At 41.4% G+C, this 72089-nt stretch overlaps 1 long non-coding RNA gene across 1 annotated transcript in view; it reads left to right on the top strand.

The window, feature by feature from the left end:
• The window catches only part of LOC143140238 (uncharacterized), a 1246-nt gene extending 827 nt beyond the window's left edge, over positions 1-419 (top strand). The window contains exon 3 of the long non-coding RNA XR_012990592.1: positions 72-419. This is a non-coding gene — a long non-coding RNA (uncharacterized LOC143140238). The remainder of the gene's footprint in view (positions 1-71) is intronic.
• The last annotated feature ends 71670 nt before the right edge of the window (positions 420-72089 follow it).

The raw sequence follows: 72089 nt of genomic DNA, 5'->3' as shown, positions 1-72089 counted from the left end.
CTTTAAGCCAGCTCCCAGCTCGTATCTTTTCTCAAGCGTCAACCTAAAGCAGCTTTTTAAATTTTGTACAGGATATCCATGGCAAGGAGGTGTCAAGAGAAAACCACCCCTTGGAACATGAGGACATCGGCATCGTTGTGGATGGAGGCATCATTTTGGAGGAACCTTGGTCTGTTGCACAAGGCTGTGCAGTGAAGCCAGAGACTTTCTAATGAGGAGACACAGCACTCAAAAAATCCTCCAATCATGTGTTGTGAACTCGGTGCTGGAGTAAGGTTGGTGTCGTGAAGCCTTGCGCACGCGCATTTCTGCCAAATAGGATGCCCGATGAGTGCCAAAAAAGCATTGCATTATGGCTGCCGAGTGCAGGGACTTGCCTAAAAGGACTTTGGTGAAGCTAGGGGTCATATACACATTGAATCAATCTTGAACTCTTCAATACTATTACAAATTCAAGCAAAAAGTTGTCATTCAGATGGATGGTGATAAGCTCCTACCCAAGGTTCTCAATCTTAAGAACCAAATCATTAGATGGGCAAGTGGGCCTCTTCTTTCTCTTCCCTGCTGTCTCTCTCTTTCTCTCTCTGTCTTTATCGTTCGTCCTCTCTCTCTCGGCACACTTTTACACACACACACACACAGTCATGATTGACTTGATTTGAAAGATTCAATAAATGGTTGTGAACCTTTCTTTCTTTCTCACTGTCTTTCTCTCATTCTTTCTTTCTCACTGTCTTTCTCTCATTGTGAACCTTTCTTTCTTTCTCACTGTCTTTCTCTCATTCTTTCTTTCTCACTGTCTTTCTCTCATTCTTTCTTTCTCACTGTCTTTCTCTCATTGTGAACCTTTCTTTCTTTCTCACTGTCTTTCTCTCATTCTTTCTTTCTCACTGTCTTTCTCTCATTCTTTCTTTCTTTCTCTCATTCTTTCTTTCGCACTGTCTTTCTCTCATTCTATCTCGGCACATTTACTTACACACGCACGCACACACACACACACACAATCACTCACTGGTAAGGTGTTTGGCTTTGGTCAAAGGTTCACAACCATTTATTGAATCTTTCTTTCTCTCTTTTGGTGCACACACTCTCTCTTTGGCACTACTGCCTTTGCTTTTGCTTTGGTTTGAGAGCGGGAAAATTATTATTTTTTAAAGCAAAGGGTCCCAATGTGTGTTCATATGTGTGTTTCTGTGTTGAACATTTGTTTTAATAAAGACAGTTATACCATTTCTGTTTGAGATTTAAGTTAATACTATTTAACCTGAATTTGAAGTTTAACTTAATTTTTACCAATGAAATTATATACAAATATTAAGCAAATTCAACTAAATCTATATGGCTGGATGTAGCTAAATTAAATTGAGTGCAAATGGTTACCTAAAAAAAATTAAGTAATTCTTGCATTAGAGAATATTAAGCAAATTCAACTAAATCTATATGGCTGGATGTAGCTAAATTAAATTGAGTGCAAATGGTTACCTAAAAAAAATTAAGTAATTCTTGCATTAGAGAATATTAAGCAAATTCAACTAAATCTATATGGCTGGATGTAGCTAAATTAAATTGTGTGCAAATGGTTACCTAATACTAATTTTTACTCAAAATATTTGATTGGAGTTTGCTTGGCTTGATTTAGTTGTAACTACTCAATTTAGTTTAGCTTTAATTGCAAGAAAATATTAAGCAAATTCAACTAAATCTGCACTGAATTTTTTTTTTTTTCAGTGCAACAATCTGTTCAAAATATATTTAAAAAGAATACCTACTGTACATGCACCCTCCCGGTCAAAGACTTTGTTTCTATCTTGAGTGTTTTTTTTTCATATTTCACAAGTCTTTCAATTTCTTTCACTTTGCTAATCAGAACACACACATTTTCATTTCCAGGCTGTCTTGCGTATACAAGTGAGGACAGACTTATCCCAGTGCTAATCTATCTCCTCTGTCCCCCTTCGTGAAATGTGTGCATTTACTATGCGGGGCACGGAGCAAAATTTAAGAAGCAATAAATCTTCCTCCTCCCCATGTTCCTGGGATTTAATGTGGCTAGTAAGTCAATTCGGCCTCCTTTTGTGGCTTTGGCACTTTGCACGCGTGTGGAAGTGAATGTCATCGCACATTAAAGCGGGAGGCGCTCAGATCTCCCTACACATGCTTCTCGGCATGATAAACAACCTTGTGCGGTTTTCACGCATGCAAAGAAATAAGATGTAAACAGCAAGATGGATGAGATAATAAGCTGTGTGAGTCAGAAGGGAAAATATTGCAGAAATAATCATTTTCAGCGAGGGGACATTCAAAACGAGGCGGTCTCCCGATTTGTCATCCAGCCAAACAGCGCATCGGAGTGAAATGGACAAAAGATAGCGTTAGGAGTGAAGGCCGTCGACCCTGCTCTCTCTCCCTGTCTTCTAGTTGAAGGGCAGATTCTTCTCCCCTTTGGATACTGATTCCCATGACTAGCATTAACACAGCTATAGCCATCAATCTGGTCCCATATATTCCACCCTCCTACGAGTCACCATGGAGATAGTTTATAGAGGACAAACACCCATATGCCTTACAAACAAGATAAAGTTAAATCATGTCTCCTGTCTCCTCTCACGCTCTCTTTCTCTCTCTCTCTTTTTGGTGTGTCATAAGCTCTCACACACACACACACACACACACACACACACACGCGTCCACTAAGAGTGGTGATGTGTCCAGCTGGAGATCTTGAGCCATTCGGTATTATTCCATTTTATTACCTCCATGTGCTCTCCATTCTATGATGCAACTCATCTCTCCTTGCAACAACAACAACATGGGTATCAATCTCAGTAGCCAATCCAGAACTCTGACAGAGAGACACACATTCATCATAGCTGTGAAGGCAATAACAATTCATAGTTGTGTGAGTTACATGGACGCGTTTGCTTGCTTAGAAAACAGACAGATAATTCACAGGCCCTTTAGAACAGAGGAGCAGAGCCTCAATCAGAGGTGCAGGAGTCTTACGATCCCTGAGAACAGACCTTCCTCAGAGACAAGAAACTCATTTGCCCGCTGCACGCTTGATGTCGCCACAGATGCAGGATCATCTTGTTTCTGTTTACCAGGCAGGGGTTTGGGGGCCCGACCTGGTGTATACACAGACATGGCATACATCAAATGCACAGAGAATAGCCTTATCTTTGTGTGACAGACAGGCATGTAGAGAATAGGCTTATCGTATATGATGGAGATTCATTCCATTCGTGTGCAGGGAAAGACATGATCCTGTGAGATCACCATATTTATACAGGGTACAGCGGAGATCCACACCCCCATTTCAATCAATATGGCTGACACCGCATCAACATACAGCTGTGGAGCTCATAGGAGAGTTGCATCCTGCTTTCTACAGACCTTATAGGAGATGGACAAAGTGCCAGTATAAAAGAAAAAGTAATGAATGTAAAGGAAACACAATGAGAGAATCAGAAGAAAGAATAGGTGGTCTCATGTTTACTGTTTACATCTTTACAGGTGAACGACGTATCCTCCCTAATATTCACTCAGTATCTGCACTGACACTATTTGACCAGTGGGGGCACCAGAGGTGGTATCAAGAGTGTTTCTGATTACATTTGTTGTGATTAATCAGCTGATGAAATAATGAACTAGCGCAGTGTTTTATTTAAGTTTCTTACTACATAGCACTTACACTATCCAGAAAAGCAAAACATGCTGAAAAAATAAGTTGACTTTTTCATAATTGAGGAAGACTTAGTTCTACAGTTCTTACATATAGTCTGCCACAGACAGAAACAGAGTTGTGTGAGTGCGTAAATCAGAATATGAGATGAGACAAAGGGCGAGAGAGAACTCCACACAAAACAAACAGCAGGAGAGGAAAGAGACAGATCAACGCTTGTGTGTGATTCCCATTTCACCAAAACTGGAGGAGCATGACAGCTGTCCTCTCAGCACTCCGTGAAGAACACAGCCAGCTGAGCTGTGGAAGGCTTCTCAGGATGCTGTTGATGTTGCTTAATGCTTCAGTTCACTGGAAATTTCATTTTCTACTCAATAGCCGAATGAGAAACAGAGAGCTGGGTTGCTTTGATGCTTTGCCACTACAGTATGTGACACACTGTCTGTGACAATGGAGGACAAACAGCAAGTCACTTTCAAAAGTATTGTGTATGTGTGTGTGTGTCTTTCAAGTCAGTGTGGGTGGGTGGATGTTGTTAGTAGGCGTGTGTATGACCTTGTGTGTGTGTGTGTGTGTGTGTGTGTGTGAGTGTGCGCAAGCGAGGCAGATAAAGCAATATGTGACAGATGCAACCACATACATGCCTTCTCTGGAAGAGGTCTTGGTTAGGGGTTAATGGAGAAGGACTGGGACGCGGTTTCTCTCTCTGAAAGATGACAATACTATTGGGTTCAGTGATGTCTTATACTACCTACTGCGGCGAGATGGCAAGGACAGTTTGAAAGTGAATCTCTCTCTCTCTCTATCTATCTCTTCATGTGTCCTTCTCTCTCTTTGTGTCCCTCTCTCTCTTTCTCCTCCTGTGTGTGAAAGTGTGAGACGTCTTGCGCATGCTATTCCCAGCAAACCACTGGGCCATCTGACAGAATGTTTGTCCTAAAGAAGCAAGGAAAAAAAAGGAAACGAGAACAGCATCTCCTTGACAACTCCTCCTGGCAATTTAGTCAGGAAATTGTTTTGTGTTTGTTTATGAAGCATACAGTCCCAACAGAGACTAATCTGAGAGAAAGGGGAAACGGAACGAGAACGGGATGGGGAAAAACCACAAGAAGGTCATAGCATGTTTTTGTTGTTGATGATGCTGTTGCTGTTTCTGTTGTTGTTGTTGTTGTTGTTGTTGTTGCTGTTGTTCATATATATGCTTGCCTCCCTCCATTTTCTTCTCCGACTCATCGACAGTGGAATACTAATGAGCCTGTGTCACGCCTCAGGAGAACTAACCAGCCCCTGATAACACAGGAGATTATGTTCACCCTTTATAAATCTCCACTGCTCAAGGACCGCTTCTCTCTCTCATTTCTATTCAATTTCTCATCCTTCACAGATGTCTCTCTCTCTCTCATCCCCTCATAGAGTGGGTAGCCTGAACTGTTAGTCACCCTAGTGAAAAGGGTGACATCCATTCCTTTCCAGAATATTCTAGTATTATACCACCACTTGAGGCTCACTCGTGTCAATTCATGTCAATTGCAACTCCTTCACTGTGCTTATATCTCTTTATGGTGACCTGTACAGCGGCTGGTATTGAGTAAGGATAGAGTGGTCATGTTAAGGCCATGGGATTCAAACGTCTGTGAGTCAATGGCACACAGCCATCTTGGAAAGAAACACTTATGATGGCACCTTCTTCTCACTTTTATTCACAGAATTTGAAGGGAAAAAAAGAAATTGTTGTGCTTTAGACAATGTTGGCATTAAAAGAAAAGTGTGGATGATGGAATCTTACAAGACTCATTGTGATAGCCCCCCGAGGGATTATTAATTTTTCCATACAAATCAAGAAATTATTACACTTACAAAGAGATTTTGTCAACTGTTCTAATATCAATTCTTTTTGCTCACTCATGAGGGTTATAAAAATAAAAGTAAAAAAAAAACTCTGGGTCTAACATCTCTATTCTCACATTATGACGGCAAAATGAAGTAATTTGAGGAAATCCAAGTTAAATCTGAAAGCATAAAGCTAATTACAGACATGAAAAGGCATAAAGACACAGCAGCAAAGCTGGTCCTGTGTCAGACTAAATGGAATGGATTTCATCATAGTTTCATGGTCCGTGCTTGACAAACGAATCCCATTAACTTAATTGAGCAGGTAGAATGTCTTATTACCATTCAGTTGCATGGGACACAGACAGCCCTTAATTCATGAGTCACTCTGTAGCCACTGCTTAATATGATCATATCACACTCAAATAGATACAGCACTTCATTAAAAGTTTCTGTGAGGGTGTGTGTGTGTGTGTGTGTGTGTGTGTGTGTGTGAGAGAGAGAGAGAAAGAGAGAGGGAGAGAGAGAGTGTGTGTTTCTGGGTGTCCTAATGATAATGACTCATTATTAGCCAGTAGTAATACATTTTAATATTCAATGTCCAATTCTGGAGCGAGTTTTCCAAGGAACTCTCTTACTCAATCGATTGCAAATCAATATTGCAAGCCCTGTACCACGGTATTCACTTAACAACATATTTAGTCAATAATACTCTATTTGAGTCTATTGTAGCAATCAATGCACGGACAGAAATGTGGACAGCAGAGGTATGTTGCGGATATGTGAGTAACTGTCATTTGAACTGACATGTGTTCTATCAGCTTTGTCCAGCCCCTGCACCACCAGCTCCCACCGGCCTTTCTCAACGACTGTGCACATTGATCAGTCAAGACAAAGTCAATACCGCCTACAGCTAAAGAAGAAGCAGGCACGTGCTGGCTAGCAAGTTAGTAAGGTCTTTACTGACCCTCACATCACCTGATACTGATAACTCATGTCATACAGGCACGGGTCAATATTTAAGATGAGAGGGGAAAAAGACAGAGTGTGTCGGTCCACTGTTGCTGTCAGCAGGATAGATGTTTCAAACCCTGTAGGCGGGTGTGTAGATTACACATTGCCCTAACCCATTAGCTCAGGACCTCTGAAGATGCAGTCAGCGATTATATGCGATTTCAAACCCATATATATATTTTTCACATTCAGCAATCTTCTAAAAATCTTCAAGCTGCCCATTCCGTAAGTACATTCCATAAGTACACTGTAGCCCAGCCTCCGAAAACTGTAATCAAACAAAGTGGAGGCAGCCTGTGCCCCAAACAAAAACAAAACCCTGTGTGGAGTTTCTCTGGGAAAGCTGAAGGTGTGAGCTACCTCTCCGCTGTGTTTTCTTTGGTCCTTATTGGTGTTGTTTTGGACAAAACCATCTGCTAATAATTTTAAATATAAACAAAAACAATCACTTTAACATAAATATTACAACAATGAAGAGAAGAGTCAGCTCAACATTAGTTCATGATGAGAGGGATAAGAACTAAATGGCAGTCCGTGCAGAGGAATGAAGTGTTGAAAACACACACACACACACACACACCCTTATTATGCAGTCACTCCAATCAGACACTCCATTCATCCACATGATTTTTCATAAGTAAGTAAAGGAGAGATGCTCACAATGAGTAGCACATAAAGACAGCAACACGAATGATTCTTAAGCGTGTGCTTTTTGAAAAGAAGAGAAAAAAAAGAAATTCTTCTACAACACACTTCTTTTTTAAACTTGAGATTTCACAAAGAGGGGAGTCACACGACACTTTACCATTTAGATTCTCTCCATGATAAAAACAGAAGAGCACATCAGTGAACACCAATCAGAGCAAAACAGGACAGACAAGGAACGTGACGAGCCAATCTCTTCAATCCCCCCATCCCAACACACACACACACACACTCACACACACACACACTCACACACACACACACACACTCTCCCGGACAAAAAAAGTCATCTGTCCTGCACACCTGCAGTTCAGTTCAGGGCTGATGAGCCATATTTGTGAGACTTAGCCACCTGAATGAGGCTGTGCAGAGACAATTTACTAGCCTCTGATTGCAACTCATCTTGTTTATTGTATAAAAAAAATGAGTTTCAATCGCAGATGAAAAGGGATTGCATTCTAATTTGTCGCCGGCTTGTTAGGGGGGTGATAATGAAATTGTGCTGTATACAGGGAGGCCTCTGTGAAAGACTGTAATGAGACGAGAGAGATTGAGGCTGCCACCTGCCATTAGCATCCAGTTCTGTCCCTTTCAACCACGTCAGCCCTTGGACTCAAAGGGACACACACACACACACACACACACACACACACACACAGTGGAGCACTCACCTTCTTTTTTTTCTCTGGAAAGAGTGCCGTTGACAACATATGAAGGAATCTAGTCATACAGTTGAAGAATAAACTCAGGATATAACCTCCATTTTCATCATCCTTCATCAGCTGTAATCAGGGGGCTGTAAGCATCAATTAGCATTCAAACATATCCACTTTCAAAAGCATTGGCACAAAAACATAGCCTATTATGTTTATATAATATCTTTGATATCTTTCATATTTATTATTTTCTGTCAAACTGGAGGTTTTCATTTGAATATGCAACCATGGAGGTGATATCCAACCCTATGGTTATGGTAAAGTCATGAATAAATCACTAGCACATATGTCTATACTGCACAGTAACAGAAATATTCTACCAAAGTGGTAGTATTCAGGTGAATATAGACATGTGAATACAGTGTACATTCATGGCCGGCAGAAGGCAATTCTGCGCCCTGGGCGAAATAGGAATATGTCACTCCCATGGTCATAGACTGTGTGCCACTTTCGACTGTGTGCTACCTTCGCAGACGCCCCTGGCTGCAGCGTGCAGATCGGGGCTGGTTTCAATGTGTGGGGGAGCTCAACGTTGCTACTTTCCAGCGCTACTGGACTGCACGGAAAAATTAAAAAATGTTGCGGGACAATTATGACCAGGCCTCATGGAAAACATGGTAGCCTACTATTAAGCAATTAGGCTTTCACGTAACATAAACATATTAGGCTATTAATACAGTCTATTATACAGAAATCGGCCTACCTATTTAATATAATGCCGTCTGTTAGTTGTTCATTTAAACGTGACAATAGGAACACACTTTGAGTGTCACTGTCCCATATCACCCTGTTATAGGACTGTATTATTGCGGGGAAAGAGCTCAGGGCTCCCCTGATTCGGCGACATGGTGAGAATCAGATTTTACCTTATTACATTGTCGCCCCCTCTGCTACGTTCCACTGCTAGCAACCTGACGATTTAGGCTGAAGATCAGCACCCATATCTGGGAGATAAGTTTTTCACCTGCACTTTTCTTTATTCTACAGCACTAGGCTTTGAACGTCTCATTCGTTTACTGTTATTTAACCAATATCCCTGAAAACTTGCTGCTCCGCATTTATACCAACTATGTCATTATTTGACAATCAATGTGTTTTCAATGTTGTAGCCTGTAGCTCACCACGCAGCGCACTCAAACTCAAACACACACAGACACACTGGGGACACCTAGCTGACCGGTTCCAGTAGATCTAAGGAGAACTTCCTCCAGTGTGGGCACCGATGTGAGGTGTTGGAGGTGGACTAGGGCACTCTCTTTGGTGCTGCTGTAGGTTGTGGACTTTGGTATCATGGTCTTTGCAAGTAGGTTATTTTGCAGTCTGCTGCAGAGCTTTGCAAAAGGCCCCACGTACAGCTCACAGTGTCTTGTCTTCAAAGGTAGGGGAACTGGTCCACATTTTTAAGGTAGACACAGTCTCATTTGTTATTGACACTATGTGAAGAAATCCTCCCTGTGCAGTTTCTGTCCTGTCCACAACACAATGGATATGATCTTCACAGTCAGACAGATGCATGACATATGCAGGGTGCAAAAAACCACCACTATTGTGTACATGCTCTTGATTGACCTTAGCAAAGCATTTCACTCTGTGAAGCGTTCGAAAGTGTGGATGTCCAAACATGACACCATGAACTTAAACCTTTTCAAGGCCAAGGTCAAGATCCATTGAGAAGCCGCAGTATGCACATGATAATGTCAGCACTGCCCACATAGAAAGGGATCTTCAGCATTCTTGATGCTTTTCCCATGGTGCAGATAGATAGATAGATACTGTAGATAGATAGATAGATAGATAGATAGATAGATACATACATACATAATCAGACAGACAGACAGACACTTTATTCATCCCGATGAAAATGTTGGCATAGGCACAACAGATGAAAAAGGTACTGCTCCGACCCGCTACTACAACGTTAGACAGTGCAATACCAGATATCCCAGGCATGCGTCAACAATGTCTAGCACTCGGTCTCAAATGGCATACTTCCGTCAGTACACTTTAAAGGTACACTAGGCAAGAATTTCACCTTTACGAAGCCAATTTGATCAAATCGTTCACCTAGCATAGCTATACAGCATAGACATAGCAAATTGAAAACCATGCAACTTCAAGAATGGCGGCCTGACAAATCTCGCAAGAATCGTGAAACATTATTTTGTCAGTAGATACAGCTCTTTGGAGATAGTTTTTGCCTGTCACAAGAAGTTTGCTATTTACAGCAGAGTAAAATAGGAATACTAAATAAATAGTGCTTACTCGCGGAGTGCATACATTTTGCGAAGCGCTGTCTCATCTTTTTTTTAAAGCCAAACCATGTTCATATAGGTCATTAAAAAAATAAAAAATAAAGTATTTTACCAATCCATTCAGCCCAGTCCTATGCCCAGCTAGCTCCATTCGAAGTTAGTCATGTGTACAGTTGTATAGATTATTACATTGAGAAACACACTTTCATGCAGATATCATGCACATCCACGCAGCATTACTATTCAAGTTAAGTTACTCATCATTGCCCGGCAAGAAGTCCACAATCAATTAAATTGTCTTGCCACGATCTGTGGAGCTTACAGACAAAGTTAAATTACTATAGGTTCTGTATGCTATTTAAAGCCGACCTAACGATGAGTCCCTTCATGACAGTGTGTTGCAATGCATTCTGGGTGCTGTGCTGTGATTCGACGGCTCGTCACCTGACCCACCAAACAACGATGTAAAAATAAATAGCTACCAAGGCTCCAAATAGCAACACACTACACCGTAGCATAATGAGGGTATCTACATGTAAACCGAAGCATTCAGAACTGTGTAAGTCTACAGGCAGTTTATTAAAAAGAAAAACAGTACCGTTCACGTCTCATTCACACAGACGGGCGCCATCTTGAGACAACACAACTCTCTGGGATGTGGCGTAATCTCGCGTGAAACCTTGATGCCAGAACAGCAGGAAGAGGTAACAGGATAGCAGCACGAAAGATACACAGGATGCACACGGAATCGAAGAACGAACCCTTTTAGTTTGATGGACGTCCTTATCAGTCTATGGTCTAACTTATGAACGTGTCGGGTCAACGTCAACGATAAGCAAGTTAGGCTAACGTAAACGTTAGCTATTTGCTGTTGTCATATGCCGTGTACAGGGCATGAAATTGGCACCCGCCCACACGCCAAATGCGGGTAACTTTTGTGATTGGCGGGTGAAACTGTCAATGTACCTGCCACGTTGGCGGGTAGCCAATAAGACAACACAACACTGAGCAAGGAGATGCACTGTCCAGATTGCCGTTTGTAGGCTATGGCTCGGAGAAAGCGAGATCAAACCCATTTGCAGGGGTGGGTAGTAGCCTAACGCGTTACATTTTTTTTTCGAGGAACGGCAAACGACTTAACTTTTTCAAAACGGTAGCCTACTTTTACTCTTACTCAAGTACATTTTTGAGCCAATAATCTACTACTACTTTTACTCTTTTACTTTACTTACATTACGAGTACAAGTTTATTATTGGAGAAAGTATCTCGAAGAGGGAAAAGCGCACCTCTCCCTGGGAGGAAAGAAACAGGGCTTCAGAATGCGTTAGCCCACGATTATAAAAGTAATGCCTGGCCTAGCTAACAGCTCAGTTAACACAATGACGTACAGTTGCTGCATCTTCTGGTGAGGCTGCCAGAGTTGCAACGAGACTAGAGGTAGGCTATGACATGACACGGAAACTTTCACGTATATTCATTTCTGGCCAGCATCGTTCAACAATCACATTGGACAAGGAAAGTAGGCCTACAACTTAATTTACAAGCAAATCAAATGCACTGGAAATCGAGCATACAAGTTAGAAAAAGCCTAGCATTCATTTATGTAGCCTCAATGTTGCAGGACATGACATGAGACGGTCGGCTGAGAAAACAGATAGCCTGCTCTGTCGCTCTGCCCGAGTGGATATGCCTAGGCTATTATAGCCTAAATATAGGTCTACCCATAATATAGCCATTGTTTTTAGGTTACATTGTCTGTATGGTGGAGTTATAACCAGACTTCTAGCAATGCAAAGCAGAAGAATCAGCTGCAATGTATTGGAAGACTGCTTTTCAATCCATAGCCACGTAATGCTTATTCTGGCTATGACAAAGTATATATAAATATAAATATAAAATATATTTGAATTGGGCTTTTAAAATATGTTTGACTATATGATTAGCCTACAGAGGAGGAGAAAAGCAAATAGGCATGAAGGATACTTTTGTATCCCTTTAAAGGTCCATCAAAAATATAAAAATGTAGGCCTACAAAAAAGTAACTTGTTAGGCCTACTTGAGTAGTTTATTAACAAAGTACTTTTTTACTTTTACTTGAGTACTGTAATGTGTATTCTGTACAAGTTCAAGAACCATTCTTATGCATTTTCTGAGTCGTTCACCTTTATTTTGGGCACAAAATAATTTTGGCTGGTAAAAAACCACTGTGGCAGGTGGATTTCAAAATTCACCTGCCACAGTGGCTGGTGGCCAAAAAAGTTAACTTCAGGCCCTGGCCGTGTATATATCTATGGTCATATGCTATATGCTTTACGTGATGGCCATTTATCACACTCATTTTAGGTACTACTTTTACGAGGTCTGTAGTTCTGTCAAAATGTATCTTATCGTTGAACAGACTACATGGTTATCTTCCTTAGACTTCGTAGATGTAGTTACTACAATTTGGAAGCGAAATTCGAAGTGTAAATATGGTTTTAATGTGTAAACAGACCAACCGCGATTTTGCAATGAAGTGAATGGAGTCTTTTTAGGTAGGGCTACTAGGCTACTTTCACGAAGTCTGTAGTTCTGTCAAAATGTATCTTATCTATGAACAGACTACATGGTTATCTTCCTTAGACTTCGTAGATGTAGTTACTACAATTTGGAAGCGAATTTCGAAGTGTAAATATGGTTTTAATGTGTAAACAGACCAACCGCGATTTTGCAATGAAGTGAATGGAGTCTTTTTAGGTAGGGCTACTAGGCTACTTTCACGAAGTCTGTAGTTCTGTCAAAATGTATCTTATCTATGAACAGACTACATGGTTATCTTCCTTAGACTTCGTAGATGTAGTTACTACAATTTGGAAGCGAAATTCGAAGTGCAAATATGGTTTAAATGTGTAAACAAGACGCCTGATGTTTAATATATGTTAATGAATGGGCACAGTATTATTGTGTACAGTAATGGGCTATCAGTAGTATGAACAGTTCATGTGTTATGTGATTTACATAAACTAGTAAACAACAGAAATGTTAAAAGCTGGTATTGTGTTTCCTGAATTCTTACATTCAGGCATTCAAATGAAATGTAATTAAATAGCATATATATATATACTCTATCAGTGTATGATGCTTGCATGAGGGAAACATCCCAAAACAACGGCACCCATATAATTGCTGTTGTTTTGAGAAGTATTTCTCATGCAAGCATCATGCAACAATGCAAAAACAAAGAAACTAGTGTAGTCCTAATTATATTTTACATTAGTAAAGCAGTACTCTGATGTGCATGCTTTCACAAACTTTTGTGAACAATCTTAGCACTTTAAACATTGACTGTTTTGAAGTGCATGTATAGCAATATAGTATAAAAATAATAATTGTGATATCATTACAATTTGATAGGGGTTGGGAGGAGGGGGTGGGTTCATGTAGGTGGGCCCTATGACCCCAAAGTATGCCTTGACTGGGCCTCAGGTCAAAGAAGTTTGAGAAATGCTGATGTAGACGACAAAGCAGCAAGGAGGCGTCATAACTTGGCGTCATAACTTGTCATAAACAAGTTTTATGACAAGGTCGATGAGGGTGGGAAAAATCGTACATTTCTGTGCAAACTTTGCCCGCACTTCAGTCACATTGTCTTTTAAGAAAATGCAGTCCTTTTTTCGGTTCCAGCAGCCAACAACCTCAGAACTGACCCTTCAGGCCTCTCAGGAGGCGCTGGCCTTTAACCGCAGCCAGAAGAGAGTCAGCAGAAATTTGATTGCCTTTAAAAAATCTGACTTCTTAAAAAATCTTAAACTGGCTGCATTACGTGATTATTTCTGAGATTCTGATACGTTTTTAACCATGACCTATACACAGTTCTGGTTTGAAAATGTATCTCTTAAAATAATCACTTTATGCAGTCAGCTTAAGATGGCTTACTAGCAACTAACTAATTACCCTAGCAACAACCTAGAAACCACCCCTGTAATGTCAACCTAGCGACCACCATAGCAACCAGCATAGCAACCATGTCGAACCATGCGGCTGGCTGGGGCACCTGTACCGTACGCCGGCGACCCGGGTTCGATTCCCGCCCCGTGGTCCTTTCCCCGATCCCACCTCGACTCTCTCCCCCACTCGCTTCCTGTCATCCTCCACTGTCCTGTAAATTAAAGGCATAAAAGGACAAAAATATATAAAAAAAAATAAAAAAAAAACTTAGTTCAACTTTCAAAGTGCAACGCTAGCGTATTCAATTGCCAGTTTAGGTAAACCGTTTGTGTTACTTAGGAACGAGATAGAACTTATTATGGTCTGAAAGTGGCTTTACGCTTACCGCTGCCGCTTCATTATTTCCAGTGTGATTCCCGCCATACAGGATCACGCCAACATTTTGGGAAATTAGCTTATTCGCCGTCTCCCTCAAAGATACTGTAGATAAGATGATATACCCTTCTCCCTCAAAGATACTGTAGATTGGATGATACATACCCTTCTCCCTCAAAGATACTGTAGATTAGATAATACATACCCTTCTTAGAAAAGCACTAACTGTTGTGCAAACAGTAATTAGATTAGATTAGATTAGATAGATACTTTATTGATCCCCAGGGGAAATTCAAGCAATTAATGGTGATTTTATTACTGCACCAAAGCGACTGAGAAAAACTGTGATGTCGAACAGCTATATTTGTAAACATCATTACTGTACAATGCTTTTAACCCATAACATCTAATCATGTCTTGGTGCGCATAAAATGTGATGTGATGTTGTTTTTATATGTTTACAAACAAACCATGTTTAATGTCAAACAACTATTTTAATAGGCTAAATATAATTATTGTAGGATGTGTTTATTTTTTACTCATACCATCTCTTCATGTGGTGCTGTGGATAAAATGCTCTGCCATTTTTTTCCCCTTTTCAGTATTCGTTTTTCTTCCCTTTTATATTCTGAAATGCTTTTGAAAGTCTGTATCTGAATATTGGCAGGCATGCTCGGAGCGCCTGTGTGGACACTAATACAGAGATACCCCCTCTGAAGACTCCTAGTGATCCCCAGCTTTAAACCATGTAGAGGTTCAGAGGAGTGCAAAGTCAGTGATTGGGCCTCTAGGATGTCTAGCATATTAGTGGACATGGGTGAGGGGGAAGATGTGCAGAAGCATTTGGAATGAAATTTGATTTGTCACACAATCTTTGTCTAATTCTAGTTTACACATCTTAAACATTGCAGATTGACAATAATGGCAGTGCATTAGAGGACATGCCATTAAAGCAACATCATGTAGTAGACAGGCATGTCATTAAAGCAACACCATGTAGAAGACAGACATGTCATTTGAGCAACACCATGTAGTTCTTCTACTTTAAAATAATGACTCATTTGGATGCCACATTGATTTACAAGAAGAAGAATGGAGTCTCCAACATATGTACAGATTTTGGATATGGATTTTTTGTTTTGTTTTAAATGTTATTTTGATAGCAACCTAAGTTCTGTTCATTTACAAGTGTTTGTGTTTTGACATGATAAATGTCTCCTATGAGGTGTTGACATAAAAATGTTGGTAACACTTTCTATGAAGGTTGTATTTATAACGCCCTATGAATGCATTCATAATGTTTTATGAGGTGTTTATAAAGCATTGTAATGTTCATTATTACCATCTATATGTATTCACAAGTCATCATAACCAACTTCATGATGCATTATGACAACTAATTATGAATGATTATAATTTTAATCTGAATAATGCATTATAAATATGTCAAGATCTGCCGACTCACTTGTCAGTTTTATGATGCATCATAACTACTTCTCTCTGCTAAATGCGTATAGTGATGCATAACGAGTTTTGACTTCTACTGTAGTCCTATATATCTAGAGCTATAAGCAGTGGCGTAACAAGCCAATGGTGGGCCCAGGTGCGAGAGCGTTACGCGGGCCCCATACCGAAGAACTTTGGCCCAGAATGTATTAGCTCTGATACATGCAATACACATTAAGGGTGACTTCAATTGTTTTTGTAAAAGAGCTGAGGCACCGAAGTAGTTTAGTAGTTACAGATTACAATTTCAAATAAAAAACACACGACTATATATCCATTACATGTGAAAACATTAAAAAATAATTGTATTAACAGCCTGCAGGCCAGGGTAATCTAATATTACTGCATTAACATCAACTCGCATGGAATTATGGGAACACTCAATGCGCCTCTTCAACCCTCTGCGGAAACTGCAAGCGTAGATTGCTTGCTTATAAACTCGCACTGCGCAGAAACAAAACTTAATGTAGCCTAACTTATTAGAAACCAAATAAAATCATTCATATGCATAAAATCCCCAATATGCGTGAATTAGGCCATTAGAAGAAGGCCATCTTACGAGCCTTTCGTTGTGCAAAATCGTCAACGATGTTCTCAATATTTAATGCTCTGGCTCTCGTATTTTCAATGGACAGGATAGCTAACCCACGGAGCCTCTCCTGCCCCATGCTGTTCCTTAGGTATAGGTCTTAATAAGTTTGAGTTTGGAAAAAGATCGCTTAGCTGTTGCGCAGTCACAGGCAATGTCAGAAACAACATGAGTAGCCTACACACTTCCCCGAATGTGGATGTTACACTGTCATAATCTTTAGAATAAGTGTCGTGGCACACTCAGAACTTGTCACTGTTTTAATCTACCACCAGCATTTTGGCAAGTTGAAAAATAGATGACTTCTGTGAAATCTCTGCTTTAAAGCAAGACCTGAATGAGAGGAGTTTTGTTGGGAATGTCGGTGCAATGTCCCTGCTATAATGGTCTGACAAACGTCTTGCCTTTTCAAGCAGTTCATCATCACCTGCGAGTTGAAGGGTCATAGGACGTAAAGACTCAAACACATGACAAGTTTCTCGCATACTTGCAAATCTTTGGGAGAGCTGACTGATTATGATGTCCAGTTTATTAAATACCTGCACTTTGAAGTATCTCAATGCATCGGTTAAGCGCTCATCTTCCGATAGATCGTCAAAGTGACGCTTCACTCTCCGTGCTCTAACATTCTAAAGTTCTAAAAAAAAAAAAAAAAAAGGAGGCAGGGCGGGGGTAGCGACGGGCCCCGGGAGGTCACGGGCCCTGGTGCGACTGCACTTGCTGCACCTACTATAGTTACGCCACTGGCTATAAGTATATGTAATAAGTAATTTATACATCTCCCTACAGCACACAATTATAAACAGCTATGCAATATCATAATTTTATAAATTTCATAATGTTATTTGTCAGCTCTAAGTAAAGTGACAAGAATATGACCCTATTATTAACAGTTATTCCACTGCTTGGTTGATTTTCCCATTGTCCTACGTAATTTAGAACGACCATTAACCGTATGTTATCTGCACACCTATGAAGTAGATCCATTTTTTTGGCCGTATCACACTTGTATATTAATTCGCCGAACTCGTTGTGAAGTTTAAATGAACTGTCACGTTGCATCCGAGCTGTAAAATGCAGACGTTCAGAACATTGCAACATTATAGCATATGACGGAGGTGGCTTTTAGGTAGATAGATGACAGCAGGCTAAGTAAAAGCGATGTTTCAAAGCTAAAGTTCATCAGAATCTTGGCAGTGTTTCCCATACTTTGACTAATCTGTGGCGGGGCGCCATGAAATGAAAATCGGCCGCCACAGATGAATTTTCTATGTTTAATTTAATTTAATTTAAATTACATATAAGGTCAAATCCTTGCATTGCCATTGAGCTGCGCTTTTTACGCACGCAGCCTTTCCTTGCCCCGCCCCGTTCTCTCTCGTAGCCCGCTGTCACTCCTCTGCATGTGCATTTAACAAAATATTCTCGATTGTTGAAGGATTGTTGTTGCCACATAGAAGCATTGCATAGAAGACGTCTGGCTAAATTGCTATTAAATCCGCTTAGCATCGTGACCATGCTGCGCAAATTTGTTCAAAACTGCTGCATTGAAGTGAACTCTGCTAAGGTCTTATCACAACATAGTAGGCCACATTGAAGAGACTAAACTAAGTTAAGTTATGAAATCAAGCAGTATCTCAAAGCTAACGTTAGAATACTGTTTGGATGTCGAATTTAGCATGCTTAGGCTACTTACAGCTGCTTGTCAATTTCGTTGAAGGGCTCATTTTATTGACTCTGACACTGAATGTTTGCAAAATCCCGATGTAAATGGAAAAGTGTTTTCCAAAATTCAAATGTGCTTGTCCCAAGGAGAAGTACGAACCTTTATTTTAACTATGTAGAAAACGTTATGAATTGCATCCACACATCAGCAGCCTTTCAACTGTGTTACAATTGCAAGGGTTCCCTCAAACGTCTTAAAGTGACAGGCACTCAATTAGACCTATACACTACCAAGACGATCTTAATCCCCCCCCCCCCCCCCCCCCCCGTTGTCAAAGTCAGCTACCGCCACAAATTGAATCCAATTCTGTGGGAAACACTGCTTGGGATACGCCCGCTTGACAACGGGAGATAGAACTAACGACTGGCCTTTGGCCGTAGCAACCATCCATTTAGAACTAGTAACGGCAGTTTGTCCTGTGAGTTGAGAAATTAGTTGATATGTGTCGGAAGAAATTAGTTCTACAAACAAGACAGTTTTAGCGATTAAAACGTTTAAATTGTAACAGGAAATGAACACAACGCAAGTGGCAACAGTGGAATAAGCGGGATAATGGACTCCACGGTGGTCTGTTCACAGAAGTTAATGCACTACGAGGTTTAAACGGCCCCGACGCGAAGCGTAGTGCATTAACCTCAACCGTGCATTAACTTCTGTGAACAGACCACCGTGTCATCCATTATCCCTTACATATAAGTTCACTGAGTAATTAAAGGGTGCAATGAACTAAGTACAGAGTCTGCCATCTTTACTCCATATGCACAATATTATAAATTACTATGTTAATGTCATAGATGTTATTTGTCAGCTTTAGGTAAAGTAGAGCAAATGAGGTATTGTTATAAATAGATATGTTATTATAAACAAATATGAGGCACAATGAAATGAGAGCCTGGACATAAAGACAAAAGGAATGCATTTAGTTCACTTTATTTTCATTTAAACCAACACACATAATTATCAATGCTCTGAGCACATTACACAAACACAAGTGGCACGGCATGGTCCTATATTTTGTGGTGGTGGTTATTATTGGAATAAAACTCACAATGCCGCTGAAATCTATCTTATGAAAGATCGTTCGAATCATAGACCTTTGGTTTAAATGAAAATAAAGTGAACTAAATGCATTCCTTTTGTCTTTATGTCCATGTCTCTCATTTCATTGTGCCTCATATTTGCTTATAATGATCTTATATCTATATATATAACAACACCTCATTTGCTCTACTTTACCTAAAGCTGACAAATAACACCTGACATTGACAATGACATTAACATAGTAATTTATAATATTGTGCATATGGGGTAAAGATGGCAGACTCAGTACTTAGTTCATTGCACCCTTTCATTATTCAGTGAACTTATATCTGTTAATAATAGGGTCATATTCTTGTCACTTTACTTAGAGCTGACAAATAACACTTACGATATTGCATAGCTGTTTATAATTGTGTGCTGTAGGAAGATGTATAAATTATTATAACTTTATTACATACTTATAGCTATAGATATATAGGACTACAGTAGAAGTCAAAACTCTTTATGCATCACTATACGCATTTAGCAGAGAGAAGTAGTTATGATGCATCATAAAACTGACAAGTGAGTCGGCAGATCTTGAAATATTTATAATGCATTATTCAGATTAAAATTATAATCATTCATAATTAGTTGTCATAATGCATCATGAAGTTGGTTATGATGACTTGTGAATACATATAGATGGTAATAATGAGCGTTACAATGCTTTATAGACACCTTATAAAACATTATGAATGCATTCATAATAAATACAACCTTCATAGAAAGTGTTACCAAAATGTTTGACAGAGAGGATTCAAAAGCTGTATTTGTTCTTTGGATAGAAGAACACTGAATACCCAAAACGAGAAAAACATATTAGCCTTATCAAGGTGCTATGTTTTGCCTCAGGGGAGGTGCAAATGTTTTTAGTTGCACTTACCATTGTAAAACTTTGTTATGATTGTGTGACTCAGTCACGGTATTACTAGTATGCATGCATCTGGCGTCCACAGCAGGGTAGTACAATGGCAGAAAGAAAGTAATGCCCTTGCAGCTGTCATTTATAACGTGCCTGTATTTCATTTGAAAAAAACACAACTTTTATTTCTCTCCAACACTTCTGATGAGTGTCCTTCATGGTCAGTTGCAAACATGCAAACAAATCGATAGCAAATACAGATAAACACCAATTAAATACCAACAATAAAACTCTCTTCATGGTCAAAAATCGATGTCCTGCCAACCTAGAGTATTTCTCTGCAGTGAATGTTTTGATCAGTCTGTACGATTTCATTGTCAACATATCTGACCCAAAAAGGGAAAAGGTCCCGCTGTGACCTCCCACAATGACAACCCCAGCCACAACCACACACACAAATAAACTAACTGTACCTTCACATCAAAGCCTGGCTGAAGACACAGCTGTCAAGGGGCAATGCAAGTCACATGCACTATTCACAAGGTTGACAAGAACAGGCATCACACCTGATCTCCAAGGCTGCTAGACCATGGAGAGAGGTAGGAAGAACACTCTGTCCTGGTCGAGAGAAAGAGTGGGTGTGTGTGGGTGTGTGTGTGTATGTGAAGAAATACTGAAGGACAATTGAGAATCTCAGTTTCCAAAATGCTAGTATACATACGGTATACTAGTATACATACGGTACCATATACCACTTCACATCATTCACTTGGCTTGACCCTGACAATATGTACTGTACATATCTTCACAACATGACTTTCAGGAGAATATTAAACAATCAATTAATCAATCATTTAGGAAGTGACTAAGGCAACTGAATATAAAATGTTCAACTTTATGCCATAATTTCATAGTCTTTTCTGTGTCAGTTTATTAGCTGTTTTATCAATATTGCACTACATATTTAAACTCTGTGAAAATATTTAAATATTTGTGAAAAATTTGTGATAGGAAAACCAGTTCTTAACCAATCATTGAATACTGGTCCATTTCAACCCCCTCTGGTGAAATTTCACCAGTTTAAGATTCTGATATCCAAGCAACATCCTGGATTACAGTCCTTGCAAAATCCTGGATATTGGATGGTATCAAAATCTTAAGCTGGTGAAATTTCACCATGTGATAGGGTTTCCCAGATCCCATCACATTTGTCTGTTTGGTACATTAGCTGGTTAAATTTTGCAAAATATGTTGTATTTCATTCTTAGCTAATATTATCCAGAAGATCTGGAAACATTAAGAATTCAACACACATCTAAAGGGACACCAGGCAACGTTTTCGTGTTAATTAATCATCTTCATAAGTCGGTAAATGGTTAAATGACTCATTACGGGGCGAATGAAGGCTCTCTCGCCCACCCCTACTGCCTGTAGGAAGAATATCCCACTTGCAAGTTCGGTGTATCCTACCCGCCGACCGAAGCAGGATCAGTTTACAGCACAGAAGCAGGCTAACGAAACGCTAGAGATTGTTGCAAACGTGTGTATAATGGCAGAGCCGGGAAAGAAGCAGCGAAAACCCTTGACAGAAGACGCAAAGAAAAGGAAAAGAGCTTCAGACGAGCGAGGGGGAGTTTCGTAGAGAAAAAGCATCAGGCTTGCCTGGTGTCCCTTTAAGTAAACATTGCGTGTAATTCCGTGCAACTTACTCCAGGGTTTTCACTGCACCAAAGCTTTGCAAACATTACAAAACTTTACTCTATAGCCTACTGAGGCGATATTATTAATAAGATGGGCTAGCAGCGATCCATGAAAACAGGTCTAGTTCAATCTCTGTTTCCAGACTGGCTTGATATATTAACATCTGACGCAGAAACGCCACAAGGCCTTCACCTTCAGGAGAAGTGTAACGCTCGTCTACAACCATTTGATAGACAAGGGAAGTCATTTTGGGGCATTCCCAAACAGCTGGGCCCATAGATTTATACCTCCGAGGTACATTTGTTATGCAGTTTTCTTTTGCTTTAACGAGCCGCTGTATAATTTTATGCACACAGGCTGCCTCCTCTTAACACGGGCGCCAGTTCTGGGTATTCCTTATACCTTTGACAGGGAGTGAGTGTTTAAAGTTGAATCAGGGCTGAGGGTTTTCTCAGGGCTGAGCTTTTTTTTTAGATACAGAACGACCGTCGGTTCAGAAGGGCTGACTCAATGCCTAGTCAGAACTGCAGGCAGCAAAAATCGCGAGGAGACACAGAGAAGGGAGTTTTTGCAAAATAATGCAGCACTTCTGGGTCAAGTTAGCATAGATGAAATGAGCACAATCATCATTCCAAGTTTCTGTTTGAAACCAAGGTGTTTTCACCCTGTATCATAATGAATGATGTTAAAATTGGCATTACAGGACAATTGTAAGTGATGGGAAAGATACTTCACAACACTTGAAACATAATGATTACATATAGTATACATGAAACCATACTATTGTGCTGTCCATAACAATAATGTTACAGTCCTATTACACATCACCTTTATAATATTAGAATATGTTTCATTCAGTATTCAACTAATGTGCAACAATGGTGCATTGGAATACTTCATGGACCTGTTTGTGCCTTGAGTATACTTCACTGTAATTTAAAGCTACACAAAACTCATCGTAGATTATCTGATTGATCATAATAGTCTAATATCCCTCCCTCCCTGTTGTTATAGAGCCCCTCTGTATGTCCCTTACTTTACCTATGCCTTCTACTTTGGATTTAGTCTATAACAAGCAACATTTTAGGTAACACTTTACAATAATGGTAAACTACTTTGCATTAGTTAAGTATTAGTTAAGCATTAACAAACACTTATTCCACTGATAGGTTTTTCTATTGTCCTGCGTAATTTAGAATGTGCATTAACATTATGTTATTTGAACACCTATGAATTAGATCCATTTTTTGGCCATATCACAGCTGTATATTATTTTGGCAAACTATTTGTGAAGTTTAAATGAACTGTCATGTTGCATCCAAGCAGTAAAATACAGACTTTCAGAACATAGCAACATTTAGCATATGACGGCGGTGGCTTTTAGTTGGATGGAAGTAGGCTAGCGATGTTTCAAAGATAAGGTTCATCATGAAAAATCCTGGGATATGCCCGCTCGACAGCGGGAGAGATAGAACTAACGACTGGCCTTTGGCCGTAGCAATCATCTATTTAGAACTAATGACTGGCCTTTGGCCATAGCAACCATCCATTTAGAACTAGTAACAGCAGTTTGTCCTGCAAGTTGAGAATTTAGTTGATATGTGTCAGAAAAAAGTAGTTCTACAAACAAGACAGTTTTAGTGATTTAAACATTTCAATTATAACAGGAACTGAACACAATGCAAATGACAGCAGTGCAGGGTAATGCACTCCACGGTGGTCTGTTAACAGAATTAATCTAGTGCGCGTCGGGCCATTTCACAACTTTGATCGTGCATTCATTTCTGTTAAACGACCACCGTGTCGTCCATTATCCCTTACTTAATTATTATTATTAAGTATGTTTTCAACATGTGTGTTTTCCTCATTATAGAGTCTTAATTAATATGTGTTATCAGTGTGTTTTTCTTTGTTATAAATGATTAATTCCCCATATCCTAAATAATTCTATATTACTAAGGGTACGATTTATATGTGCAATAATGATTAATTAAGTGTTTGTTAATGCTTAACTAATACTTAAGTAATGCTAAATAGTGTACCATTATTGTAAAGTGTTACCAAATGTCATACATTTTAATAATAATTTCCAAAAATATTTGCCATACTAATTGTATACCACAATCCCTATTGTTGCAATATACTGTACTTATAGTTAAATACTGTACAGTGAAGCACAATATTGCAGTACAGCACAAACCTATAGATAAGTCTAAACCCTTAGCCTTAAAGGGGTGGTTCAGGATTTTGGACATAAGACCTCATTTCCAAGTAAGCAAGTGTGATATTTATCAGTGGAGACCGTTTTCAACACGTTTCATCCAGTCCTTGTAATTGCAGAGTTCGCAGGTGCTAGGCTAGCGCAAGTCAACGGTATGTGCTAGCCTGCCACTAAAGACAGTCTTACCCACTCCAAAGTACACCCGAGGCAAATTCCAGACAATCGATGTAAATGTCTGTGTTGATAGAATAGTGTAAGAAATACAACTACCCTCGCATCGCGTTGCAATAGTTATACTTTGGTCCCTGAAGTTGGTAGTAGTCATTTTGCATCTCAGCAGCGGACTGATATTACCAAGGCTACTACTAAGTATCCCCATTGGAGTACGCTTTACTGTTTACTTTTCGGCGCAGTACTACTAACCGGAGCAAGTATAATTCCGTCGTGGTAAGAAACAAGTCCCTCAAAATGTAATGCGATCGTTGAAATGCAAGGATAGAATAACGTTAGAAATAACAGTATCAATACAGACATTTACATCGATAGTCTGGCGTTATAATTTATTTGCCTCGGGTGTACTGTGGAGTGGATAAGACTGTTTTTAGTGGCAGGCTAGCACATACCGTTGACTTGCGCTAGCCTAGCACCTGCGAACTCTGCAATTAGAAGGACTGGATGAAACGTGTTGAAAACGGTCTCCACTGATAAATATCACACTTGCTTACTTGGAAATGAGGTCTTATGTCCAAAATCCTGAACCACCCCTTTAACATTTACCCCAACCATGGTCGCCTCTATGTGTAAATACTGTACACCACTATGCATAATAACCCAAATCATAGACAGTACCAAACAGTGTATGATCTCGAACACTGCAATATAAAATACAACAAAGTCCATGGCATTCTCTTTTGTGGTCCCCATGGCATCCTCACTGAGAATCTGCCCCCTTTAGTAAAATGTGCCTCTCTGAGAGGTTACAAGTACAAATTAGTTGTCAAATTCATCCATAAAACATGCAACCGGTCTGTGATGAAGTAACTCCCTGTTGCTGGTGGAAGAGTGCATGTCTTGGTCTCCCTGACAGTCTCTGTCCCCTGGGGTTGGTTGGCATCGATTACCCGAGTAGTTGTGTGAATGGCAAAGATGCCCAGTCAGGAGTCGTCGTCTGGCACTCCAAGACTTTGACTTTGATGTCGAATTCTCTTTGCTTGTTCTTTTTTCATCCACCATCTTTGGTTCGGCTGAAGTTTGACTCCTCTTTTTTTACAGCTCTTCCCTTCCTTTCGGATTCTTTTTTGATGTTGGTGGCAACTCAAGGAGAAATCCATTGTTGCAGTCAATGGATAATACCCAAGGCTTACTCATACAATGGTGCACAGAAATGCTTTCTTGATAATAAACTCAGGTATAGTGTAGACTTTCTTTTTTTATTTATTTATTTCCATTCACTACTCGTCTCAGACAGTGTACAGCTATCAAACAGCAATCCTTGCTCTGATTTTTTTCTTGTCAACAGTTTTTGCTATGCTGGGGGAAAAAAATGATTGAAGTTTCTATGAATCTTTCAACACACAACTTTCAATCCAAAACGTTTACTGAGGACAGACAGAACTTCAGCAAAATGTATCTTTTGTTAATATCACTGATGCCACAATCACTCATGGTATATAGACAAATATTATAACTGTAAGGTTTAACAACAATTACATGCAATGACATGGACAAAAATCTCTGTTAATTTTTTCTCTAATACACACCCATGTTTTTTGCCTGTTCACCCTCTTCCGCTTTCTTGTCATCAAAAGCGGGTAGATAGCTAATTGATTGTTTTGTAATGGTATCCTTGTACCCTCTGGCTATTGACTCCGTGTAATGGTTGAATACAGCGGGAGATCCATTTGAAATATCGACAGTAACAAGTTGATGTCAAATTCCTACTGACTCCGCCACCCATCTATCCGCGTCACCCACCCACCCCCACCACAGTTCAGAACATGCAGCGTGTGTGCAGCCCTGCGGCAAAGCAACTTAGTTTTCACAGTGTGACAGAGAATGTATCAATGAGTGTGTGTGTGTGAGTGTGTGTGTGTGTGTGTGTATGTTGAACCTCTTTGAGTTTTTACTAATAAGATAATTGTTTATTTCACCTGTGGGTGTCGTGACCAGAAGAAACTTACGGCGAAACACGTCCTTCGCTCCTAATAAACAATTCCTAATATTAGACCAGTGTGAGGTGATGGTCTCTATTTTTGTCAGTGTTTGTCTGAGTCTGCTTGAGAATGTGTGTGAGTGTGTTATACATGTTTGAGTATGCATGTCTTCATGTAACTGTGTATGTGACTCTGTGTGTTTGTGTGTGTGTGTGTGTGTGTGCGTGTGCGCGCGCGCCTGTGTAAGTATCTGTGCATGGTTGTGAACCTGTACATATGAGAGATTGTGCGACCTTGTGTGATTGTGTCAGTGTGTAAACAAATACTGATGCGGTTGTGAGAGAGAATACAATGTGTTGGCTTAAGAACATTAATGCATGTCCATACATTACACATCCTTGAGCAAAGCCCACATACATAAAGAAACAGCTCAGACCTCTGAGAGTAGTTAAGACAACAAATCACATATAAGAAGGGACATATGCCTTTGCATATCCTTTATCTCTGGCGAGAAAGCACAAAGGTGCGTTCAAATTCAGCAAACTTTTGTGGCGGACATGTTTTCTCTGAACAGTTAAATTTGAACGATTTGGTGTCAACATTCCATTGTCATTGCATTATTACCTTCGTCAAGCTGATGTACAGCTCCATATGTTCGCGGAAAACTACATCCTCAGACTGTTTGCAAGTTTTTACAAACGTTTGTCAAAAACAAGGCAAACAGAAACCTGGGGACTATTGCACAAAACTAGGATAAGGGATTAAGCCGGGATATCTTGGTTATCCTGGCTCAATTTATCCGTGATCCAGTTGCACAAAAGCGGGATAGGGGGCAGCAGGATATGTTATGGTATAAGTTACCATGGCGATTTATTCTGTGGAGCTAGCCTGCTCCAGACCAGGCTAAGTTCCAGGATCTATTTAATCTCATCCCTTATCTCAGTCAGCAGTCACCACAAACGGAAATCAATAGTTATTCCACTGCCCACTACACATTGTTATCACATATACCTAGACCCACTGTCATTATTTAAACTTTTTTGATCAATAATTAACTTTTACATACTCGGCATTCCCGACCTGTCATGCGACGTCACAGGAGTGCCTAACCATTTTGCACGTGGTGGTCACGTAACTAGTTGCAATATTCTCCTAAACAGAGGTGTTGCTGTTTGTTGCTGTTGTGAAAAGGCTATCGCTACCTACTTCACACTGTAGAAGAAGCAATGAAGCCACTCTAGTTGCCATGGTGAATCGGTGAATCAGTGAATCTGTGATCGGTGGCGGGGTCTATTTGAGGGAGCCGTGAGCGCGCACTTATCCAGGATAGGTTTCACCTGGCTTGGTGAATCCGTGTCTGCTCATCCTGGCTTGCTCGTTGTGCAACCAATTAAGCCTGTACGCTCTTGTTTTGGATTCATTGAACGCAGCTCAGTAACTTATCCCGGATGTCTTAATTCTGCTTTTGTGCAACGGACGGACCCCTGTTTGCAAACGTTCGTAAACGTTTGCCTATGTTTGCAAATTTAAACATACCTCAGAACATGTGTAAGATGCATAGGAGCATAGATACATGGGTACAGTCATGGATTTTTGTTCTTGCTTGCTTGTCCATTCCAGAGCTGTATTACTGTATACGGCTCTGGTCCGTTCTATAGAAGTTTGCAAAAGGCAACTTGTAAATAAAATAATTAAAATGTTCTTTGATGATCACCTTGCATTGCTGACATTTCCAGGTGTAAAGATGAAAGCTGAGGTGTACATTTTTCACTTTGTTTGATTTGTTTGGATCTGCCTGCCACCTCTTAACCTGAAAGTGACTACTGCATCTGACAGAAGCTGGCCCTCCAAGGTCGCACACCAGCAGTGAGTGGGGAAAAAAGAGATGGATTTCACCATGTCTTCATTAATTAAAATAGAAAGTCGAGGACGTTTACACTTTTCACAGCCGTTCTCTGTCCTTCCTCCATGCTCGGGCTTATACTCTGTGTGTGTGTGTATGTGTGTGTGTGTTCGTCTGTGTGTGTGTGTGTGTGTGTTCGTCTGTGTGTGTGTGTTCGTCTGTGTGTGTGTGTGTGTGTGTGTGTCTGTCCGTCTGTGTGTGTGTGTGTGTGTGTTCGTCTGTGTGTGTCTGTATGTGTGTGTGTGTGTGTGTGTGCCATGGTCAGAGAGGTCAGAAAGAGAGGTGCCTCCAGCTACAGCAGAGGAATAGATGAGGGAGACCTTAACGACATCTCTCAAGGAACCATTAAAGGCAATCTCCCACACACGAGCCAGACCTGCCAGCCCACGCCCAGGGATGAAAAAGGAGATGTGAGCCAGAGGTGTGTGTGTGTGTGTGTGTGTGTGTGTATGTGTGTTGTGGGTGGGATGGGGGCGGTGCATAAGGCTGGCGGAGAGGCGAGGGTGTGGGGGACTTAGGACAGCGGGTAGGATGGAGGTCACTCTGAAAGATGTACCAGTAAAATTAGCTTGGCTAGCGTTTGAGAGCGCAGCGCATAAATGCACCACTGTCAGGGTTGATAGCATGGGTTCATCAGTGTGCCAATTTTCTGCTTTCAAAAACGCCCACTCCCACCACTCAGAGATGTTATATCCCCTTTTCCCCTCTCCCCAAACTAGTTTCATTAGTCAAAGGTGCATGTGCAAGGCCTCCCCCTGCGCTGCCCCAAGACCAAAATGTCTGAATACAAATCCCCCCAGTTTACATGGAGAACGGCTGCAGTGGGGCATTTAAATGCAGCTTTATTTCTCGCTAGGGGACTTCATAGTTTACTAGATCTGGCATGATTCTCTGTGATCGTGGAATAGGGTCAATTTGAAAAAGTGACACACAGGACAAGAAGCTGCCTCGGCCAGTTTACTGTCTGCCCCGTGAGCCAACGCTGGCATCTCCCGTGGAGGGGAGAGAGAGCAGGACACTAATATCTGCTGGATCACTGCTTATTACAATACTTTAATGCAAGCTGTGCTGACAAGGACACTGGAGTTTATGCAAAGAACAAAAGTCATTTATTTTACTGCTTGGCAAAGTTGAAAACAACATCCCAACTCTTTCAGACCTCAGATCTGGATCTGATTCAGATATTTATTTTTTTTATGGTTAGTTTTCCCACATAGTCAGTATGTTCTATGCTTTGGGTATTTCCCTGAATGGTTATACAAAATGTTTACAGAATTAAATTTTAGGATCCTATTTTATTCACATGACACATATTTTTTGAATAGCAACAAAGCACTCAAACAAAACCTTCCACACTCTTCTACTGATGCCTGCCAACCCATGCCAAAGGTTTGAGGTTTTAAGGTGATACGCATCAAGTAATGCTATACAATTCAATGACCTGTTTTTATATCGGTTCAACAATTCATCATCTTGGATTGGCTATAGTGGGACATAGTGTAACAATAGCAATCGGCCATTAGATTGGTGACTGTCAGCTCACTGTGTCTAAGCCACTGGCTATCAGAGCCGAATGGTGGAAATGATTGAGGGGAAAGGGTATGGAGCCTAGTCTTTAGAGCGTTCTCTGCATCCTGACAGGAATGTGAAATTACAGGCTTTGCACGCAAGCTATTCAGAGCAGCGCATTTGTGATTAGACCTTGTGTTCATTCAGCTCGGTTTCTGACAACTTCACACTGCGCTCATATCATGTATTAGTCACACAACACAACTTGAAAGAAAGTGAAATAAAAAATATCTTGTGTCATGTAGTTTTGCCGTGAAGGTACTACTTAATACCTCCCCCACAGCTTCCCCATAGCCATTATCGTAGCATATAGTCATTTAGCCAGCGAGCTACGGACAATGAGAGTGGATTAATTACAATCACTGCTTTCCTGGAATTACCAGTGAAGACATATGGAGCCAATTCCAATGTGTGATTAGCATATGCAAAACTGTGCACAGCAATCACTCAGTACAGTAGGTAAGAAGGTCATTCAGCCGTCCAATCATGGTATGGATTTGTATGTGTGTGTGTGTGTGTGTGTGTGTAGCATCTTCATAAAACCCTGTCCCAGGGAAATGGCATGCGAAATGAGTTTCAGGGCGAAATTCTCAGCCTGCCTTAATACAGCATGCTGGTAGTCTTAAACAGCCTATTAGTGTTCAACCACTGGTTTATCTGAAGTGTGTGTGTGTGTGTGTGTGTGTGTGTCCGGTGGTGGTAGTGGTGGTGAGAGGGTGATGGGGGAAAGCTACCTAATGGTCATAGGAGGAAGAAGAGGAGGAGGCAGTATATTACAGGTCGCATATGGTCGTACACGTACTGCCGTCTCTTTTTTTAGGAGAAATCTGAGGTTCAATGCTACTTACAAGATTTGTTTAAAAATATTAAGTAGTATTAATGCTTTAACTCACCCTACCCACCATCATGATTATGCTAGCTTCTAATCAGGAAGAGCATGACACTGTTAACAGGTGGGTGTAAACATACCTTGAGTTACAATAGAACAAAAATACTGCTATTACACACACACACACACACACAAACCTCAGTAATCATCTAGCTACTACTTAGCAGTTAGTTTCACATCTGTGGTGCTATGGGTGAAGACATAAGAGCAGATTAAAAAATCATCTGAAGTAAGGCCCACTGCTCAGAGAGAGATAAGCATATTTATTTATTTTACATAAAATCCTTCCCCTGACCCTGAGTTTAACACATTAGGAGGACAAAACTACTTTTATCTTGGTCTTTCAAGAGGGGTCTAAAGACATATCTGTTCAGTGTACACTTAATGAAGTGGTTACGGTATGTATATTATGGTATTTATTTATTTTCATATGGCTATTGATCATTGATATCGCATTAACATTATTGTTTATTATTGTTTTTCCTTAATGTACCAACATTTTAAAACTGGTCACTATTATTTTTTAACTATTGTATTGTTTTTTATTTGTAAGTCGCTTTGGGAAAAAGCATCTGCCAAATCATATTTAATAACCATAACCACTTATATCCATAACCATATCCTCCCTCTGGAAAACACAGAGTTGATTCCGGGTCAAAGGTCAGCAGGAGGGGGAGGGGTCACAGTTGCCATACAAGTTACAAATACTGGACTATGTTTTTTTTTTTTTTTTTTTAAACGGCAACGAAATTGTGTGTAGGGCCCTCCCTAATTCCTGAAATTCATGTGTTAGTTTATAAAGTTTAAAATACCTTTGTGATAAGCTTAGTTAAAATACAGGTTATTGTGAATAATGTGAATGTGAAAATTATATGAACCTTTCCATTTTGTGGGTTTCTGCCAATCAGCAGGGTGGCGCTGACAACCAATTAATTATTTGAGTTTTGTTTTTGTTGGGGTGGAGTGGGAAGAAGAGAAGAAGAGGGGACACTGTTAAGAGACGGACAAAAGAAGAAGAAGGCATAGGCTAAGAAAGACATTAATAGTTAACACTGCTATTTAACATTGGGGGAGTTTTGTTATTTTTTTTCAATGTCGGCGCATGTTTAGCCTGTGCGAACGTGAAGAAAAAAAAGTCAGTTACCGCGGGGAAAGTTCATAAGGCTAGAAACCGCTACAGGCTAGTTACTGGACCACTTTTGTGCTAGCGGAATTCAACTGTGGCAGAGACGTGAACGACGGCTGGTTATTCGTTCCCAGGCGTGGATGACTACTGGATTTCGGAGGGGGATTTCGGACTCCTATGGCACCTGGATTCGTACGACGGGAAAGGCTGGTCGTGAGTGGAATATTTTGCACGCCATACTGCTACTGTGATTCCTATGACCTCCAACGAAAGCGCGCCAACTTTAGTTATACTGGCCAGTAGGACATTATGATGGTTGTTTGTCAGTTAGGCTTGAGTTTCCTGGATCTGTGACTGGGGTAACTGAGACTATAGACGCATGTGTGTTGGTGTGTCCAGATCCCATCATGAAGGGAGAAGTGTCTATATTAGTTGGAACGAACACATCAGTGGTGAAAAAGCTGGTTGAAGCATGCAAAGAAAAGGTAGGGGAAGATTTTCTTACAACTTTGGCAGTTCATCCAGTAATGAAGACTGCTTATGAGAAAGTTATGGTAATGTCAAGTCAGTCGGCAGACATTGAGCGAGGTACTGTGTGGTTTTCACGCAATAAGCCACTTACATTGTCCCCAGGTGAGACTACAAGGGTAACAGGAATTCCTAAATATCCACAGAAGACCTCTAGCAGTATGCTTCTAATAGATTACCCTGAAGAGTCTCGGTTCCCACAGGAATTACTTGTCAGGCCTGAGATGCAAGCGGCAAATGTTCTACAGTCACGAAAAATCACTGTAACGGTCCGGAATGTTTCTGTCCATCCTGTTACGCTGAAGAGGGGTACGCCCATTGCCCATATCTTTCCAGTGGAAGTGGTATCTAGTCCTTTTTCCTCAAAAGAGAACAGTCCTGAAGCTCAGTTGACGACAGAGTCATTCAATTTTGGTGACTCTCCAGTCCCTACTGAGTGGAAAAACCGGCTGGGACAAAAGATGCTGGACAGAAGTGATGTTTTCTCGCGGCATGAATTTGATGTGGGTTGTGCCAAAAGTACACAACACCAAATTAGGTTGACTGAGGACAAACCATTTAGAGAAAGATCTCGTCGGCTTGCACCAGCTGACATTGATGATGTGAGACAGCATCTGGCCAAGTTAAAGACTGCTGGTATCATTTCAGAGTCACGGAGTCCTTATGCCTCCCCCATAGTGGTCGTGAGGAAAAAGAATGGGCTGGTACGGATGTGCGTGGACTATACTGTAGGACTTTAAATCGACGCACAATTGACCGATCCCAAGCCCCGCCCCCTTTTACTATGTCACAATGAGGACTTCGGAGGACCTCGGTCAACCTCGGTCAATTTTGAATTTTCTAGGGTCCATTCTGTTTGACACGCCGGTTATGCGAATGCTATAATGCTTCTTTTGCGAGTAGCCTAAGTAACTAAATAACTAAAGAGCTCAAAAAGGTTCAAATATATGCCTGGGGTACTTGTAGAAGTGACATCCGATATCCTGACCGTGTGAAACGTTAACACACATAGGCCTAACTTTGCACAACTTGGATAGGCTGCTACTTTTCAGTAAAGAAATCTGAGTGTGTACGAAAATGTTCCCTTTATTTGTGTTCATAACTACACACAAAATCATAACTAAACCTGGTTTCCACTGATGAAACGGCAACATAAGCCTACGCAAAAAAGTACTACCTAACTTGCAGGAACTCGCACACTCATTGGAAGACGCGCAAATGGCTACACCTTCAATCACGTATCGCCTTACACACAAGAATAGGCTACTTTCAGCTTTTAGGCACAGGCTAACTTGCCATGTTTAACTTGGGATAGAAGAATGTTCACAGAAATAAGCTAACGATTATTTTTTCAACAAACGCAATAGGCTAATAGCCTACTGCGATGCATTTGATGGCTGAACGAGATAGCCAATGTCTTCTAAAGATCAAATCATGTGCCGATTCAAAACTATGCCTGGCTATACAGGCTATACAGTCTCGAAATCGCCAATAGTAGGCCTACTACATTGGCCACATTTAAATTAAGTACAGCCTAAGCGGGCAGTGATGAAGTCTAGTGCAAGACAAATCACGTCTGCTATAGCGTCTGCCTGCCATGCAGATATGTCGTGCATGGGGTTTAAACTCGGATAGATAGTGGTTTCTTTTCAATACACTTGTATCATGTTTATTTGAACTCTTCCTTCTAAAGCAGCCATTCAAAATAATAAGTAGGCTATCGGCCTACCGAAGCGAAGCTATATCCATCTCCCCAACATGAGCTGCTTATAGGCTAGCCACTCTCCCAAGTTGCGTGGGAACTTTGGATATGCAGCACTTGGTCCCGTCTTCAATTAATCCTCGAAATATGGTTAGATTTTGTTATGGACACGTCAACACCATATGTTTGCACAGACCTGTTTATTGAATCAGAGTCACATCTGTAGCAAATAAGGTAAACTACCTGCTCGTGATAACGTGCTTATCCAGTTAACATGCATCCCATTAAGATCCGTAACACCGGATTGGTTTCAATTTGTGGTGTTCCACCTCGTTGATAACAGTGGACATTGTGAATGTGTCCTTCCGCATACTGAAGGCCTTTCTAGCCTCTGTTTTTTGAATATATCGATATTTCTTGACGCCCAGAAATCCAGCATACACTGTTGCACTCGGCTAAATGGGGGTGCTGCGTCCCCACGTTGAACACGCGTTCTCGCACACTTTCCTGCAAACTTGTCCGACTTAGCAACAGTAACTATGGGACTGACAATGGGAGGTGGGGCTTGGGATCGGTCAATTCCAGATCAGTACACAGTACCACGAGTAGAGGATGCTCTGGCTTGCCTTAGTGGGAGCAAATGGTTTAGTGTGCTTGATTTAAGAAGTGGGTATTATCAGATCCCTCTTTGTGATGATGACAAAGAAAAGACTGCTTTCATTTGTCCTGTTGGGTTCTTTCAATTTGAGAGGATGCCACAGGGAATATCTGGCGCTCCTGCGACTTTTCAGCGCATCATGGAAAGGACAGTGGGGGACATGAACTTATTAGAAGTCTTAGTGTATCTTGATGATCTCATAATTTTTGGAAAAACTCTTGAGGAGCATGAAGAGAGGCTCCTCAAGGTACTGGATCGATTGAAAGATGAGGGACTCAAGTTGTCATTAGACAAGTGCAAATTCTGTCAAACCTCAGTTAGTTATGTAGGACATATTGTGTCTCAAGATGGTGTCTCTACAGATCCGACCAAAATAGAGGCAGTGAGCTCCTGGCCCCGCCCCAAGAATGTGACTGAGTTGCGTTCATTTTTGGGGTTCTGTGGGTATTACAGAAGATTTGTTAGAGATTTTTCACAAGTGTCGTTCCCTTTGAACCAGTTGCTACAGGGTTGCTTGTCAAATAAGAGGTTGGGAAAGAAAGCGGTTGTGAGACCTGAAGAGAGGTTGTACTATAAAGCATCTGAGTTGTTTGGTAACAGATGGGATGAGCGATGTGAGGCTGCTTTTGAAGAGCTAAAAGTTAGGCTCACTAAAGCTCCAGTGTTGGCTTTCGCTGACCCACGTCTTCCGTATACTCTACACGTTGATGCTAGCTGTGAGGGCCTCGGGGGTGTTTTGTATCAAGATCAAGGTCAGGGGTTGCGCCCAGTAGCTTTTGTCAGTAGAAGCCTCACACCTTGCGAAAAAAACTATCCAGTGCATAAGCTGGAATTTCTAGCCTTGAAGTGGGCGGTGGTTGATAAGTTGCATGACTACCTCTATGGTGTCAAGTTTGAGGTGCAAACAGACAACAACCCTTTAACATATATCTTGACCACAGCTAAGCTGGATGCTACGGGACATCGCTGGCTGGCAGCTTTGTCTGTTTATGAGTTTAGTCTTAAGTACCGCCCTGGAAGACAAAACATCGACGCTGACGCTCTTTCACGGCGCCCTCATTCAAATTGGGTGAGGACAGAAGACTGGATAAGCAACTCGTCTTCTGCAGTGAGAGACATGTGTCAGCTGCCAGAGGTGCATAAGTCAAATTGTTGTGCAAATTACCAAGTTGTTGCCAGTTTAGGTTGCTCTGTGAAATCTACCGATGGCATACTGTAATCTTGGAAAATTAAACACCACCTCAATCCCTAAATTGAGTTTTTCTGACCTGTCCACTGCACAGAGGGAAGATCCGTGCTTGGGTGGATTATGGAATGGCGTCCAACAGCAGGATGCTGGGAAAGTCCAGAGAACTCATAAGGACACTGCACTGCTTATGAGAGAGTGGGAGAGGTTAAAAATAGAAGACGGAGTCATGTTCCGGCACACACAGGCCCCAAATAAGCCAAAACGCAAGCAGTTGTTATTGCCACAAAAATGTCACCAGGTGGCCCTTAGATCATTACATGATGACTCTGGACATTTAGGCTTTGAAAAGACCTATGCATTTGTCAGAGACCGGTTTTATTGGCCTCGCATGAAGACTGATGTGGAGCAATATTGTCAGACATGTGCTCGATGCATACAGAGGAAAACACTCCCAAAAATAGTTGCCCCATTGTCTCATTTAAGTAGCAGTGGACCATTGGACTTGGTGTGCATGGATTTCTTATCCATTGAGCCTGATTCAAGCAATACCTGTAATGTTTTAGTCATCACAGACTATTACACTAGATATGCTCAAGCGTTCCCCACCAAGGATCAAAAGGCCACCACTGTCGCAAAAGTGCTGTGGGAGAAATATTTTGTTCACTACGGGCTACCAAGGCGCATGCACTCTGACCAAGGCAGAGATTTTGAAAGCCAGCTGATTCATGAGTTGTTGGAGATGTTGGGGGTGGAGAAATCCAGAACCACCCCTTACCATCCCCAGGGTGACCCTCAGCCAGAACGGTTTAATCGAACTCTACTGAACATGTTGGGAACCCTGGAGCCAAAGCAAAAGAATCAGTGGAGTAGACATATCGGACATCTTGTGCATGTTTATAATTGCAGCAGAAATGAAGCTACCGGTTATGCACCGTATTATTTGATGTTCGGACGGGAGGCAAGATTGCCCATTGACTTGAGTTTTGGGATTTCGTGTGATGGTTCTTCAACCAAGTCGTACCAGAGATATGTGAACGGCATGAGAAAGGAATTGAAAGCAGCATATGAATTGGCTGAAGCCACGGCTGAGAAGAAGAATGATGGAAATAAGAAAAGATATGACCGGAGGATCCATTATTCACATCTTAGTCCAGGTGACAGAGTGTTCATCCGGAACCTTGGGCTACAAAGGAAACATAAATTGGCTGACAGATGGAGCTCTGTACCTTACATTGTTGAAAGCCAAATGCCAAACCTGCCTGTTTTCCGGTTGAAGCCAGAAGATGGAGATGGGCCGGTCAAGATTCTTCATCGAAATCATCTTCTTCCCATTGGTCATAAGCTGCGATTGCTTCCAGATACAAAAGTTGCTGAAGAGACGCCAAAAACAATTCTGAGGAAGCGGAAAGCTAAAGAGAGCCTGGGAATGGACCATAAGCTGAATAGTGCCACAGAGGGATATGATGAAGTTAAAGATGTTCAGGTTCTTGGCGATAATTCTGACAGTGAGGATGAGGAGTGTAGACCATGGGTTGGGTTGCCCTCTAAAGGTGGACATGGAGAAGACACCGAAGACGTCACACATCCACCATTTTCAGATTTAGATGTGATCGAGTTTGACGAAACAGCATGCACAGAAAACACTGAGGAAGATGTCCTACATCCACCCTGCTCAAATTTAGATGTGATTGAGTTTAACAAAACAGTGAGTGCAGGAAATACTGAGGGACCGTGTGAACAGAACCTTGAGAACATGAGTGATTGTTCGCAACCTAGTGAGGACTATGAATTAGATGGCCTTTTTGAAGAAACGACCACTAGTGCTCCCAAACACTCTGACACCCTTCTAGAGGAGGCTGATCAGGAAGTGGACTCAAATGAGGAGGGAATTAGGGATTGTAGAAGGTCTCAGAGGATTAAGACAGCCACAAAACGCTTCACATATGATGAATTAGGTGAGCCCCATTTCCAGTCAGGCCTACCAGTTAGATATTGCTCAACACTGTTCATGTGGATAGGGAAACCCACAGATAGCCGAACATGCATTGCACGATAGGACACAGATAGTGTTTTATATTTGGTTCTTATTTTTTTCCCATTTCATTTTAATGTGTTATGAGAACATAACCTTTTTTTTGGTGGGGGGAGAGTGTAGGGCCCTCCCTAATTCCTGAAATTCATGTGTTAGTTTATAAAGTTTAAAAATACCTTTGTGATAAGCTTAGTTAAAATACAGGTTATTGTGAATAATGTGAATGTGAAAATTATATGAACCTTTCCATTTTGTGGGTTTCTGCCAATCAGCAGGGTGGCGCTGACAACCAATTAATGATTTGAGTTTTGTTTTTGTTGGGGTGGAGTGGGAAGAAGAGAAGAAGAGGGGACACTGTTAAAGGAACACGCCACCCAAAATCAGTAGTGATATATGTTCTTACCGTAACTTTCACGAGTTGAGTCGTACCTCTCCCGCGTCGGTAGGTGCACTCAAACGCTCTGTCGCGCGGCGCGAATGTGTTAGCATGTTGCTATGCTAGCGGGCTCTGCCGTGGCCGTAGAGAGAGGCACATAGCAGTATTCAAACACCTCCACGTTTTACCTACTTAAATACAGTTGCACGAGTAGTTGATGAAAAATGTTAGGGCACACAACATGAAACGTGACGATTTTCCAAGCGAATAAACATGAGAACTACAATGTGTGGCGCAATAGCACTTGGGAGTACTTCGACCTAGCGTGGTAATATTATTAACACCTAATTGTAGATCCTATCCACCACAGAGTTTAGAATCCATGCTGGATCGACCCTCAGCCTCTCCCTCCCCTCTGAGCGAGAGAGGCACACACACTAGAGATGCGCTGATGGGCTATTATTTCAACCATAACTGCATAGCAAAACTTATCATCCATCAGCCATCCATCAGCACTAAAGTTTGTTGACCAATTTTCAAAACTGCACCCGCCATCCGCTGGTTGTTTTAATGTAGGCTATATGGGTGATGCAGCGCTGCTGACGTGAGGCTAGAAAGCCCTTGCCTGTTCTAGAAAGACTGATCTAATGCAGCAAATATATTAAAAGGCAAAAGTCGTACATTGGCTAGGCCTATCCCCAGAATATCAGCAGCAAACTCAGTCTCTGTCGCGCAAAACAGTCTCCAAATAAAGGGCCTGTTGCCTATTCTGCCAGCTTGTGACAATATATCGTCCAAAATGCTTGATTGCATTGCATTCTCCACATTTTTAGCTACATTTTCATGTACCACATCAGCATTTTTGTTCAGTGAATCTTTTGTAAATTGCTTTACAATTACCGAGGTGTTTGAATACTGCTATGTGCCTCTCTCTACGGCCACGGCAGAGCCCGCTAGCATAGCAACATGCTAACACATTCGCGCCGCGCGACAGAGCGTTTGAGTGCACCTACCGACGCGGGAGAGGTATGACTGTACGAGAAGAAGGCATAGGCTAAGAAAGACATTAATAGTTAACACTGCTATTTAACATTGGGGGAGTTTTTTTTCAATGTGGGCGCATGTTTAGCCTGTGCGAACGTGAAGAAAAAAAAGTCAGTTACCGCAGGGAAAGTTCATAAGGCTAGAAACCGCTACAGGCTAGTTACTAGACCACTTTTGTGCTAGCGGAATTCAATTGTGGCAGAGACGTGAATGACGGCTGGTCATTCGTTCCCAGGCGTGGATGACTACTGGATTTCGGAGGGGGATTTCGGACTCCTATGGCACCTGGATTCGTACGACGGGAAAGGCTGGTCGTGAGTGGAATATTGGTATAGGTTGATTGTCTTGTTCTCTGTGTGGTTTCAACTGTTGCGGATAAACTATTATCTGTGGTGATTCACAATTAAGAACTGTGTGTGAATAAATTCGTCTTTGGTCTTCTACGTTAAAGCTATAACAGTGTCTGAGTTGGTTAGTAAAACGATTAAGAGTGTATTGTTGTTTAATATGATAAGTTACATTTTGATGTGCATCCCACCATTGTAGTTCCACAACCCCTAGACAAAGTAGAATTATGAGCCAGATTATCGGTGGGAGGGCTACATGTGAATTTCCAGAGCACACTTGGCAATCGACTCCTAAGGACTTTCCCCTAAAGATGGCAGCAAAGATGGCAACATTTACGGAAAAGTACTGGCTTGATCAAATTCATTCTGGACTCTCTATCCGACCACATAAAGACCTCGGGATACTTCGGTTTGGCTTTAGGGACCCTCTACTCACTACCACGTAAGTGTAATGTTGTTTGGGACTGTAGAAGAGGTATAAAAATAGCGTTTTGTAGCGGCGAAATAATATGCCCTTCTCACTTCCACGCTAACGAGTTTTGACTAAAAACTGTAAAATCGAACTTTCTCAAAACACATCCGAATGACATGATTTTGATGTCAACTCAACGTATGTACTCCCAATCATCCGTAAATTGATCTAAAGTGCATTTTACTCCGGATAATTCCTTTAACGTAACTGTTAGATATAGCTAGCTTCTAGCCTACAAAAACCACCAGGCGATAATAGAGCTGTTATAATAGCCTACAACATTTAGGTTGCTCATTTACGAAAGTAAGCCAACGACACTAATTGATAAACCTATTCAATTTAATGAACACGTTTGTTAGTTTGCTTTCGCATGCTTTGGATGCTAACTAATTTTACCTCAGTCAGTAACGACGATGTACTTGTGTCACACTGCTAGCTGCTAGCAACATTTTGTTACCTTGATATTAGTCGGCTTTACTGACTTTAGTTCGCATTAGTTCGGTAAGATAGGTAAGTTAACGTAATGGAGTTTGACCAAGTTAGGATGTGTAGGCTATTTGCACAATACATTGTCTTATGAATACATTTGTATGATGTATTTGCAATTTGTTTGCATGTAGGTTAAATGTATTTTTTCACGTTGCCTTGGATGCTAAAGTTGCCTCAGTCAGCAATGTTATACTAGTCATGCTAATGACTTGCATTACATTACTACAAATGTGAGACAGATCTGGACAATTTTGACGGTACCACTGAAGACAATGTGGACATGTCTGTGTGTGAAAATGTACTTCTCATCAAACACTACACTGACTGACGTTCAAAAAATTATAACTTGCACCAAAGAGTTGCTTGTCAAAACACTGGACTGCTTAAAAGAAAAAAAAATATGTCTGTGCTTAAAACTGTATGTACTCTACTTGTGAAAGTAAAGATGTGCTCATGTTTCTCAGACTACTAACCGTTAGAAATATTTTGAAGAGCACCTCCACAGGTAATAGAGAAGAAAGACAAAATTTGAGAGATGTTGCAGACATTTTACTAATTTATTTATTAACTTATTTATTTAATAGTGATTCTGAAATCCACATAAATGAGATAAAAAGGTTTCATTGTATGATTAGTACTATTACTAATAAAAAAATATGGTAAATGTATCTGGTTTGTTTGTGATTTGTTTTCAATGGTAGTAATTATAGTAATAATTACAGTATTGTAATAGTAAATTTAGTAATTCAAGTTGACACACACATGTGTTGATTTTGTGTAAGAATAACGCAAAAGTGTGTTATAAAAAATTACACAAAAGCTGTGTAACACAATGTGACACTAGTGATGTGTTAGAAATAACACAAAATGTGTTGTCCCTATCTGGACACAGAGATGTGTTAAAAAACAACGCAAGTTACTGTATGTTATTTTCAACACATTCGTTTTAAGAGTGTGTGTGTGCAATGCATGTATTAATCTTGTGCAACTACAGAAAAACTACATGGTCCCTGTTGTCCCTGTGTGAAACTTTATAGTGAAGTAGTAGGCAAAAAAGTTAGATCAAACTAGCTCCCGCAGCTACAAATGTAACTGTATGCTTCTTACACACTGATGCTTCAAGTTCAACATCAAAAATAGAATGTTATGTTATATGATGACATAGGCCAACCCTTTTACTTTGATTATTTCACTACACTGTATTGCACACTTACATAATTTACTTAAAGATGCCCTGCCACACATATTTCATTACTTTGTGGTAATGTCTGAAGTTCTACCATGGACTCTGTAAAAAAAATTTTTGTGGAAACATACCTTGGTTGTTTCAAGCCATTCTAGCGTGGTATTGACAGCCTGCATGAAGACTCAGCTCGATTTGCGCCAGTTCTCATTACTATTCAATGAGCTAAGCTGCTTGACTCTGATTGGCTAACAGCTAGTAGGTTTCGCACATAACATGACAGCCATTATCAACTAATTTTAGCTTAATGGCATAAACTTAGCTTGGCTAGCGAGTGCTAGCAATGTGCATAAATAAAACCTGCTAGGCTAGCGAGTGCATTAAACCTGTATAACATAAGACTTTCTTGAGTTGACAATAATGTTTTAGTTATGGACTGCACTGGTCGTAGACTGCCGCGATGGTAGCTGTTATCAACTAATTTTAGCTTCATGGCATGAACTTTGCTTGGCTAGCGAGTGCTAGCATTGTCCAAATGTGCATAAATAAAACCTGCTAGGCTAGCAAGTTCATTAAACCTGTATAACATATCACTTTCTTGAGTTGACAATAACGTTTTACTTACTGTCAGTGGTCACTGGTCGTAGACAGCTGCGATTGTATCCTACTGCTCCAGTCTTCAACAGCAACCTTTTTGCAAAGCCTGTAGCATTGTTCCAAAAAATAAACTGAAGCCATTTGATCTTCAAGTCTGGGTTCTTGGGCAAAATGCATTGTTGAAGTTCTATTCATAGCGCACAAGTCCGTTGACATTCAGCCATCCTTGCATAGGCCTACTAAAACTGTCACAGAGCTAAACGAATTTTGTGGCACGGTCTCAACTGGGCGAGCTCATGAATAGTAATGAGCTCATCAATTCCACGTCAATCTGAAGAGCTTTTGCAATTGGCCTAATTTCTCTGCTTATTTCTTTTCAGTGGCTAGAGCTGACGGAGAAGGTAGCAGTTTATTTTCACATTCACAACATAGCACAAACACATATGGACCTAACATGTTAAAAAAAATGCAAGAAAAAATGGTTTTGTGTGGCAGGGCACCTTTAAAGGTACACTATGCAAGATTTTCACCTTAATACAACCCATAGATATATACACTAGATGTCGCCTTCTGCTTCTCAGCATGCGTCAACACTGCCGCCATCTTGGTACAGGGATCTGAAGCGCTAAACTAGTTCTCCTGTATTGTCAGCGTTACCTATTTAGCGACGTTTGGCCATCCCCAGCGATAGAAAACCTTTTTAGCGATTAGCGACAAATTTGGGAACTTCTCACAATGATGGCAGATTGGCTTCTTTGTTGTTGAAACGTAAGAAAATCACCTTTCTCATGGCTTTGTCATTTATGAATTCAGCTACATCTCGTTTGCCCATGGCACTGACCCATGATTATAAAAGTAACGACTGGCGTAGCCTATGTAGTAGCAGAGGCAAATGTTCTACAGATCTACAGCAACTTCTGGTGAGATTACAACTTACATGAGTAAACGAGACGAGGGGTATGTGGCCTCAACCAGAGCCTGTCTACGAAGAGCCTGTTTACTTTCATTGTATCGAACCTGGTTGCAGTTTACTCATTGTTCCTCTAGGGGCCGCCGCTAGCTAGTGCAGAATGAATGGGAGTCTATGGGGCTAGACGGGTAAAATGTATCTTTATTATCGTCTTAAGCTTAGTTTTCTCTAGACTCAACCATAAATACATGCCTGTCAGTTGGAACAACCCAAAAAACTAGATAATTGCTTGAGATTTTGACGATTTATGGTGATTTTATTTTCGCTAGATCTTTGCCCAGATTGACGCTAATGCATTATAGAGGGTTGTGGCTAGATGGGATACAGCTAACAACGGAAGTCACGTAACAGATAGTGAAATCTCCAGTGAAATCTCCATAGAAATAAACTGTATCACGACAGGAAGTAACCTAACCCTAATCCTAACCCTTAGCTGTATCCCTTCTAGACACCACCATTATAGAGGAGTGGATCACTGAAGCAAGATGGCGTCTCGATTGACGCATTCGTTCCAATGAACAGCAGTAGTCAAGGCGACATCTAGTGTATATATCTATGAATACAACCTATAAAGCCAATTTGATGGTAAACGAACTTGTAATATGCGGATTGTTCATCTAGCATAGCTATACAGCATAGACGTAGACATCGTTGCCAATAACACCAGCCATGCAAGTTCAAGAACGGCGGCCGTCAAATCTGACGAGAATGGTAATGGAACGATTGGAGAATGGTTCACGGAACAAATAGCTCTTTGGAGATAGTTTTTGCCTGTTGTTAATCCTTAACATCCACAACAACAACAAAAAATATTTGCATTGTCTACAGGGGGGACAAGTCATGAGAAGTTTGCTATTTACAACAGCAGAGTAAAATATAAATATATAGCGACTCTAGAGGGAGCTCTACATTAGCCAAAAATACCTAAACCTGCATAGTGCAGAAGATTTTTTAATGCAGAACTTTAGCATTCAGTGGAGTATTTTCACATTGTTGTTTTGGTACATTTACGGTAAAAATCTCGGTAAAAGTCTGGATACTTTTGCCACCACTCCCCACATATCACTGACGGTTACTTTCCTTCTCTGCCCACAGACTCCAGTTGTGTCAGACCTTGTAGACACGATAAGACTTTTCAGAGCTGAGAAAGTGAAACACACAACCGTGTGAGGAGGACAGAACATTTCAGAAAATGATATCAGTTTGAGAAGGAAGTGTCACTTTTTCTGTGAGTGAGAACAGCGGCATCAAATGTGTTATGTTGATGTCATCATCGGATTGTGGCGAATTGTGTGTTTGTTTTTATACCCTCAGAGCAGAGAGAGTGGAGGCTGCAGCTCTGTAATATTCCTCTCATTATTCCTGTCAGAGTGGGTTTGCCATCACCGTGTGCGAGCTGTTGGGCTGCTGCTGCTGCGGGTTTGTTTACATTTCAATGGAGAAGGAGATTGGTGGTGTGTTGTGATGCTTTTGTTCTGTTTTATTCTCTCTCACACACACACACAGACATACACAAAAAGACCCACACTCATTTGTTTTTCTCACCTGTTGTACAAAACACACACAAGCACACCACCACTAACCCCCCCCCAGACCCTAACCCCACACACACACACACACACACACACTGGTTAGCCACCTCCAGTTAAGAGTATGCTGAGCACACCAGGTTGCTGCTTCTCACCACTCCTCTCAAGTTTCTTTTATTCTGTTCTCTCTTTACTCTGTTCACTCTGTGGAGGCTTGTGACTGCTCCTCACCTTAAATGTAATGTAATTATGAAACATTGCCATTAGTAGGCTAAACTATGAGTCTGATTAATTAATCAATTCGTCTACACAGTGTCATGTCATCTTTATCACAGTGCAAAGTCTCTGTCTCACCTGCTGGTTGGCTTTTTCGCAGCCAACCCTGCAGTGATTGCTGCCTCCCTGAATTGTCTCTCCCTCTCTTGAATCTGACTCTTTTCAGTGGGCATCTTGGTTTCAAACAACACCCAAAATACTAGTGATAGGATTTAGGCATTTCACCATTTTTAATAAAATAATTAATGTGATGCATTACTTCCATCATTCATTCTTCTTGCTAAAACGAAATGTGAGAAACTATCAGCAGACATGTAGCTTTGCCTAATGCCTACCAAAAAAATTGTAGCCTATAGGCTATGTGATAACGGGCTGCTTCTCTGCAAGCTATCTGTCTGATTATTTAGGCTAAACGTGGCAAACTCAGCCTGGATTTATGAAGATTTTCATAAAACTTGATGACGATGATCGTTCGTTTGTTATACATAACAAACTCACCTTTTTCGACAACGTTGAGTCGTCTCATAGCCTCCTGAGAACCAATCCATAGACCTGTGTCCTCTGTAGTGGACATAAGTTCTAGAAGCATACCCCTTTACCCCTTTGAGCTATTCTATCAATTCCTGTGGTCTTTTAAAGAGGACATCCTGGGCTTTCTAATGATATATCATGTGATTGGCTGGGTTGCTGGGAACCTCCTCTTCCTGGTTCTCAAAAATGGTTGACATCAAAACAAGCACATTTTATGGAAGGAGGAGAGATAAGTCAAATAGTGTCTTCTTATTAAGCATTCATTATGATGGCAATATATGGTCTTGTTAATGAAAATGTCAGGAATCATATGATTCATTTTGAAAAAAGTTAAGTTATTTACATTTTGAAATAATAGTGACTTTATGAATGTCCATTATAATGGACACCAGGACCAAAATATTTAGATTTTTTGGGAAATTTAGGAGATCATTTGTATAGGATGAATGAGGGGGGGGGGGGGCAGATTTGGAGCTCTCAGGTGATGAGTGAGTGAAACAGAGATGAGGACTATGAACCTGTGCTTCAAGAAGATAGCGAGGAAGAGTAAGACTAAAAAATGAATTATCGCAGATGAAAGAAAAACATGAAAATGAAATGAACAATCCAGAAAAAAGAAATACAACTGTCCAAAAAGGCAAATAAAGTAGTCTAGAAGGATAAATAACATTTCCCCTTACATTTGGTTAAGTTTACCCTTAATTTAATACCACTAAAAGCATAATTTGTCCATTTTTGTCTATTTTCATGGCTACCTTTTCATAGTAAAATGGTCCTTTTGTCCACCACAGGGGACATGCTATAAAATTTAAAATAAAAATAAATTTAAAAAAATAAAAATTGAAAGATGTTTTTTTTAATCCTAAATAGAAAGGAAATCACACAAAAAAAAGAAATTGTTGGACACTTTTTTTTCTTGGTTCCCAGGAGGATATGACAACCCCGACAATCTCCTTCTAGGGCCGCTTATGCAGGCTCAGCTCAGGTGCCGGTCGCATGCAGCGCTGCAGCCACGTAAACAGAGTTTGCCCTTCCCCTACTGACTTTCACTTTCGGTGCCCGAATGGAAGTGAATGAGGCTTTGCAATTTTTTTTTTTCTAGGCCTACGTGAAATTCTGCATCCATTATACGATTTATTTATTTATTTTCCCCATTGGAAGGACAACATGAGTCAAGAAGGGCATATGGGCAGTTGCCCGGGCAACCCCCCTGTGCACGTCCCTGCTCTGTTTTATTTATTTACTCGTCCCGTGAGGTCAGACCTGGTGGACCCAAGGCCTAGGCAGGCAGGACTAAAAAGGCCTGGAATATTTTGATTTTGTTTTTGCCTTGTCACACCTCTAGTTCTCCACAATGGTGCTGTAAAACCTCATCCCACTGAAACATTCAAACACTTGTTACATCATTCATTTTGTTTTAGTTTTACCTGAAAAGTAACTAGAATCTTACACTGTCAGACAAATGCAGTGTGAAATAGTGGAATAGAGAGTATTTTTTTTCTTTGTGAAAATGTGAAAATATGTAATGATGAAAATATAAAATGGGTTTTAATGGAATTGTGTGTATGTGTGTGTGTGTGAGAGAGAAAGACTGAGAAAATTGAGAAAGCTTTTGACATGCTTAACAAAACCTTGACCTCGGGTCTGCAGGTAAAGGAATCAAAATGTGCTGTGCTCTATGGAAGGATTAGCAGTGGAAACAGGTGGTATCGGTCAAATTTGGATCAAGACCCACAGCTCAAAATCGACAGGAAAGCAATCAAGGTCTACTCACTAAAGGAATCATACACATACCTCGGACACAGATTTAATGTTGCTGGCGACTGGGACAAACAAGTGCATGAAATCATTGCTGAATACACCGAAAGGCATCAATCAATGCATCCCCCTTGCCACTGATTGTGAAATTAGAGGGTATTAGACAGATATCTAGAGAAAGCTAGCCTGCATTCAACACTGGACTAGACTGGACTCAGACTACAGGGAAAGCTAGCCTGCATTCAACACTGGACTGGACTGGACTCAGACTACAGGGAAAGCTAGCCTGCATTCCCTCAGCAGATCACCCCGTGTCTCATACCATACTCCATAATGCCTCCATTGATGAGGAGATTTGTACAGTTAAAGCTAGACTTCTGTAGCCTAGATGCACCCTAGCTAGTCTAGCAACTCTCTGTTGGCTTGCAAGCTGGAAAAATTAAACTTCGACAGGGCCAATATCATCGTACATAGAGACGTTAGGCGGGCTTAACATAATGATTGATGGCTGAATTGATTGAATGAATTCAATGATGATTGAATCCCCTGCTACTTGAAAACAAAGAAGATGGATGTTGCTGTTAGATAGATAGATAGATAGATAGATAGATAGATAGATAGATACTTTATTGATCCCCAGGCGAACAGTGTGACACGAGTTAAGCTTTTTGTAAGTTGGCAAAAGTTTGAACTAGCCAACTAGCTCCGCTGGTGGGAAAATGCATGGGACTCATGAGTTGTAGAGCTGTCCTATTGCGTGCAGAGGAAATTTGAAAGACAACCGATTATCCCGCCCCTCGGACTGAGCACTGCCAACAGTGAGTCCCCATCCCCTACATTTTAATGTGGGTCTGGCTCGTCAGGCTAAGACTTCTGGTATTACCAACTAAATTAAATTTGTCAGTCTGGTATCCTGACACTTACTCACCGTTATGTATTTACCATGGGCAAGACCAGTTAGTAGAATCCATGTCACATATACTGAATAGCTGAAATTTCTTTAAAGCATTGTATATATTTAGACATGACAGGATTGTGGGCATTATATTAAAAAGTCTACCATCCATCTTTCCACCTACAGTGTCAATACATATTAACTGCTTTGTTAAGCCCCAAATGTGTTTTGTGCCATGCGGAAATGCCTGTGTTTTGTGACACAAATACCATCAGACCTGCTATTGTTATCATTGATGAGAACAATAAGGAGATATTCATACTGGAAGTAGGCTGTTGTTTTGGATCCATGTAGAGGAAGCCTATTTAGCAAAGCTGGTAAAATATCAGCCAGTACAGATTTGTACAAGCCAATATGTTGTGCTCATATTTGGAAGTTTTGGCCACGTACATAGGCTGGTCACCAGGGGTATCAGGATTGTTGTATTTACAAAAGTAAAAGCAAAACAACTGGCTAAATACTGTTCAATTTCTTCCATTACTGGAAGTCGCCACATTTGGAGAATGTGTTGTGTATATCCTTAACATCTGCAATTATTGCACCTGTCAAATTTGTGTCCTTATCCTGAATTGTGGATACAAATATAGAAGTAAACTGTGTGCATGTATGTGCTTGTGTGTGTGAGTGTGTGTGTGTGTGTGAGAGAGAGAGACAGAGAGAGAGGGAGTGTGTGTGATTGAGAGAGAGAGAGAGAGACAGACTGAGAAAGTTGAAAAAGCTTAACTCATTGAGTGCCAAAAACGTAATATTACGTTTTTAGCTTTTTTTTTAATTACGAAACTAGACACTCTAACACACCTTATTGTCATGAGCTCTCTCTCTGCCTGGTAACACACGCTGATTGTATCCCGTTCGGTGCCACTTGGCTGCCTGCTCTCTCTCTACTGTCTGATTACCTCCACCTGTTCCTGCTCTGCTCTGCTCTGCCTCACCCTCGTTAACCTACCAGCTGCACTGCATTCACCACTCATCATGCCCTGTATATAAAGCCTTGCTTTTCAGTCCACACTTGTCAGATCGTCTGCAACCAGCACCAGTTACCTGCCTGTCTTGGAAAACGCCTCTGACTCTGCCTGTGATCCCGGACCCGCTCGACTACTTCTGTGTTCTCCAGCCCCGGTAATCTTGACCTGCCTTCCATCTCTCTTCTACGAATACCGCCTAGTCCTTGACTGTACTGCCGCCTCGTTTCAATTTGCATTTGTGTGTGTGTTTCCCCCAGGACTTCCCAGATCATCTAGCTCCTGCCATCGCTGTTCGGCTACTGGGGGAACACACACACGCAGACTCTTGGAACTCCCGGAACCCCCTGAAACCCCCATAACCCCCAACCCTTAAATAAACTTTCGAACGTGATGCTTTTGTGGTCATCGTCCTGTTTGGTGTCTGACACTTATATGTGATGTTGGGAACTCTGTGATGAATGGAAATTAAATATATGACGATCGAAAACTCATGAAAACAAACAATCTGGACATTTTATCTGGTCATTTAATCTTAAAACTCTGCTTTTGATGGTTGCCGCTTTGGGTTGAATCAGTGACACATGCACGTCAGGTCAAAACCAGGCCATTTTCGTAGGTCTTTCACTAGGTGGCAGTCTCGCCAGGTCTCGCTAGTTCACTTCCTGGAAACTTTACAGGCAACACTTCATATTTCATCAAAGACGCTACATCTCCATTTCTAAAAAATAAAACGGGGATTTTGATGAAAACTAGCCACTGTTTAGCTTGGGATTTCTTAGGAACAGAGGCATGTAAATAAACGGTTTGTACCCACTGAGAGCTTAAAGTCTCACCTTTCAAACAAGCCATAGTATGTGTCCATAGCTATAACATAGAATACGCTGTGGCTCTACAAAAATCGTCAACAATGATCAAGACTGCTGGCACTCTGGGCCAAAGCTTCCGAAAACAGCGCGGCATTCAATGAGTAAACGGCATCACAACTCACAACACACCTCCTGATTACCACTCGCACATTGATGTCACTTCTCTTCCCCATTGAAATGTAAACAAACTACTCAGAGCAGTAGCAGCAGCCCAACAGGAGCTGCACATGGTGATGGCAAACCCACTCTGACAGGAATAATGAGAGGAATATTACAGAACTGCAGCCTCCACTCTCTCTGCTCAGAGGGTATAAAAACAAACACACAATTCGCCACAATCTGATGATGACTCCAACATAACCCATTTAATGCTGCTCACTGTAGAATTGAAATTGCCCCTTTTCTTCTCAAAGTTGATGATATATAATTTACTGGAGATATTTTTGTTCTCATGTGGTTGTATTTGTCCTTTTTTTGCAGAATTGAAAAGCGTCGGTGTGAGTTTTGACTCTGGGAGCGGGGTCTGGCTTGGATGTGGCTCAGGCCCAGCTGGGACTCGTTCTAGACCCAGGACTATTCAGCGCCTTGTCCATTTAAATGTCGTGTGGTTCTCTCTTCATGCACTCTGGAATGCACACATGCCTGTTTTGGGTCCCAACTGTCTTGTCTTTCACATTATTACAAGAAAAGAAAAACGGTATGTATACCTCTGTGTATCCATTTACTGTAATTTCACCTTCTAGGGGATTTCTCCCACTGTGTGTATGTGTGTGTGTGTGTGTATGTTTATGTGTGTGTGTGTGTGTGTGTGTGTGTGTGCATGTGTGTGCAATGCCCTGCTGGTGTGTTTTATTTTCTAATCCTCACGCCCAAATGGGAGGGACGTAGATTAGCTGGAAGCATTACCCACAATGCTCTCTGTTGCTCGAGCACATTGTTTTGTTTGGCGCTCTTGTTCTTTTTTGGTTATCTTAACCACACGTCTCATTTGTTTACTGCATCTCTCATCTCGTCCCTCCCCGAAGAGCAGTCAGTGGATTTGCGGTCACTAAAAACAACACTGGTGCCAACGCGTCGAAAGTGGCCTCCATTGTTGTGTCCGACACCAGGGAACAGCGCTCGCAGATGGCCAGATCTGACTCGAGCCACTGAGGAGACCCTGGAGGGACCCTGGATGGTGATGCCAGGATGATATTACAGTTTCAAGTGAGACGATTGAAGACTGGACTGATACCTTAAACCAAGGATTTGGCAGAGAGAGTGAAACTCATTTGGTGTTATTTGGATAAACCTTTCGATGTTCCTGTAATTACTGAACTGATGTGATCTGTATGACAACATTGCTCATTACATGCAAAACAACACACACACACACACACACACACACACACACACACACAGACTTACAGACACATACACACACACCACACACACACACACGCACACACACACACACACACACACACAGAGAGAAACAAGGGAAAATACAACCTAAGTGGGAAGAAAAACAAATCCAATCCAGCTGGCACACAGAAAGAACCTCCATTTTGTACGGGGCAATTGAGGCCAAGCCCTGGAAGTGTCCCACTGGCTCTGTCCATGTCATGTAGGTCTCTGAGCACCAATGACTGACACAGGTAATCCGCTGCCCTGCTTTCAGAGCTCTCTCTCTGTGGCGTCACTGTTTCTTCATATGGAAATCACGGCTTTGAAGCAGGAGCAACACCCCCTGCCACTGTCATCCGTGCTACTATCCACAGCGTGCTACTATCCACTGTTGTTTTGCTTTGGATGGCATACATTATCCAGATACACTCAACTATACAATCCCATTCACATTGACACAGTGCTTGACAGTGTTGACCACACAATAGGCCATTAATTATGTGATCATCATATACGTTCAGGCCATTCTGGTGTTTATTAATCAATCATTATGTCCAGAATACAATTTACATTTTGTCATTGGATGGTTCAACATGCACAAGTTACAACCTTATATCACATTGTATTTAATGCATAATTAAATAGTTATTACAGCATTTACGGAAATAAATGCTTTATAGATGTTAACTACATGTTAACTACTGTGTTAATTACGTAATTGTGTAAATAGTCCCTTTTCTTTGTTTTGCATGTGTGTGGAGCTTGTAAACAATTGAACTGTGCATCATACCCAGATTGGTTTAAAATTGTCATTGCTTGTCGATATTGATACTGTTGAATAATGTTGTTTTTAATACTGGTTTTAATATTTGCATTCAATGCCAGATATCCTGCAGGGGCTATCAGCTTGTGTGTCAGATAGAGTGAACAAAAGAGAAAAGTTTTGGAAAGCCTCTGTGAGAGATCAATGTCAAATTGATCTGTAGATTCACCGCAATATGCCGCTCCATAATATCTCTAACCTCTCTGTAAATATGCCAATATGTTTGACGTTGTCTTCTGCAAATGGTAAAAACAAACACAGCAAGCGGTAACATCCTCCGTAATTTGCCAACAAACAGTGTTGTTTTGATTTATCCTTTAGAAATTAATCCTACTTTCACAAAGATAGAGAGAGAGAAAGAAAGAGAGGACTGGGAGGGAAAAAACACTTCACTCTCTAACTCCGACCAATCCTCCCCCGCCTACTATGTTGTTTCAGCTGTAATGAAGTGTATTGGAACAGTATGCTTTTCTGACTGGCAATAATCGCACACTCAATACAATTAAACACTTGGCAAGAGTACTGTGACACATACAGTAAAGCTAGAGTGAGAGAGAGAGAGAAAAAAAAAAGAAAAGAAAGGAACTGAATTGTTCTTTCTGCCCTACAATGAGACAAACAAGAGAAAACAAAACAAAACAAAACTAAAATTAAAAAACATTTCCGTTGTCGCTCATTTCCGTGGTTGTGTAAGCATCTTTTGTCTGGCCTGTTGTTGTCAACTCACAAGTGGCATCTAGTCTGTTTATGTGGTGTGTGTGTGTATGTGTGTGTGTGTTTGTGTGTGTGTGGCTGCAGCTGGTACTTCAGCACCTGACGTAACATTCGCTGCCAACACACACATACACAAAGACAGCCCTAAGTGAGCTTATGAATAAAAATGAAGAGACAGAGCACACAGAGCGCATGGCAATGTCACTGATAAGCACTTGCGAGTGTACTTTTCCTCAACAAGTTTGCTTTCTCCCTTTTAAAAAGAGTTTGTTATTTATTACAGAGACAGTGGAGACAAACAAGCCAAAATGCATTACCGCTAGAGCACAATTAGCTTCTCTAGCGGCAAGAGAATCGTAGCCAACAAACAGTGCATAATGCAATTCCCCACGTAAATAAGCCATAATTTCAGACCACTTTAAAGGTCACTTTTCATAGCAGACATTACGCTTTCGTAATACTCAGGGGCGTAGATTTGCGTGGGGACCGAAGGACGTGTCCACACCAATGTCAAATTACAACTGAAATGTCCCCACCAATATTCAGGTTGAAATGGGGAAAAAAGCGCTCACATGTGCTACACAAAGTTAAATCATTTCTCACTTCAGTGCTGCGGATCATCTCGTACAGATCTTGTAATGTGCAGTAGCCTATAAGGGTAAATCGCGCTGATTTGAAGTTACCAATAATAACTACTAGTGAGCCGCAGTCTCCTGCACAGCATGGCGCAGCGCTTCAGCTTCACTTCACTAAGGCATAGTGCGTCCAAATTCACCCATTCTTCTCTGTTGAACTCCTCGAGAAGTTGGTTACTCATCACACATGTCACATGAAAGAAACTTTTCTCAGCTTTTAAACGGTGCTAGCTAGCCACTATTTGCTGTGATAAACAGTTCGCGAGAAAAATAACTTCAAGAGATTTAATAATTATTCTCTGCGCCCATCTCCACATCCATTCGTCTCGGTGGAATATCGTAGGCCTACTGTACACACTCTTCACGCAACACATGACAAACCATATATCAGAATAACTTACCGAACACAAAGGTGTAATGCATTCCCGTATATAGTTAGCTGTTCCAGAGTAATCCGGTTTTGAAATAAATTGTAGCAAAATTCAACATGGTCAATCGGCTTTAAGCATTTCTTAAAACTGAGCTGTGCTTACATCGCCTAGATATCTTTAAAGGGACACCAGGCAAGCCTGATGCTTTTTCTCTACGAAACTCCCCCTCGTCTAAAGCTCTTTTCCTTTTCTTTGCGTCTTCTGTCAAGGGTTTTCGTTGCTTCTTCGCCGGCTCTGCCATTATACACACGTTTGCAACAATCTCTAGCGTTTCTTTAGCCTGCCTGCTTCGGTCGGCGGGTAGGATACACTGAACTTGCAAGCGGGATATTCTTCCTACAGGCAGTAGGGCGGGCGAGAGAGTCTTCATTCACCCTGTAACGAGTCATTTAACCATAATACCGATTTACGAAGATGAGTAATTAACACGAAAACGTTGCCTGGTGTCCCTTTAAATATTAGAATCAGAGAATATACAGGCAGCTCACGGTTAAGAGTTTGTAAATGTAGCCTTAATGATTTCTTTTCACAAAATGCTAAGCATGCATGTATTTAAGTTTCTTAAAACTGAGCTGTGCTTAAATGGGTCAATGCATGATTTCATAACAGACCAAATAGAAAATAAATATTAAATGTTAAATATAACCTACATATCTGTACATATTAAAATCAAATTATGTAGGCTACACAGATCAAGTTGGACAGTAGCACATTTTACTCATGGATAGTAGTTGGACAGTACATCATTTTAATAATTTTATATCTAAAGAGTTGAGAGGCTTTTTTTTTTCTTTTCGGGGGGGGGGGGGGGGTGTTACTGGGTAGTGTCCCCACCAAAGCTCAGACCAAACCTACGCCCTTGGTAATACTATGGTCCAATCTATCCATGGTACATGTGGCAACACATGCGGAATGTAGCTAAACTAACAAGAACATTTACAACTGGAATACATAATGCAGCATATGGTAGCTTGCAGTAATGGCTTCTTGTGTGATTTCAGAATGTGTGAGCCTACTGTAACAATAAATTGACTCTCTCTATCATAATCTGAATTCAGATCATGGCCTTTTGCTTTTAGATATCTCAGGGTCTGTTCCTAAACAGCTAAAAATGTATGTGAATGGAGACACAGCACTCTAAGAATCATCCATAGAAATGCATGGGGTTAATTCGTAACACCGATATGGCAGTTGTCTACACATATATCCCGCTCCTTCCTGTATGCCTCCCCATTCACTTGAATAGGAAAGTAGCTGTCTGATAACTGCCTAATGTGCGTTACCAAGATGGCCGCCGAGTAGGGACTTGCCTATAAGCTCTTGTGTACTCAGTGACCATTGAGAGCCATGGCCAGAGTACTTCCATCCTCTGCAGCATCTGAGCTCCTAATGAAGTGAAATGTATTAAAGATGTCACCTTGTTGAGGGTAATAGCATAACAGCTGCTACCGCTAACCACTTTAACTCATTATTGCCACCCTTGGGCATGACTCAATGTATTAGCTATATAAAAAGCAGCATTCTGCTCAAACACAGTCTTTCTCTCTCACTCAATCACACACGCACACATGCACAACGCACACACACACACACAGACAGTGTACCTTGCCTGGGTAGTATTGTTCATCCTCCTCCCCTGCATGAACACAGCCGACTCTAAAACAGATGTGGGATGGGTGGGATGGGTATGGCTCACATTATGGCCCAAATTCAACCGTGTCAGTGTCAACTGGTATCCACTCATAGATAGATAGATACATACATACATACATAGATTAAGTCAGAGAGAGGAAGAAATGTATAGATAGATAGAGTTGAGATAGATAAATAGAGTTGACATAGATAGATAGATAGATAGATAGATAGATTAAGTCAGAGAGAGGAAGAAATGGGTAGATAGATAAATAGACAGATAGATGTCAGAAAAAGTCAGAATTAAGTCAAAAAAAGGAAGAAAAGGCTTGGTAGGTAGGTAGATAGATAAAGTAAGTAGATAAAGAGAGAGAGGGAGGTATACCCTGACACACAAAACAAATGAGAATACACAGGTAGATGGACACAGTAAATCAATAGATATAATAGACATACATACATAAAGGTCAGACAGACAGATAGATAGTCACCTCTGATAGAAAAAAAGAGTCCCTGCATGGATATTTTTTTATCCTCGTGGTGAGTGAAAAAACTCTCCCCAGGGGGTGCCGTGCATATGGGAGGGTGGCAGCGGGAGCCTGCTCTCTATTGTCAGCTGTGAGCAGGCGGATCAACTGGGACGGCCTCCGCTGAGAATGAGAGCGCCGGCCAACTGACCAGGCTGACTAGCCGGCTACCAGGGGAGACGGGGTGGGGAAGAAGAAAACATGTGGTCATCACTAATAGCTTCTAGACACTGACAAAAGCGGTTTTATCTGACCAGTGCATGGAGAGGGGAGAAAAGACAGTGGGGGAAAAAAAACAACAAGGAAAAAAAGAGGAGGAGAGAACTGAGGCAATTTGTATTGTTTGACGGTGCAGTTGTCTGATCTTAAACCCACTCATCATATTAGCTTCAGTGGCTGCACTATTGATCCCAGTATGATAAGTAATATGGTTATGGGGCTTTAACTAAAATAGATTCTTCTAGGTTTTATTTTTTGTTGTTGTGTTTTACTCATTTTTTTATGGATGAGGAAGGGATTTGTATAAGGCAGAGTAGGCAGAAGAAACAGACACAGAGAGACAGACAGAGAGGGAGAGACGGGCTGAAAATAAAGTGAACAAGAAATGGGAAAGGGAGGTAGAGAGAGAGAGACAGCAAGTGAGAGTGAGACGAGAGAGACAGAAAGTTGTATATTTTGTATATATGATTTATTGAATCTGTCTTTACATTTGTTGCTTGTGTTGCTTGTGTGTTGTTTCTGACACACTGAGAAAACTCAAACTCAATATTTCGAACTCTGACACACAAACATGGACACACACACACACACGTACTCCTAGCCCTTGTATATACCTGTGTAATTGTTTATGTCCTGATACATTTATGTAACAATTGCTTTGGCAAATACAAATGTCCAACTATTTGTCATGCCAATAAAGCACCTTTTGAATTTGAGAGAGAGAGGGAGAGAGAGGGAGAGAAGAAGAAAGAGAGAGAGGCAGGTCTGTGTTTTGCACTGCAGAGATACAAGGTGTCGGAGGCTATCCTGGTGTATGCCACCAGAGGCCTTCCGATAAGTCCACAGCCAGGACAAGAGAGAGAGAGGGACCATGGGGAGAGGATGAAGAGAGAGAAGAAGGGAGAGGATAAAAAGCTGTTGGAGAGACAGTAAGGAAGAGAAAGAACAAGATCAAATAGAAACGATAGAATAAAGTGGGAAAGAAAAAAACAAAACAGGAGAGAGAAAGAGAGACACGTGAGAAAGACAGGATGGACAAAGAGAAAAAAAGAGAGAGGCATGTGAGAAAGACAGGATGGAGAAAATAAAGGAAAGTGTGTGAGAATGACAGAATAGGAGAGAGTGGAGGAAGGGAGATGAGGTACTGTAGTTGTGAAGAAAACTGTGTGAGACATGAAAGATGAAGGGGAAGGTGCAGAGAGAAGGAGAACTAAGAGACAGGAGAGGGGAAAAGAGTGGGAGACTGTCAGTGTGTGTGTGTGTGTGTGTGTTGCAGTGCGTCACGACTGGGACACCAGTCACCGACACAGTCCCCCAGCCTTCTCAGCAGGCGTCTCCATGGAAGTGCACTCCCACAAGGGCCATTTAAATGTGTTATTACCCAGTCAGTGTCCCTGGGCTCACTGGTTTTCAACAGGATGATGAAACACACACACATACACTCAGGCTTGGGCGTTGACAGGTCATCATTTTGGCCTCTTCATGGCAGGTTCAGTGTGTGTTACGATCGCGCCCCCTTGCCCCACCCCTCAAGTGGATTTGTCCAAGCAGCCGCTAGTTCGAGTGCATGGTAGCCTAGGCTGTATAAGTGCCCTCCGCTGGCTGGTGTTCACATTATTGCAGTTTAACCGTAAACAGCAATCAGAGGTCTAGTTTTATTCCATAAATATATTGTTTTTATAGACGTTAGTTGCACGCGCTACCAAGAGCTCATTTACTGCACCATGTAGGCTACTGTAGTGCGGTTCTGTCAACATAAAAAAAACGGGTAGCCTGCAATTTTCGCACAACTTGGTGGAAAAGTGTAGCACAGGTTAAAGAAAACCCATTCATTTTTGGAGCTGATCCTACTCAAAAGGAACTTCAAAGTATTTCCCATATAGTAGGCCTATCCTTTTAGTTCACAACGACAGTGACAGTGAAACTTGAAAAGTGGTCTCTCCACCGAGTGTTACATTAGATGCACAATCAATCGCGAGTCGATGCAGGTAAAAAGTAGGCTATCAACTGGTAGGTTAGTAACGAAGGTATTGCAAAATGTGATGACGGCACACAAACAACGTGGGCAAAAACGTTTAGTATACACTTGTGGTGATAGCCTAGTTAATGTGAATCGCGGAGTATAACCAAAGTAAAGGAGAAGATTTGCACCAAATAAAGGCTGTTTGTGTTTCTACAACATGTTGGCACAAAACGTAATTTCTGACGATGTCCATGTTCAGTAGCCTATATTTTTCATTCACAGTCAAGCATTGACATGTGGTTTAATGCATGGGGTAACATGACGTGAGACAGACAGAAGATGAGCCTGTCTTTAGTATCCCTGAATCCTGTCCCTCTCAATTTCAAATCACTTTAAAACGGTGTGATTAGCAACCAGAATTTTTTTTTAAAAATCCCAGAGAGACACCACCGGGTTATTGTGATTAGGCTATAGGTCCAAATCTAAATGTTTGGGTTCAGTTTATGAAGGGGGGGGGGGGGTTGGGGGGTCGGTCCAGTGGTGGGCCGGTCCAGGAGAAAATTGGCAGGGCCGAATTTTGCTCCCAGTCCGACCCTGCATACACTCACACACACATGCACTCCCACACACACACATACACTTTCACTGTGCTTCACTTTTCTAATCACACAAACAGGGATGTCTATTCATTGAAAATGTTTCTGCCTTTCTCTCTCTCTCTCTCTCTCACACTATCTCTGTCATTCCCTCACTCATCCTTCCTGTTCTGTCTTGTTTTCATGCTCTGTCAATACTTTTCTGTACAACCCTCTCTCTCTCTGTCTCTCTCTCTTATCCTTTGCTCTCTCCCTCTCTCTCTGTCTCTCTTATCCCTTGCTCTCTCTATCTCTCACTCTCTGTTCCACCATGTTGTTGTCTATCTCACTCGTTCATGCGCCCTATATGTCTGTGCTATTCTTGAGAGTTCTGTTTCAAACTCTCTTTCAATTCTTTTTTTCTCTTTTTGCCCTTTTTTCTTTCCCTTTCACTCACTCGCTTTGTCGCGCTCTTTCTTTCATTTTCTGGTTAGATTGTGGGGTTACAGTCTGTGTTCTGTTTTCTTTTGTTCTGTATTTTGATTACTGTGAGCAGTTTTAATAGCCAGCCTTGGGGTCTTTTATTATAAAGGCACACACACACACACACACACACACACACACACACACACACAACACAAATTGAACAAACCTCCGGGTAAAAATACATATGACACATTAATGAAAAGTAAAAAAAAAGGATGCACTCAAAAACGTGCTTAGGAAATTTGTGTGTGCAATCATGCAGACAAAAGCAAACACACACACACACACAAGAAACTCATAACACATATACAATTCTTCACCATGACCAAATTGCTTGACAGGTGCTGTGATTATTATTCCTCTGCATGCGGTTCCGTATTGATCATTTGTTGTGTGCATGGCTCACTGCTCTTCCTCTGAACCATAAGCTCCACATGGCAGCGCTTCTCTCTTCCCCTGAATGCTTGAGAGGCTTTCAGCCTCACATTGATCCATCACAAAGAGCCATCACATCATTTCAGGGAATAAAAAAGAGACGACAATTAAATAAGTAAAATAGAGGGACTCACCTGTACAGACGGTATGTCCACAACACCAAACAATTCAACAGTTAAAAACAAAAAACAACAAAACAACTAATTTTACACAATTTAACTAGAATGGAACTCCGAGAGTAGAGACCCCTGTTCATGACTCAGGTCCACTCCAAAATGGAGACCAAAGACAAACAGATTAATGGAGGAGCAGTCAGGTGACAACGCAGGCCCTCAATCCTGTAATCGCTCAGTAAAGAAATCAGGGTGGAGGAGGGTAAGCAGGGAGAGGAAGCGGAGATAGTGGCTGACTGGTACGGAATTGGCGCACTTCTGGCCCAGATCCGACATTGGTTACCATTTAAAAAGTCACTTAAGAGGGAATTGTAAATCGGGGGGCAGGACCTTGTTTGGCTGTAAATTTTGGCGGCAATCCAAACGACCCCCCTCTGATGTTACAACATGAAGCAGTGAACTGACTCTGGTGTCAGCAGATTCAAAGCCATTTTCAAGAAATTTCTCCCACTTCAAAAACAAAAGAAAAAGTCTCTCTTCTTCAAGGGGGAAACACACACATTCAGCAATCAGGGGTTATCTGTCTCTGTAGCCTGCCATATTTATCCATTTGGGAAGCCGGATGCAAGTAACTAAAAGAAAATCAGTTCCTATGCATTGCTTGGCACCAATAGTGTTGACAGGGAATTGAACTGCCTCCGAAGGATTATGATACTGCCAAAAAATCAAACACAAAGTTTATGAAGCCCAAGTCCTCAAATGTGGCAGCATTGATTAGCATGCTAATGAACTGAGTCTTCTGTGTCAGTACCTATAGAAATCATCTAGAAATGCTAACGCTTGCATTAGCGATGGCTGCATGTTAGATCTCTGCCAGCCCTCCTACGCACACTGTGCTGGTTTGACGGTGAAAACTTAAGGGAATTATGGGAATGTGTTGGAGAGGTTTGTTTACAGTGTTTTGGATGATGGAGATTCACACCATTGTCAGAATCACAATGTGTTTGGCAGGATTCATCGCACACTCATGTTTATTATTGCAGAAACACAAGCAAAATGTCCATGGGAAAGCACACACTTTAACACACATAATCACTCTGTCTCTCTCACACACACACACATTCTCTCTCATATACACACATGTACACACACACACACACACACACACACGCACACACACACACACAGACAGACAGAAAGTGTAAACAGACGATCATGGAATTATTCTCCACGTAGCGAGCCCAAAAGCAAACTCGGTTAGCCAAATGTAGCTTTGACTTGCCAATGTTTAGACTGCTAAATGCAACAGAAAACATCAGCGTCTAGAGCAAACAAAGGACTCCTGTCTCTGCATGTTTCCAAAATGGACATTAGACATCGGCTCATCTAATGTGTGTGTGTGTGTGTGTGTGTGTGTGTTTGTGTGTGTGTGTGTGTGTGTGTGTGTGTGTGTGTGTGGAGTCCCTCGTTGTGGGCAGCTGAAGCGGCCCAATTTCTACACAATAAAACTTCAGCAACGCAAGCAACTGCAGGCTTGTTCTTTAAGGGCAGGGTGAATGTGTCACCAAACAATAGCTAGTTTAATTAGCCATTCTGAATAGAGAATTGGCATCCGAGGGCAGTGCAAAGTGATGGCTCTAACGGCTCAGTGCCAGAACGACAGAGAAAGTGAGAAAGACTGCTATCTGCAGAAACTAGCATTCTATGCTGGAACTAGGGATGAACAGAATGATAGAGAGAGTGAGAGACAGACAGACAGAGAGAGAGAGAGAGAGAGAGTAGTCAAAGGGAGAATGCTATCTGCAGAAACTGTTGTGTTCACACAACAATAGCTGTGGTTTGTGAAAGTGGGGGCAAACAATGGCCAGAGTCTGAATGTGTTTTTGGCAGCAATTCCGCTCCCTCACTGACTCCAGCACCAGGGACCGGGCCCTGTTTTCAGAACTCTGTGGCAAACATGCTGCTGATCATGGAGTGGACCATTATGAATAGCTGGTCATGCAAGTGTTTTACGATGAAGTTTTGCTGATGAAAAAGCTTATGTATACCTTTTAGCCTCACTATCATGTGGAGAATGGAGAAAAGCCTTCTGCTGTTTTCATACGTCATTACAATAATCCTTCTTGTCTTGCACAGTAGGTAAGTACACTGTAGGTGAGAACTCTACAGTACACTGATATTTACCACTGATATGTCTCTCCCATGCCAGTATGCAACTTAAGTACTACAGCTTGCATGTTTTTACTGCAACAATGCTTTTGGATGGAAAGACAGAATTTAGAGGTAGCCTTTTAATTCTCACAAACAAGAAAATGTCCAGATGCTGGCGATGAAAAGGAGAGTTGTTTTGTTGTTGTTGTTGCTGTTTTAGTGACTCCTGTAGCTGTACACTTTGACAAAGAGCTTTCCATCAGGAGGCCCTAATGGATCCATGTCCAGCTGTTTGATGTGAGACTGCGGGCTGATGCCTGTTAGCCTAAATGTGTGGCAGGAGGGTTCCAGTCCTTTCAGAGCCTTGGTCACCCTGACTGCACTCTCTGCTCTGCACTCATACTCATCAGGGTTAATAAAAAGGATTGCTTTTTTCTCCACATCCATGGTCATTTCACCTCCTCCTGCTCACCCTTATCACCACCATCATCATCATCATCATCATCATCATCACCACCACCACCACCACCACCACCACCATCACCCGTCGGCTTCTGCGTTCCTCCAACTCTGGCACTGCCACCCCTACGCACACGGCAATTCAGATTATTCTCATTTGTACTGTAGTTCCCAAATGGTGGAGCGAGTTACCGGTCACTACCACAGTAGTGGTGTCCTGTATCTCTTCTGAGAGTACCTCTCTCCTAACGCACATATCACATCTAATCCACGAGCACCACGACTTTGCATCATCATCGTCGCAACACCATCAATGTCACCACTACCACCACCATCATCATCATCATCATCATCATCAGATCTTTCTCCTCCAACTGATCCTCATCATCGTTTTGGTGACGAGTCAGAGGAACCAGATCCTTATGTTGTTTAAACTAGTTTATTTATTTGTGTGTTTGTTTGTTTATTTGTTTACATCAAATGCAGCATCGAGTGTCACTGCTGGGAGAAAGTAGTTTTATGGGTATAGTTTGATGTAAGTCACAAGGGTTCAGCCTAATCTGTGTGAAATTACCTTGGCTCCTCTCCATATCCAGCATCACACACAGACACACACACACTCTCTCACACACACACACACAGATATGCAGAAAACAAAAATATATACCAAATACACATGCAAATGCATACACACAAAGATGGAGAGAGAGAGAGTCACACCCACAAATACACACACTCTCTCTCATACACAAACACACACACACACACACACACACACATAAATCCAACATGCCCTGCGGACAATGGCTTTTATCTGTTTAAGCTCAGCTTTTTACTCTGACACACACACACACACACAGATGCGCACCCACCCACACACACACACACACACAGGTATATGCTATTGAAGATATGGTGAGCCCAGTCATGTGTTAACATGCAAAACATGCACTCAAGGCCAACTGGTTATCAATGTGCATACGTAAATTAGACAACGCATATTTAATTTATTTCCCTTCAAATGAAGCATTAAGAAAGTCCAACTGTGGGTGAAGATTAGTATGTGTGTGTGTGTGTGTGTGTGTGTGTGTGTGTGCATACATGCAATGTGAGTGTGTGTGTGTATGTACAGTATGAGTGTGTGTGTGCGAAATGTGTGAGTGTGTGTGATCTGTCCTCTCAATACATACTGTACATGACAATGTTTTATAAGCCTTGCAAACATTTACGGCATTTCTCATCTCTAGGTCTTGAGCAGTGTGCCAATAAAAACATCTCCTCCTAAAAGTGTTAGGGATGCACCGATATAAACAAAGAAAAAAATATTGGTATCAGCATCAGTTATCGGCCAAATTGTTATTTTATACATTGGTATCGATATTGGTATCGAGAACACTAAGCACATTGTAACTAGATGTACCGCATAGCGGTACAAAATATGACCGCCGCTCAGTCCTGTACATCCGTTCCGCGAAAAGAAATCACACTTCAATTTGTCTCCATATTTTACTCCATCCCCCACTCTTGAAACTTTTGTGTATGCTTGTTTGGCATGCCTGAGTGTGTGTGTGCGGCTGCACAGAAAGTAGCCTACTGGTGCTGAAAAGGTGAATAGATTGTAGAATAGCCAAAGAAGATGTAGCTTTGTTATAAAACCTTTAAAATCTCTAAACAATCACAAGTAGGGCAGTTCATCACAGTTCATCCATTGCAACTGGATTAATGAAAGGTCACTTACACCTGTAGGCTACATTGTATTTGGGAAAAGCAAAAGGTATCAGCATAATGTTATTTATTTATTTATTCCATTCCAGTTCCATGCCGTTTTCAACAGCTATCAAAAACAAAGGTCATTTTTGGATGGATGGATTTTTTGTGAATGTTTCTTCTCCTACATAAGATTTTAGTCATCTTTAGTTCATGTGATACTTTATTGTCAATGCACAAATTAAGTACCAGTAGTCTGAAACGTTATTGTTAATGCACAAATTAAGTAACAGTAGTCCAAAAGTTGAAGAGCTGTTGTCCGTTATTGTTCGTGCAAATATAGGCTGATTCATGTTCCCTTGCATTGTGTAACTGAGGTCCATGGCTAGTCTGGCTTTCACCGACCAAGCTCAATCTTTTAAGAAATCAAAAAATAAATAGCAGGCAGATGAGGCTGGGTTCACCCAGCCTAGTCCATAGGCACCCGTTTTATTGTTTAATTTTCCGATTGAGATATCCACGCTCTGGCTATTCTAAATGCAAAAATGCATCAGGGAGTTATGACAAAACTCTAACAAACTAGATCCTAATAGAAAGCTGTTAGCTTCCCTAAGCTACAGGCAGGGATGGATTACTGCACGGGCCTACCGGGCCCAGGCCCATGGGGTCAGGGGGCCCTGAAGCCCAAGCTTTTGCATGGAATCATTGCCTCAATATCAACAAATCAGGATGTAGGCTATGAATCTGATTGAATTTAGTATTGGCCATCCCCAAAATGCACCAGAATACAGGAAATCACATCAAACAAATTAAAAAGTTTCTGGGGGAGGACCCCCAAACCTAGCCTGGTCCTTACCGCCTGTTACTACGTTTCTCTTCGTCATACAGTCTGGAACAAAGTAATAATAATCTGTCTCCGTAATGGGCGGATGCTTATTTCGAGGTTTAAAATCATTGGAGTTCCCGTAGTCAATCAGCAACGTTTGGTAATGACGTATGCTGTGCGCTGGAGTTCAGGCTCTTACGCTTACCACTTCCGCTTCAGGCTCTGCTTTCCACTTCTGCTCTCAGTAGTAAACAGACCGCTGGATAGTATGTAGGCTACCTGACCGCCAGGGCAGTCTCTTTGTAGTGGATATATCCCTAACTTGCGCCAGCCACAGACCGAGAGTTGTATACCAAAAGCATCATGTCACCGAGATTATATCAGCTCTTGTCACACGCCAGTTTTCCTCTTATCTCTTCTCGCCGCTTATCAGACGATTGTTGTTCTACGCAGCCCGGTGACTTCGTCGGAGCTATGGAGCTTACTTCGTCCTACACGGGCTGTTCAGACTTCACTCTCGGATAAGTTGGATTGTACTGACGACCTACGTGTTATTTAACCTGGAGCTTGCTCAGTTAAACTAACAGTTGTTCGGCATAAAACAACGCAGCCTCACCTTGAGCCATGCTCAGTGACTGGCTAACGTTACTGTCCACAAGCACGGTAGCCTCGCCTGGAGCCCAGCTCAGCCACAGGCTAGCCTCTGTCAAACACAAACACGGAGCAGTTTACCTCGGTAATCGCTAGTCCCAGTCAAGCATAATCACAGCAGCCTTGCCTTGAGCCCCTCTCGGTAACCGGCTAGCTCACGTCAAGACACACCGCCTCGCCTTGCCATTTATAAACTTGACAAGACAAGCCTCTTGCTCCTGCTTTAATTGCGTGATGCCCTCGAGAGTTGCGACAACTTCGCGGATAGCTTCTAGCGTCTCTTCCTCCGTCGCCATTGTTGCTGTGCTGTTGAACTACAAGCTTCGCTGGACTACAAGCAACTCGGCAGGCAAGTTCCGCGTCATCATTCAACTGTTCGCTGATTGGCGCGGACGCACACTGTGGGTTGGGCCAGACTACGTGCGAGGCTGAAATCAAATTTTGGCCGGAAGTACGTAGGATGGTAACACCAGGCTACCCCAAACCCCCCCTCCCACATATGCGACAATTAGTGGGGGGCCCTTAATACATCTGGGCCCAGGGGCCCGAAAGTTCATAATCCGCCCATGGCTACAGGTAGGCTTATAAGGTAGGCCTATTTACAACATAAATTGTCAATAGGCTATGCTGGCGACACAAATAAAATCTCTTTTGGAAACCAATGGCTCACGCCTTACAGTATCAAGCGGACTTAAACTGCCATATCGTGTCGAAAAGTTGTAATAAAATTCACGCAGCTCCATGAGTCAAGGAAAGCGCGAATGAAGTAGCCACTTCTAAATGGGACCCACTACACAGTAGATTAAGGTGTGTTGCTAAAGCAGCCATAATGAAATGAAGGTGTCATTGTTTGGGTGGTTTTTAATTTCACAGACTACAACTACCAAGCTGGAATCAAAGCACATCGATTCCCCTCTCACACCCTGCACGCACTTAAAACAAAATAAACAGGCGTCTCAGTCTCACGCATGTATAGGCAAAACTGTATCAGACCGGTGTAACGTTGGTAAATCTTCCATTGCACAGAATGATTTTTGTAGCACGTGCAACAAATGACAGTCGAAAGATACAATTACAGTGCTGCTATCAATTTGCTTGGTATAATGTGGGCAGTGGGACTGGGGAAACGCTGCCATCACTAGGCACGTGTAGGAATAACAGGCCAACTAGGTAGGGGGGAAGTGATTGGCAACTAATCACCAGACACTGATGAATTAGGTAATTGATAGATTAGTAAATTGGCATGTCTATTTATACATCGGGGCCTTTACGTGCGGACTGTTTGCTTCCGGTAGTAAGGAGCAGAGAATCAGAACGCTGGTGCTGCAGTGTGTCGGGTCCTAGGTTTGCGAGGCGACATTATAAATCAAGAGGTAACGTAACTGTCTCACTGATCGCTCATATTGGGCCTCCTCCTAAAAGAGGCTGGCTGCATGTACAAGTTACTTACGTGCAAATAAATCTCCCACAGCCTGAACCGAGTCAGCATTCCGTCTGGGAACGAGGTGTAGGTGGCGATCACGGCGGGGACATTTGTGGTATTGTTCTTTTTCATCTGCAGTGGGGTTTTAAACGGGAACAAACTTGTAGACTATGGCCGTCTTTATTTGGTACGAACGGAGCTAATAGTTTTATTATGGTTTGTGCCATTAGGTGGATTGTGGACACTGATACAGACCCTTGGGCTGCAGCTCCAGCGTGAAGCCAATGTTTTTCTCCTATTGAGTTCATGAGGGATTCCTGTATACTGTTTAGCGACGGTGCGTGTGTAACAGAGTTATAAATGTAGTTTAGTGTTTGTATGTGATTTTCGCCGTAATTAAGCAGCTGTACTGAGATTGGTGTTTTGGAGCCCCCTTTGGAGAAACGGTGTACTGCAGCTCTGCTACTTTTTGTCCATGTGTTGTTGCCGTACCTGATCAGAAGCGTTATGCTTTGCATTGGGTAGGTAGACTGTATAAAGCACTCCCCACTTTGTTTTAATTTTGTAACTGTAAAATGTTGTTTAAGTTGAAAACTTCGACATATCACTTATGTTATATTACTTTACATGTACTGTTAGGATTTGGGTGCGTTTCTAGCAACTTGGAGAAAGTTTATTTCTGTTTTCATTATGACCACGAGATCACACACTGAGTCTTACGTGACTAGCTGTATACTCCGCTAGCAACTTTCCATGCATTCAGTGTAGTTTAGTTTAGTGTGCATGGAAAGTACAATTCAGTCAATGAATTAGCAGGCAATGAATCTACAGTTAGTTTGGCATTGTGTGTGTGGATTATCTCCGTATTTCGTCTGTGAATGTTTAGTGAGTCTTTTGGAATATTAATTAATTCGTTTTGTGCGCCTGAACGTTCCATGTTGCATGCCTCCCTTGTTAGTAGGTCTGACAGTGAGGGTATATGAACAATGCATGTAATATAGCCCATGGACTATTTTATTTTGTATGTGCAGATGCCGTGTTATGTACACCAGTGCCTGAAGGCTTGTTTTGTTTGAACTTTTCCTAAAGGTATGCTCCAGATAAAATGTAAATTTTGTTATGTTATGTAAAGGTTTTCATATGTATTTTATATCTATCTAGTTTACTGGAATTGTATTCCTTTATAGGATGATTTGTCTGTGTTATTTTAAAGAGTCAGAAGCGTTATGCTTTGCATTGGATGCCGTGTTATGTACACCAGTGCCTGAAGGCTTGTTTTGTTTGAACTTTTCCTAAAGGAATAAATGTCATAAAAGCCAGTTTTGGTATGAGTCCCTTCACCGCCTGACCACCGTTACACGTGTGTGCGTATTTATATGGGATTGTGAGGGGGGATGTGGGTAATTTATTGGGCAACGTGCAATTGGTCAGTTACCAGCCATTGACTGTGGTTTCCTTGCGTTGGCATATAACATTCCATGCTCTATTCATATCATCGCTAGTTTCCTATTTAGGCTATATCTGTTTATACTAACTCTTCAGGTTCGTGGTTGGAGTAGGTCAGATAGGCTACTGGTATTCTGTTGCTGATAGGCTTTAGTAACTTGGTCCATTGTTGATTTGCAGTGCAAATTGCCTTATAGGCTTTAGTAACTTGGTCCATTGTTGATTTGCAGTGCAAATTGCCTTTGGTTTGATATTGGTGTTTACCCTATTTGATGAATTATTTTTATTTCTTTAATTTCTTTCTGGTTTGGTTTGATTTGATACCAGTGTGCTGTATGACCAATGTTATTTCACCTGTTAGTATTGATTACTATTTGGCCTGTATTCCTCTCCTCCCATTCGCTGGGGAGTGGGACGGTATTTAGGATTGCCTTTGCCTGTTTAGTCCAACAATTGCCCATTCGTTACCACACACTTGTATGGGCGCAAATGATGTTTTAAGCTTTTGTCTAAGAATATAATAAATGAAATTTTGTATCATCACCTGTGCCTCCTGATACCCTGTCTTGAACATTAGCCTACAGCTGGGGGGGCTGAGTGGGTAGCTCCAGGGGTTCCTCTCTAGATATAGGGGGGTGGCGTAGTCATTATCATAGTCAGTAAGGCCACAATAACCGCATTTATAGTTTTCTACAAATGCAATCAATCAAATTGGCCTCCATCACTCAACCAACACTAACGGTAACATTACCTAGGTATTGATATTATAAGATTAACGTACCTGCAGTAAAAACCAAGCATGTCCGATAAACATCCTCAGATTTATTTCGGCTTCAAGAAGAAATGGGAATTACATTTCATGTGAACATCTTCCTATCCTTATTAGACGTTCTCTGCTGTAAACAGTCCTTGTAGGAAGCGTCCATTGTTTTTCCAACCTACTTTTAACTTCCAACAAAATTACGTCTCACTGCAACGATGCGCCATCTAGTGGACAAACGACTACTTATCGCCAATACTGGAAATGCATCCATGATGATGAATATTTATTTTGGCTTTCTTTTAATCCTACTGAATTTGTAATTATGTATCGGCCGTTCTAATACCGATAGTATGTTGGTGCCTGTGTGTGTGTGCATGTGTATATGTGTGCACCGCCATCTACAGGCCAATGAGTGTACAGTCACTAAATGTACACATAACCTAATTTTTTTTAGACCCCCCCATGGATGAAATTCTATGAAACTTGGCATACCCCCAGGGAATGCCAGGTCAATCATACACATAAAATTTGGTGCAGTTCTGAACATCTTAACTGAAGATAGGGGCGATTAAAGCAGAATAATATTGCATTTTAATTTTTTACCGGGGGGTGCAAATCACAAATGAGTGATTATGGGCCAGGTTGATGTGGGCCCTTGAGACCAACATACCATAAAAGATTCTTAATCCTCAGTGAAACGGTTCAGGTAGTTATTTAGGAAAAACTGTTTTTTTTGCGGTTCGGGGGGCCCAGCACGGGGCGGGAGTGGCCCCCGGGGACAAAACGAAAATTTTCCGTAAAAGTCTAGTGGGGCTACATACCCACCAAATTTCATGTGCCCCGGTGGTTCGGTGTCCCGGGTATCGTTGACCAAAAATTCAGGAAGTAGATGACTGGAAAAAAAAAAAAAAAAGAAAAGAAACTTTGACAATCCCTATATGACCGCTTCGCTAGCGGCGGTCATAATAAGTCAATAATACACTAAACAGTCTCTCCACTTGAAATCTCCTCCAAAGAAAAAGAGAGGGGAGAGGGATGGTGTTATGGTAGCAGGGAGAGGATGAGAAAAGAGGATGGAGAGATGATGGTGAACAAGGTTGGGAGAGAGAGACACACACACAGAGAGAGGGACTATGGAAGGAGAGAGGGGGGATAGAGGGAGGGAGAGAGTGCACACCCTTTTCTAATCCAAAATACACACTTTGGAGAAGAGAGTCTGCAGGAAAGGTCAGGCCGTGCCTGGTGAAAATGTCTGGTCACCGTCAGGTCTCCAAGCACTCGGAGGTGATGGTGTGAAGATTGAAAACAATCACTTGAGAAAGAAACCTTGAGAAAGACATTAAACTTTTGACCTGCAGTTGCCCAATCAACGTCCCCGCCCCTCCCTGAAGAACATCACTCCTTCCCCATGCTCATTCTCTACACATCAATTAAAGGTACAGTCCACAATTCGAATACACTGTTTGTCAAATTGCTCCCCTAACCTTTTCTGCCGTTCATTGAGTGTGTGCACTGAAAAAAAATCTTTGTTTGTACACAGTCCTAGCTCTGTAACTGGGAAATAAACACAGAGGCACGGACAGAGCCATGAACATTTCCACCCAATCAACGCATTGCTTGAAGGGCACGGAATATCAGTGGAACCAATAACATGCTAAGATACATGACGGAGGGATGTCCATATCCATAATAATTAGATTGTGTTATATTAAGCACAGCTGTCAAACTGGAATCACAAAAAGGAAGGAAACATGAACACAGTAGCAACTGGGGAAGCACAACTTGACCTGTTAGATTAAGATTAGCCATGCAACTTGACCTGTTAGATTAAGATAAACCGTGCAATTTGACCTATTAGATTAAGATTAGCTGTGCAACTTGACCTGTTAGATTAAGATTAGCTGTGCAATTTGACCTGTTAAAATTAAGATTAGCCATGCAACTTGACCTGTTAGATTAAGATTAGCCGTGCAACTTGACCTATTAGATTAAGATTAGCTGTGCAATTTGACCTGTTAGATTAAGATTAGCCGTGCAACTTGTTCATTTTGTAGAGCAAAGCGCTTTTCTCTTACTTATGTCAACATGTTGTAGGTGTAACAGTAATGTAGGCTACACCGGCATTTTTCCAAGACCCCTGCTGAATGTTAATGCCAAAACGGCATCAGGGGCGGAGCCAGACGTTGTAAACATTCGGGGCTTAGCCCATTTTTTTTTTTTTTTAAATAACCCACCTTAAATAATGACTTCTAGTGAATTTTGTGTAAACTAATGGACACATTGAGACTTAAAAAATGTGAAACTTTTCAACAGATTCAAGGTATCTGACTGGCACTACACTGTGTAAAACTAGATGTACCGCATAGCGGTACAAAATATGACCGCCGCTCAGTCCTGTACATCCATTCCGCGAAAATAAATCATACT

The sequence above is a fragment of the Alosa pseudoharengus genome, unplaced genomic scaffold (genome assembly GCF_046254945.1).
Source record: "Alosa pseudoharengus isolate Yale_2024_CS ecotype anadromous, Long Island Sound unplaced genomic scaffold, YU_APseudo_1.1 YU_APseudo_1.1_scf_23, whole genome shotgun sequence".
Lineage (NCBI taxonomy): Eukaryota > Metazoa > Chordata > Actinopteri > Clupeiformes > Clupeidae > Alosa > Alosa pseudoharengus.
Note: the sequence above shows the minus strand (reverse complement) of the source record. Positions and strands in the feature narration are given on the sequence as shown.